At 45.9% G+C, this 67890-nt stretch overlaps 1 protein-coding gene across 1 annotated transcript; it reads right to left on the bottom strand.

Moving 5' to 3' along the window:
• Positions 1–20341: 20341 nt before the first annotated feature.
• Positions 20342–51652, bottom strand: LOC143962344 (extracellular calcium-sensing receptor-like). The gene is made up of 6 exons (XM_077471642.1): positions 51369–51652; positions 31186–31477; positions 27087–27905; positions 26770–26997; positions 23056–23179; positions 20342–22977 (listed from the first exon to the last, which is right to left on the bottom strand). The coding sequence occupies exons 1-6, from the start codon at positions 51650–51652 to the stop codon at positions 22073–22075; spliced, it is 2652 nt and encodes an 883-aa protein (XP_077327768.1). The 3' UTR covers positions 20342–22072.
• Positions 51653–67890: the final 16238 nt, after the last annotated feature.

Below are 67890 nucleotides of genomic sequence, written 5' to 3'. Positions count from 1 at the left end.
ACAACTTTTAGCAAAGAGAACTGTATGGCAATTCAACCTTTCAGAGTTCTTGGTGAATTATAGCTCTATAAACGTCAGTAAAACAAATCCCTGCAGTGGGGAGGGAGGTGAAAGTAGTCCTGTGTTACTGTGCAGCAGTCCTGTTGATCTTCAACAAGCCCTTGATGTTTATTTGCATGCAAGGAGACTTTGGATGGTAAAATAAAGCAACTGCCTCAATAAGTTGTGAATAAACAGCAAACAATCTTCCTGTGTAAAATGAAACTGTAACTGGATTCACAGTGATCACTGACTTAAAGATGTTTCTTTCTGTGGAACTACACGCAGCGTAAAAGCAGAGCAATGGAAAGCAAAGATGTCTGTATATAGTGTCTATGATGTTTGGTCTAGATCCTTGGAACTAAAGCTGACAAGGAATGCAGAAGACAATGGTGTCTATATACAGTGTCTATAAGATTGTTTTGTTGCACGCTCACCACACTGGAACAAGAGATGATGATGATGAAGATGATGGTGATGATAATGAACTCTCAGGAACGTGGCTCAAGGGATGACTTTCGGCCTCCGCCACGTCATGGCTCACCTGAATCTGATACCACTGCAGGCAGGATGGATGGGATAGGAAAAGCTGAGCTAAGGGGAGCTGTTTGCAGGTGTCCCTCCAGATATCCGCTGGACAATTCTGCCAGTGCAGGCCGCGACTCAGCTGCCGCTCACACTATCTCAGATTCCCTGCACACAGATCCACGCCATGCCTCAATCCATCCCTCTTATAGTCTCTCCCATCGGCTAGCTGGTAGTTCCACATAATTCAGCCTTAGGGCATATCCTATCCATACAGACTACATATTCCAAGTTGCTTTGCCCTGCGTGTCTCTGATTAAAGTGGGATGCCCCTTAAAAAAAAAAAAAAAATTAAAGTCAGCAGCTATAAATACTGCAGCTGCTGACTTTTACTAATCGGACACTTACCTGTCCCAGGGTCCAGTGATGCAGGGGAACGAAGGCCCGCTCGTTCCCCGCTCCACTCAGCGGTGCCAGCATTCTTACTGTGGGTACCCGACTGTGGCTTCACAGCCGGACACCCACTGCGCATGCGTGCATGCACCGTGATACGCCGCGCAGTCATCTGGGACGTGTCCCGGATGACTGACTGTGCCGAGGGGAAGTGACGTCAGGTGCCCGGGCACTGAAGATAGCAGACTATGAGGGACCCCCTAGCAACAGGCATTTAGAGGTGAGTTAAAAAAAATTCCAATTTTTTTTTTTTTTTTTGTAATTTTAATAATTATTTTTTTTGGGGAGGGGGGAAACACCACTTTAAGAAGGTAACAGGTCAGCATCACACTCAACACCAGATGGAAACAGCTCCCCCTGCAACAACACCACACTGTGTCTCCTAATGGCAGGAATAGGTATACAGTAAAACCTTGGATTGTGAGCACAATTATTTACGGAAACATGCTTGTAATCCAAAGTACTTGTATATCAAAACAAATTTCCCCATAAGAAATAATGGAAACTCAAATGATTCATTCCCGAACCATTTATTCATAGGTCCTTCAGTTTATAGTCCATATAAAAAGATTATAGCAATGTGGTTGTGTAACCATAAAATCTCCATCCACAAATGGAAACCTCCACAAGGGGATTAGAAGCAAAATCCAGCAGGAGCTACAGAGTATAAAAGAGAAGAGAGGCGCCTCTAAGTGTAGCAATGTGGTTACATTTAATGAAGGTACAACATTTAGCAACTCACATGGTTGATGATTAAAAAAGGCACATCTTAGTATGCAGGCATCCGGGGTAAAGCGGTCCACATCGACCATCCTCCTCACCACCGGCTTTCACCGCTGTCAGTTTGCAATCATGACCAGGAAGAATACCTTGCAGTAGAGTGATCTGAAAGTGAGGCTTGAACCGCTTGAACCACCAACAGGTCAATGGCGGTGACGAGGATGGTCTATGTGGGCAGCTTTACCCCAGAAGCCTGCATACTTAGATGTGCCTATTTTAATCATCAACCAGGTGAGTTTGTAAATGTACCTTCATTAAATGTAACTGTTTTGCCACACTTAGCCCTTGTACACACGGTCGGACATTCTGACAACCAAATCCTTTGGATTTTGTCCGACGGATCTTGTCCGACGGATTTTGTCCAAAACTGTTGCATACACGCGGTCGGACAAAGTTGTTGGAAAATCCGGCTGATGACTACGTTCAGGCTAGTAGCCAATAGCTTTGGTCTAGGAATTTGATCTGAGCATGCGTGGCACTTTGTCCGTCGGAGTAGGCTACACATGATCGGAGTATGTCCGATCGGAGCATTTTGTCGGAATATTTTACGGACAAGTTGGAAAACTTGGTCCGTCGGATACTCCGACGGAAACAGTCCGATGCAGACCACACACAGTCGAATTATCCGACAAAACGGTCCGATAGGACACATTGCGTCGGAATCTCCGACCCTGTGTACAAGGGCTTAGAGGCGCCTCTCTTCTCTTTTATACTCAGTTGTGACTTGACGCTACTTATATATCAAGACATCACTTGTATACCAAGTCAAAATGTATTTAAAAATTTAGCTTTTCTTGCAAAACGCTCTCAAACCAAGTTACTTTCAAACCAAGCTTTTACTGTGTATTCAGCCCTTGGCTACAACAGAAACTAAGAAAATTTTTTATTTTTTTTCAAATTTTCAATCTTTTTTAATTTGTTTAACCACTTCCCGACCAGCGCACGATGATGTACGTCGACAGAATGGCACGGGCAGGCATATTGGCGTACAGGTATGTCCAATATTCAATGCCGCCCTGCCAGCGGGAGCGCGCTGCCGGCGGCGCGCTCCCGCACTGGTCGGGACCCCCGTGAGTCCGGTCGCGGGACCCGCGGAACTCGATCGCCGTGGGCATACCCGCGATCGTCTCACGGAGTGGCCGAATGGAGGAAATGCCAAACAGCATTTCTCCATTCTGCCTAGCAACTAGTGATGCTGATCTCTGCTCCATGTGATTGGAGCAGAGATCAGTGTTCACTAAATGAAAGCTCAACCCCCCACAGTTAGTAACACACCCCTAGGAACACTTAACCCCTACACTGCCACCCACTGGTTAACCCCTTCACTGCCAGTGTCATTTACACAGGAATCACTGCATTTATATAGCAGTGATTACTGTATAAATGACAATGGTCCCAAAAATGTGTCAAAAATGTCCGATGGGTCCCCCACAATGTCGCAGTCACAATAAAAATCGCTGATCGCCGCCATTACTAGTAAAAAAATAAATAATAAAAAATTATTAATAAAAATGCTATAAAACTATCCCTATTTTTTAAACGCTATAACTTTTGCGCAAACCAATCAATAATCGCTTATTGTGATTTTTTTTACCAAAAATATGTAGAAGAATACGCATCGGCCTAAACTGAGGGAAAAAATGGGATTTTTATATACAGCTTACCTGTAAAATCCTTTTCTTGAGAGTACATCACGGGACACAGGAGCTTCATTACATAGTGGGTTATATAGGCACCTCTGGTGATTGGACACTGGTTGACCCTAATTAAAGAGAATTCCTCCCCTATATAACCCCTCCCATCTGGGAGGCACCTCAGTTTTGTAGCAAAGCAATAAGAAACCACGTAAAACCCAAGAGGGGCGGGAGCCCTGTGTCCCGTGATGTACTCTCAAGAAAAGGATTTTACAGGTAAGCTGTATATAAAAATCCCATTTTCTTGATCATACATCACGGGACACAGGAGCTTCATTACATAGTGGGATGTCCCATAGCAATGCTCAGGTTGAGGGGAGGGAGACACAGATCATAAATACAGACCGCCAGGGACCTGAGGACCTAAACTGCAGCCTGCAGTACACTGCGCCCGAAGGCGATATCCTCTTGCTCTCTGACATCCACCTGATAGAATCTGGTGAATGTGTGGACTGATGACCAAGTCGCAGCCTTACAGATCTGAGCCAGGGAGGCCTGGTGATGCACTGCCCAAGAGGCACTGACAGCCCTAGTAGAGTGCGCTTTCACCTGAAAAGGAGGAATCTTCCCCTTTAAGCTATAGGCCTGAGAAATAACTTGTCTGGTCCACCTTGAGAGAGTGGACTTTGACGCTGCCTGACCCCTTCTAGGGCCTTCCGGCAGAATAAATAAACAGTCAGTTTTCCTTATCTGAGCAGTTGCTTGAAGATAAAGACTGATTGCTCTAACCACATCTAAAGTGTGTAAAGACTCTTCCTCTATGGACTGAGGGTTCGGAAAAAAGGATGGTAGGATTATATCCTGATTCAGATGGAAACCCGAAACCACCTTAGGTAGAAAGGACTCGTTGGGACGCATAACCACCCGGTCCTTATGGATAATTAAATACGGCTCTTTACTGGAAAGAGCTGCCAATTCTGATACTCTTCTAGCCGTGGATATGGCTACTAAGAAGACCAGCTTTTTAGTCAAGAGAGCTAAAGAAGCCAGATGCAAAGGTTCAAATGGTTGGCCCTGTAAGGCCGAGAGAACCAAATTCAGATCCCATGGGCATACCGGAGGTTTAACTGGCGGTTTTATCCGCATAGCCCCCTGGATAAAAGCCCGTACTAGGGAATGTGATGCAAGAGGTTTTTGAAAAAATACCGACAGGGCCGAAATCTGCACCTTGATAGTGCTTATGGCCAAATTCATTTCTAGGCCTGACTGGAGAAAGGCCAAGATTCTGTTAATGACATACCTTCTAGGATGCCACCTCCTGAGTTCACACCAGGAAACATATGTCCTCCAGATCTTGTAATAGATACGCCTGGAGGCCGGCTTTCTGGCATTGACCAGAGTAGAAAGGACTGGCCCCGAAAGGCCACGGTCTCTCAGAATGTGGGTCTCAGCAGCCAGACCGTCAAATTCAGACTGCGTAAAGCAGGATGGTAGATTGGACCCTGTGAGAGCAGATCTGGCCGGAGAGGGAGGGCCCATGGCCTGCCCACTGCCAACTTCATGATTTCTGCAAACCATGGTCACCTGGGCCAAGCTGAGGCCACCAAAAGGACCGACTTCGACTCCCTCTTGACCCTTCCCAGGAACCGTGATAGCAGCGGGCTCGGGGGGAAGGCATAGATCAGATTGTACTGATCCCAGGGAACCGTCAGAGCATCTGACCCCTGAGCAAGCGCATCTCTTGTCCTTGACACAAACTTGTCCAATTTCCTGTTGAATCTGGACGCAAACAGATCCACGTCTGGAGTGCCCCACTTGTGACATATGTTCTGAAACACGTCGGGGTGCAGGGCCCATTCTCCTGGGCATAACTGCTGGCGGCTGAGAAAATCCGCCTGCCAATTCTCCACTCCTGGGATGAAGACTGCAGAAAGACACGGAACATGCTCTTCTGCCCAGACAAGTATGCGATTCACCTCCTTTTGGGCCACCAGACTTCTGGTACCGCCCTGGTGATTGATGTAAGCCACTGCGGTGGCATTGTCGGACTGAATCCGAACCGGGAAGCCTCGCAGTCTGTAAGACCACTCTATGAGTGCCCTGTAAACTGCCCGAATCTCCAAGATATTTATGGGCAGCAGACTTTCGGTCGCAGACCATTTCCCCTGCGAGCACGTTCCCTCCAATACGGCTCCCCAGCCTGTCAGGCTGGCATCCGTTGTAACAATCTTCCATGAGATGGGAAGAAAAGTTTTGCCTTTCAGCAAATTCCTGGTTTGTAACCACCAGGCTAGACTTTTGCGTGTCCCGGGGGATAAACGCATAGGAAGATCCAGGGATTGGGGCTTCCTGTTCCAAACCGCAAGGATGCATCTTTGCAGAGGCCTTGAGTGGAACTGGGCGAATGGGACGGCCTCGAACGAGGCGACCATCTTTCCCAATAGTCTCATACACAACCGAATGGAGGAAGATCTTCTGCCCAGAATCAGACGCACCAGATCTCCAATGGCCAAGGCCTTTAGCCTTGGAAGAAACACTCTGCCCTTAGCGGTGTCGATAATCAAACCCAGGTAATCCAACCTGGTAGTCGGTTGTAGGGACGACTTTTCTAGGTTTATAATCCAACCTAGGCGCTCTAGATGTTCTAGCGTCCTGGTGACGCTGCGACTTAGGCACGCTGCAGTTCTCTCTACGAGAAGCAAGTAGTCTAGATAAGCCATGACGGCTATGCCCTGAACTCTTAAGATTGCTAAGAGAGGGTCCAGAATCTTCGTGAAGACTCGAGGGGCCGTAGCCAGCCCGAACGGCAAGGCCACAAATTGAAAATGGTGCCGCTCTACCGCGAACCTTAGAAACTTCTGGTGAAATATTGGCACATGGAGATATGCGTCTTTGATATCTATTGATGCCATGAATTCTCCCCCTTGCAGGGAGGAGACCACAGTGCGCATTGACTGCATCCGGAAGGTCTGGATGTGTAAAAACCGGTTTAGGTCTCTCAGATCCAGGATAGGTCTGACACTTCCGTTTGGTTTTGGAACGGTGAAGAGATTTGAATAAAAACCTGAACCCTGATCTTTCGGGCTCACTTCTACTATCACACCCTGGGATAGTAACTGATCTAAGGCCAGGAATAGCGGCTTCTGCTTTACTGGATCCTTGGGGATCCTTGACCTTAGGAAACGAGAAGGTGGAATCTCCTGAAACTCTAGCCTGTAGCCCAGAGATACTGAAGAGATCACCCACTTGTCTTGAATCTCTTCCCGCCAGGCGCCTGCAAACTGCAGGAGCCTTCCCCCCACTCTGCCGAGCGGGGGCGCCCCTTCACAAGGAGGTTTTGGGGGTCTGCTTGGCAGGCTTTCGCCCCCAAGTCTTTTTCTGTCCCTGGGCTCGGCCTTGAGGCTTTCTAGCAGAGGAGGGCTGAGAAGGCCGTCGCCACTGTTTTGAGCCTGATGCTTCGGGAGAGAGAGCACGCCTAAATGGAGGACGTTTGCTCTTTTTGACTGGAAGGAGAGTAGACTTACCTCCTGAAATATTTTGGACGAATTTATCTAATTCTTCCCCAAACAAACGCTCCCCTTTAAACGAGAACCCAGTCAAATGCTTTTTGCATGACAGCTCAGCAGCCCAATTCTTTAGCCATAGGGCCCTTCGCATGTGAACCAACATGAGGGACAAACGCGATGCTTGTTGGACAGAATCCAAAATCGCATCAATTATGAAACACAAGATGTGAGGCATTTCTGCATAATTCTCTACTTCCTCACTGGGAAGGAGTCCAAACATCTGTTTTACCTGTTCCTTGAGGAACTGACACAACCCCACGGCTGCGACTGTAGGCTGCACCACAGCGCCAGCCATGGAAAAGGAGGCTTTTAATAAGGTCTCCAGCCTTTTGTCAGTTGGATCCTTAAATACCTGTGCATTATCCAAAGGACAAGTTAGGTTTTTATTCACACAAGAAACAGCCGCATCGACAGATGGGACCCCCCACTTCTTGGTGAAACTTTCCTCCACAGGATAATGCATAGAAAACCTTTTGGGAGGAGTAAACAGTTTATCGGGATGTCCCCAATCCTCATACATCAATTTATCCATTAAAGGATGAATTGGGAAGGAACAAGCAGTCTGTGGGGCTTTACTGACTCCCAGGGAAGAGACAGAGGATGTAGCGACTTCAGCAGCCGGCATTCTGAATGTGGTACGCACCAATTCAGTATAATACTGCACCTGCTTTCTGAGTGCCTGGGAGGAGGGGACTATCTCCTCTTCCTCTGACTCATCCGACTGCTCATGATCCCTATCCAAAGATAGGGATCCCTCCTCATTTTCAGAACAACTATCTGAGAGAGGGATTTCAGCAGAGGGAGGGGATCTACCCCTTTTCCTGCTATCTTTTAGGGAGGCAGAAATAAAATTCATGATCCTCCCTTCAAAACCCTCCAATGTAGCCCTAAGGGAGTCCTCAGTGACATAGACCGGGGCTGCGACATTAGGAGAGGCTGCAAAGCCTGAAAGGGGCACCGACTCGTCTTGAGAGGCAGGCTCCAGTCTTGCAGAGGGGGATGGTAATTTACAGGCACTTTTGGAACCCCTGGACCTAGGCGGTGACCTGCCAGTGCTCTTATTACCTCCCCCTGAGACCCTCTTATGAGGAGACATAGTACTAAGCTACAAAGCAGAGGTACTAGTACAAATGCGATCACTGTTGCGCTTAAAGTCTCACAATAAATCAATATATGCTTAAACTGCACAACCTGATGCTGAGTAGGTGTCTTAAGGTTTGCCTGGATCCAATCCCCATGGATGCTTACAGCCCACAGCTCCTGTGTCTCCAGTTACAGTCCCCTGACGCTCTGGGCTTTTTAAAAGTGCCGCCTGGCGCCTGCGCAGTACAGCGCCGTGCACACTAACGTGCACGGCTCGCAACCACACCCCCCCTCCTCCATTGGGCCGGGAGCGCGCCCGGCGCGTGTGCACGCGCCCGCACGCGTGCACGAGGACCGCGGAATCCGGGGGGGGGGAGGAGGACCCAAAAGGGAGAAACGTGGGACCCCTGAGCTGCGTGGGACCCCTTTTTACATTTGACTGTGGCAGGAACTGTAAGGGAGACGTGAGTAGCTGGAGAACCAGGCTTTCACTGAGCGTGTTTGTATTGAAAGGCATGTAAGTATGCATCAGGCTGCTCTTACTCCCTCTAGTGGTGGAAACCAGGTAAGACATACAACTACTCACAATGAAGAAATCCATTCATATATTTAAATATATAGGATGACTTCCCTTACCTGTCCCCGCCGCAGGAATTGCTGATATCAGACCAATTCCAGCCTTCACCCATCACGGCGGGTATTGTTAGCCAACCTTCAGGTATATCTGGGGCTCTTACGAAAAGATCCTCCCACCTGGGCCATGTAGAAAGCTCTGCCAGAAACTTTTGGGCGCTCTGAGTAAACAGTACCCCAAGTCTGGTTTTCCCAGAGCCCAGTCTTCCAATGGAGAGGACTTACAGGCAAAACCTCGTTTCTTCGGCAGACGAGGCCCGGGTACCATACCATCTTGGGAGTCAAATATCGGCCCGAGATATGGATCCGGTTTGTTGTAGCCCTTCGGCCCTCGCAGGGACCTGCATAGAGCTAAGTTTTACGTGACCATCAACCAGACACTGGCGAAAAAACTGAGGTGCCTCCCAGATGGGAGGGGTTATATAGGGGAGGAATTCTCTTTAATTAGGGTCAACCAGTGTCCAATCACCAGAGGTGCCTATATAACCCACTATGTAATGAAGCTCCTGTGTCCCGTGATGTATGATCAAGAAAAATGTTTTTTTATATATTTTTGGGGGATATTTATTATAACAAAAAGTAAAAAATAATGCGTTTTTTTCAAAATTGTCGCTCTATTTTTGTTTATAGCGCAAAAAATAAAAACCGCAGGGGTGATCAAATACCACCAAAAGAAAGCTCTATTTGTGGGAAAAAAAGGACGTCAATTTTGTTTGTGAGCCACGTCGCACGACCGCGCAATTGTCAGTTAAAGCGACGCAGTGCCGAATCGCAAAAAGTGGTCTGGTCTTTGACCAGCAAAATGGTCCGGTCTGCAAGTGGTTAACAAAAAAATTAAAAAAAATCTGGTGGTGATTAAATATCACCAAAAGAAAGTTCTGTCTGAAAAAATGATAAAAATGTTGTTTGGGTAGCGTGTTGCATGACCGCACAATTGTCATTCAAAGTGTGACAGTGCTGAAATCTGAAAACAGGTGGGAAGGGAGTGAAAGTGTCCAGTAGGCAAGTGGTTAAGAATCAATGTTTTCATCCCTTATATTAGGGGACCAGTGACGTTATCCCTCATATTAGTGGAGAAGTGATATCATCCCTCATATTTTGGGGACATTAATCCCATCTCTCTGATTGGCTTTCCCCATAGCGATGTACCATTTAAAAAACATTTATTATTAACCAAGTGGATACTCACAAAACAGACAGTATGACAAACATCACACAGCCCAGTGTTGCCAACCTACCAGATTGAAATGTACTGACATGACACCCAAAATTTTCTGGCACAGCCAAGTTTTTACTGGCATTTCCAAAAGTTACAAAATTACAGTTTTAAGTGCAAATTTCAGTATTTGCGCTAAAAAATAAGTATAATATGCAATTAGCAATGTGATCTAAGGTAAGCAATGCAGGCAAAAAGCATATTTCTTATTTTATTTTCAATATAGTAAGTAAGTGGCCCAGGGACAGGAAATTAGAATGGGTGGCACACACACACATGAAATTGACTCTCATAGTGACACTGACAGCAGTGTGCAGAAGCACAGATCACCTACACAACACGTCCCGTCCTGAGTCACAGTGACAGTTTCTCTACATTCCAGGTGGTCCCTTCAGTCCCCTCCAGGGGCTTCGGGAGGGGATGGCTGGGGGGGGGGGGCTGAAGTCCCGAATGTGACCCTGAAAAAGCCCAGAGTCTATGGAATGCTGCATTCCATTGTTATCCCTGAGAGCCGGCCGCCGGGCCCGATCTGTTCGCGAGTGGCCGAGTGCGGCCGAAATTAGCCGATTGCCCTAGTGGCTGAAAGCGGCCGAAAGTGGCCAGGTGCCATAGCGGCCGAAAGTGGCTGAGTGCGGCCGAATGCTGCTGGTCCCACCTTCTAGAGCCTGCAGCACCAATGCCAGGACCGCTGGAGGTGTGATGTGACATTCATCTTAGCCTGCAGGCTCCAGAAGGCGGGAACTCTACATCCCCACTCGGACGGGCGGCCCGGCTCTCCTCTCCTCCTCGGCTCGGCTTCTTTCCTCTCTGGCAGTGAAGAGTGACTGACTGACTGCCTGCTGTGACCGCACACCACGGCTGAGCTGAGGTAGGTCAGACACAGAGTGTGTGTATGTATGTCATTGTCAGTGTATGTAGGTGAGGCAGGTCAGTGATCACTGTCAGTGTATGTAGATCAGGCAGGTCAGTGGTAACAGTCAGTGTATGTAGGTCAGGCGGGTCAGTGGTCACTGTCAGTGTATGTAGATCAGGCAGGTCAGTGGTCACAGTCAGTGTATGTAGGTCAGGCAGGTCAGTGGTCACTGTCAGTGTATGTAGGTCAGGCAGGTCAGTGGTCACAGTCAGTGTATGTAGGTCAGGCAAGTCAGTGGTCACTGTCAGTGTATGTAGGTCAGGCAGGTCAGTGGTCAGTGTATGTAGGTCAGGCAGGTCAGTGTAATGGTCAGTTTCAGGCAGGTGTGTTTACTGGTCAGCATTGATGGGCACTGGTAAGTCACACAACCCCACCACGCAGGCCCAACAAAAAAAAAAGCCACGGCAGTTAATTTTTCTCCTTCATTGATGTACGCTGATGAGGCTGCACTGATGAGCACCGATGGGCTGCCCTGATGGGCACCGATAGGGTGGCACTGGCGGGCACTGTTAGGTGGCACTGGTGGGCACTGATAGGCAGCACTGAGAGGTGGCACTGAGAGGTGGCACTAGTGGGTGGCACTGAAGGGCATTGATAGGTGGCATTGGTGGCACTAATAGGTGGCACTGATAGATGGCAGTGATGGGCACTGATGGGTGGCAGTGATGGGCACTGATGGATGGCTGTGATAGGCACTGATAGGTTAAACTGAAAGGCAACACTTCTAGGTGGCACCGATGAGGCACTCATTGGGCATTGATAGGTGGCACTTGCGGGCATTGATAGGTAGCACTCATGGGCATTGATAGGTGGCAGTGGTGGCCACTGTGGGCAATGGCAGGTGGCACTTGGAGGCACAGAGGAGGAGGCAGATGTGCCTCCTTCCTCTTCGGGACCAATGTCCCTTGAGCATAAGCCGGTGATCGGCTTTTTTCTCTCCTCACGCTGTCAGCGTGAGCGTGAGGAGAAAAAAAAGCCGATTACTGAGCTTTTATTTATACACATGATCAGCTGTCATTGGCTGACAGCTGATCACGTGGTAAGGGCCCGGGACCGACCCCTTACTCGAATCGGTGATCGCCCGAGTCTCGGTGACTCTGTGATCACAACGTGCTCCCTGCAGGGGGCGCGCGGGGAGCGCGCAAGGGGGAGGACGTCCTGTGATGGCCTCCCGGAAATTCAGGTCCATTCTGTGGCCGTCATTCGGCTATAGCGCGGACCTCAAGTGGTTATACCCCTTGAGTTGTGGGGTCTAAGGATTTAGTAAGCAGCATTATAATCACTTGGTGGTTGGTGCACAGCAACTGCATGAAGATTTTGCACACTTTTGGTGGACTTTGATATTTCATTTATAGGGCTTTATACATTTTTTATTTTGTTTGTTACACACTATACATATTGAATTCGAGGTTTTCAGCGACAGCGCAACACTATTTATTTGTGTGAATATCAGTGAGAGCTGCAGTCAGGTTTTTTACTTTCTCACCTTCATTTAATTTGATTGGTTTATTTGCCAAGCGTAGGTTAAGCACAATATTGGATCAAAGAGAAGTGCTAACTACTTGTTCTGCCTACTTAGGCCCGATTCACACCTATGCATTTTTTGTGCTTTTTGCATTTTTCAGATTTGCACTACAGTCCATTTAACATGGTTTCCTATGGAACACGTTCTGTAGTTAAAATCTGCAAAATGCAAAAAGCACTAAAAATGCATAGGTGTGAATCCAGCCTCAATGGATGAAAAGCGCGTATTGAAAAACGTAAAATGCACCTGCAATATGCAAACTGCAACCTGCATAAGTGTGAATCAGGCCTAAGTCCCGGTTCATACTAACATGATGCGGAAACCAGCGCAATTCCAGTGCAATTCCGCATCGCATTGGACTCGCAGGCAGTTCACACTGCCCTATGCTAACCGCTGTGGGTGACAAAAGAAAGTTATTGACACCTCCAGATCGGTTTGCATATCGCAGTGCAAACTGTGAAATGGTGCAGGAATTCGGATCGCATGGGTGTTCACACCCATGCGATCCAATTCAAGTGCGGACTAAAAGAAGGGTCCTACACCATTTTGGTGGGAATGCATTGCAAAGTCAGCTATACAATCTGTATGGTTGAATTTGCATCGCACAGACATCGCATGTGATCTGCACAGCAGTGTGGTGCGAATCACATGCGATGTCTGACATCACACCAATGTGAACCCAGCCTAAGATTATCTATGTTAACTGGTTTGGTGCCTGCTTTTGATATAGCACTATGATTGGGGAATAGGATTTATTTGCCATGCTTCACTGTTTACTTTGTTTTTTAATACAACCTAGAGTGTCACAAAGGCTGAGGCCCTTTGGAAGGTTCAGGCAAAAAACCTTATAAATAAAAAAAGCCCCCCACTCCCATTTACATATACAACATTAATGTATGTGGCAGGTGCACCTATGTAACTGATACCCTGTAAGGGCTTTCAAAGCACTGTCTATGGACAATTTGGGGTACTGAAGTTTGTCGCCTTTAAACAGCTGATCGCAATTTTAAGTCTTGACATGTTTGGTATCTATTTACTCACCAAAACCTCATCTTTTATAGATTCCCAAAAAAAGGGGTAATATATTGTGTATGTGTGTTCTAAAATCAACTTTAGTGTATTTTTTACTGACAATTTGCACTTGATAAACATGTGCGCTAATATAATGCGACCTTAAAAAAATGGAACTACCACCATTTTATTTTATAGGTATCACCTTTCATAAAACATGTAACGTTTGGGGGATTAAACTACTATTCAGGCCTAAACTGTGCATGTTAACACATGTGGAAAAACTGGAAAAAATTTGTCTGATGGCAAAGTGGTTAAACTCTAGATTAGTGTTGGGCGAACGGTTCGGGCCAAGCATGAGTTTGCGCCAAATATTTGCCTGTTCAACCGTTTGCCAAACACCGGAATTTTGAAGAGTGTTTTCGGGTGTTCGCCCCGCCAAACACCCTGCAATACACTGCACACAGTGCAATGTATTCTGAGACCTGATTAGGCAAAGCTTTGCCCAATCAGGGCACAGTGTAAGCTGGTTGTTAAGGAGCGGGGCTGGGAAGCGGGCTGCAGCGTCCTCAACTGATGAGACAGCTGAATAAAAAAAAAAAAGTGTCAGTTGAAAGTAAAAACAAAAAAAAATGGTGTGAGGTTTCATTTCATATCAGACTTTACGGTCTGGTATGGATTTTAAGGGGAAATAAAAAAAAATTGAGTGGGATCCTCCCCAAAATCCATACCAGTCCCTTCCCCGAGCATGCAGGCTGCTAGTCCAGGAAAGGGAGGGACAGGTGAGCGCTCCCCCCCTTCTGAACCATACCAGGCCACATGCCCTCAACAAAGGACTTTGACCCTATGCTGATGGGGATAAGAGTCTCTTCCCGACAACCCTGGGCTGTGGTTGTCAGGGTCTGTGGGCAAGAGGCTTATTGGAATTTGCAAGCCCCCTGGTTAAGATCCCAGCCCCCCCCCCTATGTGAATGGGTTTGGGGTGCATACAGTATCTCACAAAAGTGAGTATACCTCCCCCATTTTTATAAACATTTTATTCTATCTTTTCATGTGACAACACTGAAGAAATGACACTTTGCTACAATGTAAAGTAGTGAGTATACAGCTTGTATAACAGTGTAAATTTGCTGTCCCCTCAAAATAACTCAACACACAGCCATTAATGTCTAAACCTCTGGCAATAAAAATGAGTACACCTCTAAGTGAAAATGTCCAAATTGGACCCAAAGTATCCATATTTTGTGTGGCCACCATTATTTTCCAGCACTGCTTTAACTCTCCTGGGCATGAAGTTCACCAGAGCTTCACATGTTGCCACTGGAGTCCTCTTCCCCTCCTCCATGTGACATCACGGAGCTGGTGGATGTTGGAGACCTTGCGCTCCTCCACCTTCTGTTTGAGGTGACCCACAGATGCTCAATAGGGTTTAGGTCTGGAGACATGCTTGGCCAGTCCATCACCTTTACCCTCAGCTTCTTTAGCAAGGCAGAGGTCATCTTGGAGATGCGTTTGGGGTTGTTATCATGTTGGAATACTGCATTGCGGCCCAGTCTCCGAAGGGAGGGGATGATGCTCTGCTTCAGTATGTCACAGTACATGTTGGCATTCATGGTTCCCTCAATGAACTGTAGCTCCCCAGTGCTGGCAGCACTCATGCAGCCCCAGACCATGACACTCCCACCACCATGCTTGACTGTAGGCAAGACACACTTGTCTTTATACTCCTCATCTGGTTGCTGCCACACACACTTGACTCCATTTGAACCAAATAAGTTTATCTTGGTCTCATCAGACCACAGGACATGGTTCCAGTAGTAATCCATGTCCTTAGTCTGATTGTCTTCAGCAAACTGTTTGCAGGCTTTCTTGTGCATCATCTTTAGAAGAGGCTTTCTTCTGGGTTTGACAGCCATGCAGACCAATTTGATGCAGTGTGCGGTTTATGGTCTGAGGATTGACAGGCTGACCCTCCCCCACCCCTTCAACCTCTGCAGCAATGCTGGCAGCACTTATATGTCTATTTACCAAAGACAACCTCTGGATAGGATGGAGAGCATGTGCACATGCATTTCTTTGGTCGACCATGGCGAGGCCTGTTCTGAGTGGAACCTGTCCTGTTAAACCTCTGTATGGTCTTGGCCACTGTGCTGCAGCTCAGTTCCAGGATCTTTGCAATCTTCTTATAGCCTAGGCCAGTGATGGCGAACCTTGGCACCCCAGATGTTTTGGAACTACATTTCCCATGATGCTCATGCACTCTGCAGTGTAGGTAAGCATCATGGGAAATGTAGTTCCAAAACATCTGGAGTGCCAAGGTTTGCCATCACTGGCCTAGGCCATCTTTATGTAGAGCAGCAATTCTTTTTTCAGATCCTCAGAGAGTTCTTTGCCATGAGGTGCCATGTTGAACTTTCAGTGACCAGTATGAGAGAGTGAGAGCGATAACACCAAATTTAACACACCTGCTCCCCATTCACACCTGAGACCTTGTAACACTAACGAGTCACATATGACACCGGGGAGGGAAAATGGCTAATTGGGCCCAATTTGGACATTTTCACTTAAGTGTGTACTCACTTTTGTTGCCAGTGGTTTAGGCAATAATGGCTGTGCGTTGAGTTGTTTTGAGGGGACAGAAAATTTGCACTGTTATCCAAGCTGTAAACTCACTAATTTAGACTGTAGCAAAGTGTAATTTCTTCAGTTTTGTCACATGAAAAGATATAATAAAATATTTACAAAAATGTGATTGATGTACTCACTTTTGTGAGATACTGTAGTACCCCTACCCATTCATCAAAAAAGTGTACAAAACAAAAATAAAAACAGGATACAAATTTTTGACAATTCCTTTATTAAAGAATAAAAAATAAAAAAACAGTGTCCTTTGATCTAAATCCATTGTCAATCATGAGTAAGAAAGGTAGTGGTGCGCTGTACACAAGGAGGATATATCTATTAATAAAAGCAGTATATAAAATTCACAATGTGGGGATATCCAGTAAACAATACAGGTCTGGGTATGTCTATGTGACTAGTTTAAACAGCACACTCATTTCTACTAATAGTCCACAACACAAATACATAAAATAGTGAAAATTCATATAAAATCCAAAGTGCAACGTGTTGCGATCCTATAGTCGCATAAAAGTGCAAATATTCCAATGTGCTGCTGTGGCTGATAAAACAATAATGCTCGTTGCTATTAGTATAAAATCTACAACATAAAACCGTGAAATAATAAAAACAAGAAAAAAGAAAAAACACAATATAACATTCAAAAGTGCAGCGTGTTGCGATCCTAAAATCGCATAGAGTGCAGGTGTTCTGTTGTGGTGAACATAGGCAAACCTTCAAACATAAATAATAATTAAGTGACAAAAAATATAAGTGTATCAGACAAAAAGTCCGTTTTCAGTGCAAAGTGCTGCGATTATTCTCAAAATCGCATAGGATGTGACTTCTTCAGCAAGATATATGATGTGGAGCTGTTGCGATGGGAAGGGCAGTGGTGCTGGTGGAAGGGGATATAACCTTTGTGGTTCTGTATATACCAGTAATGGATGTCCCCTTACCTTACCGCTGTAAGGTAACAGCGTATATATAGAGAGTTTTTTGGGATCCTTTAGCGGAATTTTCCCTTTACTGTGGGGTGCCCAGGTCCTGGCCAATGATATGGTCCCTTTAAGGGGGTTTCCTCTGTGGTATTGCAGTCAAGGTTCCTCAGTGGTATGGCATATACATGGGTTTAAGCAGAGATGGAGGAAGAATACTCCATAGTGTAAAGTGCTTCAACAGGTTTATTGTTATTAAAGTGGTTGTATGGTAAATTTTTTAACTTTTACCTACAGGAAAGCCTATAATAAGGCTTACCTGTAGGTAAAAAAAATATCTCCTAAACCTGTACGGTTTAGGAGATATTCCCCTCGGTATGCGCCGCTGACTGCAGCGGCGCATGCGCACAAGGGGGTTCTCGCCGTGAAAATCCGGCAGCGCTCGTCCGGCCGGACTGAAATCTCCCGCGCGCATGCGCGGGAGTGACGATATCGCGGCTCTGGCCACTCACAGCGCCGGAGCCGCGATACCCGGAAGAGACGCCGAGGGAGCATGTCAGCTCCCTCGGCATGGATCGGGCCAGATGTCGGGGCCTCGTTCTAAGGTAAGTATTTAATAATGAGCTAGTATGCGGTGCATACTAGCTCATTATGCCTTTTGCTTTGCAGGTTTAAAAAAAAAAAAAAAAAATTGCGGGTTTACTACCGCTTTAAAACAGTTTAAAAATACTCACAAACAAACAGTCTGTACAAGCAGTGTATAAACGAGCTGCGGGCTCGGTCTACATCACTTCCTGGTTGCTGTGTCCCGACGCGTGTTCGTCACGGGTCACGTGACTCATGAAGTCACGTGACCCGTGACGAACACGCGTCGGGACACAGCAACCAGGAAGTGATGTAGACCGAGCCCGCAGCTCGTTTATACACTGCTTGTACAGACTGTTTGTTTGTGAGTATTTTTAAACTGTTTTAATAACAATAAACCTGTTGAAGCACTTTACACTATGGAGTATTCTTCCTCCATCTCTGCTTAAACCCATGTATATGCCATACCACTGAGGAACCCTGACTGCAATACCACAGAGGAAACCCCCTTTAAGGGACCATATCATTGGCCAGGACCTGGGCACCCCACAGTAAAGGGAAAATTCCGCTAAAGGATCCCAAAAAGCTCTCTATATATACGCTGTTACTTTACAGCGGTAAGGTAAGGGGACATCCATTACTGGTATATACGGGACCACCAAGGCCATATCCCCTTCCACCAGCACCACTGCCCTTGCCATCGCAACAGCTCCACATCGTATATCTTGCTGAAGAAGTCACATCCTATGCGATTTTGAGAATAATCGCAGCACTTTGCACTGAAAACTGACTTTTTGTCTGATACACTTATATTTTTTGTCACTTAATTATTATTATTATTTTTTTTTCTCAATCAAAGGTTTTTATTCAATAAAAAAGTATTAACAATGAAAACATAGGATAAACCAGCGGTATGCATATACATGGCATAGTACATGGCATGAAATTGAAATTAATACATCATATTCAGTAAGTTGTTGCAATATAATCTTTGAGGGGTAATAGACCAGGGGTGGGGGTGATAGGTACGAGGTAGAGGTATGTAATGTGGGAATAGGTGAAGAAAGGAAAAAAGAAAGGGAGGGGGGGGAGGAGGGGGGTACAAAAGGAGGTACATGAAGGGGCAATACGACATATATAAGCGGTAGTTTTCAATCTACAATGGTACACTAGGCATCAGAATAGAGATCTAGTTTGGACTCGGGGGAGTCCGTGCTCATGTTGTGCACCTCACAGCTATGCTAGGCCTATATAGGACAGAGATTCTCAGGATATGGTTACACCATGTGATACATCATTTTACGACTGGAAAGACAGATATTCCCTCGAGAGCGTGAATAGCAACCAGGGTTGCCAAGTTTCATGAAAATAGTTACAGTTTTCTTTTTTCATGGCTACCACTTCTTCCATTTTATATATATAGTGGACTCTGTCCAGCCAATCCCTGACCACCGGAACATGCTTGGATTTCCAATGCAGTGGAATTAAACTCTTAGCTGCAGTCAGTAAATGCCTTGATAACGCCTTCTTGTATTTGCTTATAGAAAGTGAGTTCATGTGTAGCAAACAAGCAGCCGCATCAAATTTGATCTTGGAATTCGTGATATGTTTAATCCAGTAAATAATATTGTTCCAGTAGTCTTGGATCGGGGGGCATCCCCACCACACGTGCATAAAAGTGCCCACCTCCCTTTCACAGCGCCAACATAGATCAGAGGATGTTTGTAACCATTTATTAGTTTTGACCGGTGTTATATACCACTGGGTGAGTATTTTGTAAGATATTTCTTGATACCTTGAACTAAGGGAACACTTGTGTGTTAGTATACACGCTTTTTCCCATTGAGTGCTACTGATCTGCTTGCCTAGATCTATTTCCCATTTTTCTTTATGTTTGTAGTAACTATTTGGTGGGGGGGAGGCTAGCCACTTATACGCTGTGGACGTGGTGCCAAAAATTTGGGCTCCTTTGTAGCATATGTCCTCAAGCTGGGTCAGCCTTTGAAAAAATGACAGCTTGTGTTTACTGTTAATTAAAAAGTTTTGTATCTGTAGGTAGAACCATGGGTTCGGGGTAGCGTTGCCTAGTTCTGTTTTTTAATTATTATTTATGTTTGAAGGTTTGCCTATGTGCACCACAACAGAACACCTGCACTCTATGCGATTTTAGGATCGCAACACGCTGCACTTTTGAATGTTATATTTTGTTTTTTCTTTTTTCTTGTTTTTATTATTTCACGGTTTTATGTTGTAGATTTTACACTAATAGCAACGAGCATTATTGTTTTATCAGCCACAGCGGCACATTGGAATATTTGCACTTTTATGCGACTATAGGATCGCAACACGTTGCACTTTGGATTTTATATGAATTTTCACTATTTTATGTATTTATGTTGTGGACTATTAGTAGAAATTAGTGTGCTGTTTAAACTAGTCACATAGACATACCCAGACCTGTATTGTTTACTGGATATCCCCCCATTGCGAATTTTATATACTGCTTTTATTAATAGATATATCCTCCTTGTGTACAGCGCACCACTACCTTTCTTACTCATTATTCCCCGGGGTTCAGATATTTCCCTTTCAGTGTGTGCAGCAGTACCCTATCTCCCTCTATTTCCCTGACGTGGCGCAGGAATACTTCTTTTCCACCCATTGTCAATCATGTCGCCACTAAAATTAGAATAAAAAAAGACTAAGGGGGCACCTAGGCACTATATTTAAAGGAATTTTTAATGTTTATTGTTGCACTTTAAGCATCATTAAAGTCACTGCTTCTAAAAAAATGATTGTTTTTTTAAGAATCTTTGTGCATTGATACATGTCCCCCAGGGCAGTACCCTGGTGGACAAGGTTGGTTCTTTCCTCCAGGGTAGAATAAAAATGGGCACCGGTCACTTTTAAAGATGCACTTAAATGTTTATTTTAGCAGATGGTATAGAGACTGTGACAGACCTAGCCAGGACAGAGGCTGTTGGAGGGGACTGAATGCGAGCCTCTTGCCTTGTGATTATGGGCCCTGGCATTTGGCGGAATGGTGCTCTTTGTGAGCTGTATGACTGGGGACCCCTGAGGTGGTGTTACTTGGATTCAGATCCATGTCCCCCCCCAAGACACATAGACTCGGGATATGTATTTGCCATATTAGCAATAGACTGAATCACACTGTTGGGACACAAACTGTTAGATGCTAATGTCATCAACTCCAGCCACCTGTCTGTTGTGTAAATGAGTCTAGTCTGGCTTGTAAGGATATTCCACACACTGTTGTTTGTGTTAATTAACCCTGTGTTTATGTTTATGGTAATGTGTATTGAATAGTCAATCAGTGAGCTAGGAGACAAAGTCTTACCCTGAAAAGCCCTATCTCTCAGACAACTAGTCTGGGTCAATGATTAGATAATTAGCTCATGCTAATTAGGTTAGGTTTTAGTCTTCTGCTGTATTATAAATACTTGTCATTTTGGTTCTAATAAATCAGTCCATGTTGAGCAGCTAAGCAAGTATCGTCTAGTTTTGTGCTTGTGAGCGGTTGGAATATCTGATATCTATATTCAGAATTAGGAAGCGGTATACTGACGGAAGCTCTCAATCGGAGTGTAGGGATCGGTTCCGTCACAGAAACATTATTCCTTCTGCACTAACAATAGGGCATAATTCCTGTCACCGATACCAACAATGGGGCACTCTTCCTACCACTGACCCAAAAAATGGGACACTATTCCTTCCACTGACACGAACTGCAGGGCCCTATTCTTGAATATATGATTTTAAATTTTGACCATAAATGCGTTTTATAAAAAAAATTATAATGGGGACAGGATGGCTGGATTGGGGAGAAGGTGAATATAATGATTTAAATTTGGTCCAGAATATTAACATACATTAACTTTAAATTTGTTTATTCTGGTTTGGTCTACAAATGTTTTCATTTTCAGAAATTTGTAAAAAATCAAATATCACTTCCATGCAATGTGGGAACACCTTTTGTAAATAGATATTATGCAGAACATCTCATAATCTGCTTGTGTAACTGGCTCCCTGAGGCCAGCTGCTGAAGTCCACCATGTCAGCCCACTGGGAAGAAGCCGGATCATGATGATTGATTACTCGTCTTTAGGTGAGCCAGTAGTGAGTGGCAGCGGTGGTAAGATCGTTTGGGGGTTACCCAGACTGCAGGCAGAGTTTGAGCCCATGGAGGCAGACTGTGATGAGTGATCCCTGGTCAGTGAGTCAGAAGAAGAGTGGGACTGGGGGAACACTCATGAAGAAGATAGAGAAGGAAGTTTGTCCTCAAGTTGTGCTACCAAGTCAAGTCGGACATCCCCTCATCCCCATTCAAGTTGTTTTCCCTCAATAAAACAACAAAAACAAGCTAATGGACAGGTTACTGACTGTGTGGAAGTTGAAAAATACATATTGCCTGACTGTGCAGAAATAGGGGGACCCAAAATCCAGCAGCCCCCTAAGGGGTAGCATTTCACAACATAAACAGTTTTATGATTACATAACTGTAGTCCTGCATGAGATAGATGTCTACATTTTTCTAGCCACTGTTTTTCTTCATCAGTAGTCCTTTAGAGTTCATATCAGGTCGAAACAATATGATGAAACATTTTGGCAGGAAAATGCAAACTACAAGAGCCCAGCTAGAAGATAACATTGCAAAGATCTCTGTGGCTACAATATATTTACCCCGTGAGCTAAGAGAGGCTGGGATGTAGGATATCCAAACACTGAGGAAAGCCAACATGCTAAAGGTAATACACTTTGCCTCATTGAAGCTGTCAGGTAATCTTCTAGCCAAGAATGCAAAAATAAAACTGATGGTGGCTAGGAGACCAAGGTATCCTAACATGAACCAGAATGCTGTGGGAGAACCTTCATTGCAGCTCAAAATAATGACCTTTGACTGAGTGTTAGAGTCAAACTCTGGAAAAGGAGGTGAAGAAGTAAGCCAAGTCACACAAATGGATACTTGGATTAGTAAACAAAGGACAATGAGTGTGTAGGATACACTTACACCAGTAAACTTTCTTAACTGACTTCCTGGCTTGGTGGCTTTGAAGGCAATGATGACTGTAATCGTTTTGGCAAGAACACACGAGATACACAATGAAAAGGCCAAACCAAATGTAACCTGGCGGAGAAGGCACTTATCTAGTTGTGGGTATCCAATAAACGCCAATGAGCAAAGGAAGCAGAGACACAAAGATATGAGCAGAAAACAGCTTAAAGACCAGTTGTTGGCACGCACTATTGGTGTGGTCCTATAATGGATGAAAACTCCCAAAATTCCAAGTGGGACAACAGAGGAGAATATGGCAATGGTAGCCAAGTTACTGCCAAGCACTTCACTGTAGGAGAGAAACTCAATGGTCCTTGGCAAACATGCGACTTGTTGGAGATTTGGCCACATATCCCAGGGGCAAGGGTGGCAAGTCACAGCATCTAGAAAATAATGTTTGTGTCAGTATTGTAAAAAATTCAGCGTGTGTATAGAAACTTAAACATAATATTTTAAAGCACCTGTTTCATTGGAGATTTGTCCCTGAGGACAAGGTACACACTGGAAACAGCAGACGGGCTTTCCAGGAATAGTCACCTTCATAAATCCTGGAGAACAGCTAGAACTGCACTTTGATGGTGGAACCTTAATGAAAATAAATAGAATATGCATAAAGGAATAAAAAAAAACAGAGCCTTTAAAATGCTGCAGAATCTGATTGCTAACATGTAAGTACACCCTGCCATTCAACGTTAATAAACAGTTATCCTGTTTTAGTAAAAGTTCTTACAAAATGAGGTCGGTACATCAACCAATTGCCCCTGTTAGGAAAGGCTTTGACCGGTCATCTTCCCGTGTATTATTTCTTTAAAAAAAATATTGCAAGTACTGTACAGGAAAATACCTTGTTGATCTGCCAGCAATCGAATGTGATCCAGTTTCCTGTCTAAGCTGACAACATAGTGCCCTTTCTGCTCTGAAATCCTAAGCAGCGTTGTCAGACCTGCCTGCTGGATTACAGAATATCATCTATCACCCAACCTTCTCTGCCCCTCTCCACATCATGCGTTGATTTCTTTCCCAGCAAAACAACCTGAACCTGCCCACACACTATTTGGGAAAAGGCTTCTTGGAGCTCCTGGGAGACGTGGCTCTGGGTGCATACGTATATAATTGGGAACTAATCTCCTAGCATCTGTCTCTATAAGGATTTTACAAGCTAGGTGATGATGTCACATACAATAAGAAAAGTTGTTTCCCACTACAGGAGCAAGGAGAAAAATAAAAGAAAAAAATAATGCTGAGACGTTCTAAAGGAGATCAGAGGTTTATGGTTAAATCTTCCTAGTAATAATTGTTGGACTCATGAGCTATGGCATGTTATTGCCATCATCCCGAAAATAGTAGATACAATTAAATGACACCTCAAATTTATTTGGGATTTTTAAGGCAATATAGGAAAAGCCACTGTCTAGGGATTAGACTAAAATATTCCTTGGTTCTCTTTGTTTTAGGTTTCCTAGACAAGACTGAGGCTCATACAACATAATATTTTCCTATCTGATGGGCCATCGGACATTTATGCAAAGGAACCTTTTATTCCCATCCTTTGTTGAGTTTATTTTAACTCCAGGGTTTTGAATGCGGTGATACTATAACAGATCCTTACCATCCTTACCATCTTCACTTTTTTGGTTCAATCCTTTCTTCTCTTGGCTTGTTTTTCCGTCTTTGGGACGGTCGCCAAAACAAGAGAAAATGCCTATTTTGACATAAAAAATCAGCATGTGAGTATTCAAGTATTGGGTTTTAATGTATTATGTTATTTGTATACATGTATTTTTTTGTAATATTGATTGCTTGTTGTGTGTTAACAGATAGTGGCTTCCCTGAAGAAGAAATTATTAATACATATTTTTCGAAACGCGTAGGAAAAGAGCTGCCTGCCTGTTTTGCTGTATAGAGTCTATGCATGTAGTAATATTCTATGCCATATACATATGTTAGCACAACACTTTCATTTTATGGATTTTTGTGGTATTGTAATGTTGTTTGATAGTTGTAATAAAATTTATATATTTTTTCATATACATTTTAGTATAATATATTTTTTCCTATATTGCCTTAAAAATCCCAAATAAATTTGAGGTGTCATTTAATTGTATCTATGGTTAAATCTTCCAGCCAAAAGGGGAAGTTCCGCTTGTTTGTACTCTCCACTGCCACATTTTGCACTTTTTGGGGGGAGGGGGCAGCTGGTACCTAGTTTTGACAGGCGCCAAATTGCTCAAGCTCCCGCCACACTTCCTCTTGGATAGGACAACAACCCACTGCTATAGCTAACAGCCTCTGCCAAATTATACCCACTGCTTGCCATAGGCCTTCCCATGACATCCCTGGCTATTAGTCTTTACATTCACAAGAAAGGAATGTCCAAACAAAGTGTTAGTTTCTTCACTTTACTTTTGCTCTTCAAAGATGGCATTGCCACATCACATAGACATACGATCTAGTGTTGCTTGGCATACTTTGCCAATCACATATAGTGTACAGTCTATAGCAGTCAATTGTGCCACAAATTGCACCTCACTGTTAAGCCATCTTCCCTTAATATACCTCTCTTCTCCTTGGGAGTACCACAGTGTTGGGACACAGCAGGGCTCTGACTTGCCCATTAGGCCTTATGCATCCAACTCGTGATTCCTTTTATGCCATTCCAGAGACTGGACTGCAGCAGCTGCACCTTTGGATTGTGTACTCTTTGCCCAGGTGACACTACGCGTCCCAGGGGGCATTAGTGCGCACACCAGAGAAAACTGGTCTGGCCTAAAAGGCCTTTTGCTTTCCGCTCCCAGTCCAATTAGGCCATGTTTAGTGATACAGGACAACTACAGCTGGCTCTCCTGGGTATTGGCCTATCTTACTCAAGGCCTTCAATCCTAGGCAGGGCCAGTGCAGTAACTGACTACATACATCTAATTGTGGAGTGTCTGGCTCCCATGCCCAAAAGCTTAGAGCTCCTCCAATCCTGGCTTTTATATGAGTAATGATTACATCCATGCCATCACTACAGGAAGGCCTTGTTTAAAGTGGAGTTCCACCCACTTTTGAGAAGTGGTCTTAAACGAAAGACCACCCCTCGTTTTTGGATATAAAATGTTATTTTTTTTTCTTCTAACATACATTTTTATGAAGTACATAGTGTACTTCCAATCCATCATATCCTTTTTGTGCAGCCAGCCCCTCCACTGTCTTCTGGGATCTGTGTGTGTCCCAGAAGACAGCTGGCCATTCACAAAGTGGCATGTGACTCGCACATGTGCAGTAGGAAACGGGCATTGAAACCGCAAGGCTCCACTGCTGGTTTCCCTTAGTTAGCATGGTGGCGCCTGCACTCAATCCGATGGACGGATCGGCCCCGGGGGACCGATAACGCTGACTCCCTGGACAGGTAAGTGTCCTTATTAAAAGGCAACAGCTACAGTGTTTGTTGCTGCTGACTTTAAAAAAAAAAATAGAACACAGCTTTAAAAGGGGACCTAACACCCACTTACAAAGTTCTCTAATACACACTATCCTGGGACAAAGCCACCTAGTGGCTAACTGTAACTGCTTACAGGCATGTATCTTTCTCTTTGTTGACAAGATTCCCTTTCACTATCTGTTCCAAAGAGAGAGAGACAGAGAGAGAGATAGAGAGAGGCCTTTGGAAAGCTGATACTAATAACAGGACTACAAGGTAAGATGTGGACCTAGGAATGCAAGCTTTATCCCACCCATAGCTCTTTAATGCATTCAAACTCCAGAACCCGGAACAGATCTAATTATGAGAAATGTTTGTTTTCTCCACATTAGCCATATACCCTGGGGACCCTCACTATATTTGAGAAATCAAAATATCATAAACACACAATCCACAATGCTGCCAGCCAATGCCTCAGATACCCTCTCCATCTATTCAGACCTCTAGGAAAGAGCACATTTTGCCAAATACAGCAGTGAGCAACCATCTTGTAATCCTTGTATTGTTCCCATGTTCTGAGCCATCCACCATATTTGACCAAACTGTCTGTATGATGTTGGTGGTGACAGCATATTAGAATCCTCAAGGGCAGGGATAGATATACGTAGTTTATATTTTGTATTTTCTAAACTATATAGACAGGGAAACAATACATGGTAAGCTTTCTAAAGAAGATACATCTTGAATCTATTTTCATTTGGTGCATTCGTACCATTGTTGTGTTATTAACCCATACAATGCCAGCATGGTCTAGACTCATGGTGTTGCCATCCATGGAGCTGGAATCATATAGTCCTACTATAACTTGCTCCAAGGACCCAGTAGAACTTATCTGCCAGTTCACAATATCATAAAGGGCTGGAGGATCCCCATTGCCATCAAAAAATATGTTTGTCTTGTCTTTAGTCTGAAACCTTGTTCTTTTAATATAATGGAGAAGCTGGAAAAAACATTGAGAAGAGCGGGATTTAAAGCAAAACAAACAAAACATATAATTAACTGACATTGTGAAAAACACCAGTAACATACTTCCTGAGGGTCAAATGACGAAATGTTAGCGCATTCACTTTGAAATGGGCCTTTTCGTGGCTGGCAGTGAAGCAGACTGTGTAAGGCCCATGCAAATGCATAAACTGCAGTATAGACATTAAAGGTTATTCCAAAATCAACTTTCAACATTGGCTTCTCCAGATTTTCTTCTCCAGTGCAGTCATGTGCTGTTGTGTTACTTGTCCCATCTTCTGAATTCAGGTGGTTAGTCCATCTGCAAGAAAACATTTGCTCCCAAAACTCTACTATAAAAGAATCATTTGGAGCTTTTGATGGATGTAGGCTGTTAAGATACTCCATAAATCCTGGCAACTGTCCTCCATGGGCTGCAAACCCAAGAGTGCCCACCAAGACTTGCCAATACTTTTCTTTAGAAAGAAGAGCAGAGGTTGACCATGATTCACTGGCTATCCAAATTCTATCAGTCACATTCTGTCTTGCTAACTCTTCTACAACTGGTAAAAAGTCTGAGTTGGAGGACAACACTACCACAACTTTGGCTGTTGACTCCTTGATAACTTTGGTAATGTGTGGAGCATTTCTGTTGGCCTGGCCGGTCATAATTGTTTCGATGAAAGCTACACATGCACCGGCATTGATTAATTCCTGCTTCACCACTTGGAGACTTAGTTGACCATAGTCAGTATCGCTTGCTACAAAGCCAACCCATGACCAACCAAAATACAGGATTAAGTTAGCAAGACCTCGGGACTGAAATACATCACTAGGTATGGTACGAAAGAAAGAAGGAAATATTTTTCTGTTGCTGAGAGTTGGGCTGGTTGAGAGGTAGCTTATCTGTGGATTTAAAAAATGACAGGAACTCTATTAGACATATTGGATAAACAAGGAAACTTTCGTCTGTGGTAATTTGGTTCCACCTATGTATGTATAGGATTTAATGTATGTTAAAAAGGATCATATTTCTTGGGAAGCCCATCCCCACCTGATTAAGAAATGCCCCGTAAAAGATATAAAACATCAACAATATAAGGAAAAAGGTAGACACTCATCTTAATTATCTAATATGTGGCCCCTAGTGGGCTCTCCTAGGCAAGTGTGACATCACCATACCTCACTAAGAATCACTGATGTGCACAGATATGGGCACTGATAGGTGGCATTGATGGGCACTCATACATGGCACTGATGGCCACTCATACATGGCACTGATAGATGGCTCTAGTGGGCACTGATAGGCAGCACTGATGGGCGACACTGATAGATGGCATTGTTAGGTAGCACTGATCCGGAGGCACTGGCAGGCATCAATGATGGGCACGGAGTGCCATCCCTAATGGGCACTGATTGGCATACCTGGTGGTCATGGGTAGGCATCCTGGTGATCATAGGGGGCATCCCTGGCGGTCATGGGTGGGCATCCTTGATGGATCTGCACTGATAATCAATGCGCTGATTATTAGCGCAGACCCCCCCTGTCAGTAGAGCAGCAGATGGGCTCTCCTCTACTCGCGCCTTTCAGTCCGAGTCGAAGAAAAGCCGATAAACGGCTCTTCCTATTTACACTGTGATCAGCTGTGATTGGACACAGCTATTCACGTGGTAAAGAGCCTACGTCATAGGCTCTTTACCAAGATCGGAGATACGGTGTGTCAGACTGACACACCACCAATCACCTCGCTACGCTTCCCTGCTTGCGCGCAATAGCGGCTTATCCTGCTGCATGATATGACGCCCAGTCAGCATAACAGAACCATTTTCCAGCCGTCATTCTTATTGCGGGCGGGAAGGGGGTAAACCCACAATTGTTTTTTTTGCCACCGCTATTCCTTTATACTGGTTTGCAGCAATTTAGACATTGGATGAAAGGTTTATCACTGGGAAACACTTTTTCAAAGATAAAAAGTGCATTTTATCTTCAACTATGATCAGACCAACATGAGAGACAAATGAGGAAGAAAGAGGGACAGAGGGACATTGTTCGAAGTCCGGAATAGTCCCTTGAAATCAGGGACAGTTGGGAGCTATGCATTAAGAGAATACATTTAATGATGTATTAACCACTTCCACTCTGGAAGGTTTTACCCCCTTCCTGACCAGGCCATTTTTCGCTATACACCACTGCGTTGCTTTAACTAACAATTGCATGGTCGTGCGATGCCGTGCCCAAATAAAATTGAGGTCCTTTTCCCCCACATATAGAGTTTTCTTTTAGTGGTATTTGATCACCTCTGCGGTTTTTATTTTTTGTGCTATGAACAATATTTTTTACTTTCTGCTATAAAACACAGCCAATAAAAAAATGGAAAAAATCGAATTACTTCATAAATTTAGGCCAATCTGTATTCTGCTACATATTTTTGGTTAAAAAAATCCCACTAAGCGTATATTGTTTGGTTTGTGCAAAAGTTATAACGTCTACAAACTATGGGATATTCAGTGTCAGTTTCCACATTTCTTTGGGCCATCTACCATGGGAACCCCTAGACGGAGAAAGGGTCAAGAAGGCAACGGTAAGCCCAATAAAACCAGCAGCTCCTTTGGGGGTCAGTGCTACATATACGTGGGGCGGTTCCTAAGCGGTAAATGATTACATAGTGGCATTAATATGTATCTTTTAAATTAAAATTATTAAAGCGCTGATACGGATAGAACTCAGAAAACTATGTGGAAATATTTATATATATATAAATGAGAAGCAGCTGCAACTATTCAAAATGTGTTCTGGTACCACATATATAATTAATAAAAACAAATAATAGTGCGCTAAACCTCAAAATGAATAATAAATTCCAGTAAATAAGTGAAGAATAGTGATCATTTAAAAATGCAAAAAAATACACCTGCACAAAATATATAAAACTCTTAAAAGCCGCCGAAAAAAGTGAATAAAATCACTCCATGCTCCGTGATAGTCTCTGCAGGAAATATGTGACGACAGATAATCACCACCATCTTAGTGTGTAATGCCTGCTCACCTCAAAGGAAGACCCTCCTTGGGTCTATTGGCACTTTTAGTATTAGCCCTTGTACACACGGTCGGAGATTCCGACAACCAAATCCGTTGGATTTTCTCAGTCGGATTTTGTCCGACGGATTGTGTCCGAAACTGTTCCATACACACGGTTGGACGAAGTTGTCGGAAAATCCGATCTTTCAGAACGTGATGACGTAATTTCGTTACGATGGGACTACGTTCAGGCTAGTAGCCAATAGCTTTGATGTAGGAATTTGATCTGAGCATGCGTGGCACTTTGTCCGATCGGAATTCTCTACACATGATCGGAGTATGTCCGATCGGAGCAGTTTGTCGGAAAATATTTCCAGCAAGTTGGAAAATTGGGTCCGACAGATATTCCGACGGAAACAGTCCGATGCAGACCACACACAGTCGGAATATCTGACAAAACGCTCCGATCGGACACATTCCCACGGAATCTCCGACCGTGTGTACAAGGGCTTACTCCAAAGAAAATGAATGAATGAATGAATGAATGAAATACTTGTATAGCACAATGCGAACTGAATCGCCTCTAGGCCAAAGAAAAGATGGGCCAGATCAGAAACGGGCTTCAGCTAATGGCTCCAGGATTACCAGGACTTCTCCATATACAGTTTGATTTGTCCAGGTTCAATTTCTCAAAGCAAATAAAATATCATCATCGCGCAAGATTGATTAAATAACTTGCATTTAATTAATAAAAATCATATGCACTCGCATTTACACAGTAGTAAAAACACTTCAAACAATCAGTTTTCAGTGGGACAGCTCTCCTCCTCATTACACGTCCAATAACGAGACACCGGAAGTGTCGTCACCTGCTCCTCCCGGCACGTTGCGTCACTTTGGTGGTGAGCAATCATTGCACACTGAGGTGGTGGTGATTATCTGTCAGCACATATTTCCTGCAGAGACTATCACCGAGCATGGATTGATTTTATACAGGTTTATATATTGTGCATGTGGGCTTTTTTGCATTTTTATATCACTATTTTTCACTTATTTACTGGAGTTTATTATTCATTTTTAGGTTTAGCGCACTATTATTTGTTTTTATTAATATGTACATTTTATATCTGCCTAGAGTCAAGTTTTAAGAAGAGTATTATTTTGTACCTGTGGATATCTATAAAGACCTAAAATGTGTGCCATTAGAATGGAGCGTGTAGACCCAGAGTCACCAACGATACCAGCAAAAGTTCCTGTTTGTTCACAACGATAATTTGGAATGCTTTCTTTTCCTCTGGATAACATCCACAAAGTTCCTTCTATTGCCCGTCTGAGTACAGTACAAGTGTCGAAGATCTGGTAGCCCAGAGTGATATTGGGTAGAAGGTCTGGATTCTTGTTAATCTCTTCTATGGCGTATATCATGGCTTGCATGCACTGGTAATTATCAAGTTCAAGGCTAGTGTAGAGAGGGAAGCATCCAAAAAAGGTAAGTTAGTCAATGTCCAGATTACTCCAATTTATGCACATTCATAATTTCAGTTTACCATTTCCGAACATGTGACTATAATATACAACACGGGGCAATGGAAGTTTTTGTTAACAGATTATTTATTTTATAGAATGCATGGAAGTTTATATTACTCAGGAAAAACGGAAAATTTATGTCAAATACTTACCGTAATTTTCCTTTCCTGATGGACTCCATGGCAGCCTACGTGTGGGTTTAGTCCCGCCTCCATTACCCTATAGGACGACACTCCCATAAATCTTTGCTCCCTGCCACAGGCCGTGTTCGGTAACTATCCTACTCCAGCCATTTGGGAGGGAACTCCTGCTGCCATGGAGTCCATCAGGAAAGGAAAATTACGGTAAGTATTTGACATAAATTTTCCGTTTTCCTGACAGACTCCATGGCAGCCTACGTGTGGGAAATAACTCGCCAAGACACACCCGGGTGGGCAAAAATGCTGCTTAACAAAGATTTATTTGACACCGTCAACTGACAAAACTTTAACACCAAAATCAACTGAGGATAAGGCCGCTGGCTCAACACAATAATGAGACATAAAGGTGTGAATGGAAGACCACGAGGCTGCCCTGCATATCACGTCAGGGGCCACATGGCGAGAAGCCGCCCACGAGGTCGAAAGACTTCTGGTCGAATGTGCCGTCACCGCCTGAGGAGGAGCCAAGCCCTTATCTCTGTATGCCCACTGGATTGCTTGAACTATCCATGCTGCGATTGCCCTGACTGATGCTCTAGTGCCCTTGTTCTTACCACAGAACAGAACGAACAGGAAGTCCGACTGCCGGAACGGAGCTGTAGCTTCCAAGTAGAGCTTTAAAGAGCTTCCAACGTCAAGAGGATGAATATCTGAGGAATCCGAGGATCTGAATAAGGGTAGAGAGATTTCTTGATTATTATGAAAGACTGAAGTGACCTTGGGGTTTGACCCTAACATTGGAATTAGGACCACTCTATCCGGAAAAAAGGTTAGAAAAGGCTCCTTGGCTCCCAGAGCTTGAATTTCCGAAACTCGTTTCGCTGAGGTGACCGCCACCAGGAACGCGGTTTTCAAGGTAAGTTCTCGGATGGAGAGATCCGTACTGAACCGAGAAAAGAAGTCCAGGACTAGAGGAAGATCCCATTTGGGGAATCTGGGTTTCCTTTGGGGTCTCAATCTTACTGCACCTTTGAAAAACTGCTGAATGAGGGCGTGGCTGGCCCACTGAACCCCTGTAAAAGCGGAAATAGCTGAAACTTGAACCCGAAGGGAGCTAACTGATAAAGGTAAGTCCAAGCCAGATTGCAGGAACCCCAACACATCTTGAACCGTGGGTGAAACATAGGAACTGGTTCTGGAGGACACATAATAAACAAACTTGGCCCAGATTCGTTCATACACCTTATTAGTGCTTCTTCTCCTTGCACTTAGGAGAGTAGGAATGGCTTCCTTAGGACACCCTAGAGCTTCCAGCCTTCCCCTCTCAAGAACCAGACCTTCAACCGGAGCTGAGCCGGACATGGATGGAGAACCGACCCTTGGGAGAGAAGGTCCCGTCTGGACGGAAGAGGAACCGGGTCCCGAAAGCTGAGGAGGGATAGGAGAGGAAACCAGGGCCTGTTGGGCCAATACGGAATTATTGCCAATACTTCCACTCCTTCCCATCTGAGTCTCTTCAGGAATTGGAAGATGATTGGCGTTGGAGGAAAGGCATATGCCTTGTGGAATCGCCACTGCTCTGTTAGAGCATCTATCCCGTAGGCCTGCGGATCCTTGAACCTCGAATAGAACTTTGTTAGCTTCTTGTTGAAACGAGAGGCAAAAAGGTCCACTTCTGGAGACATCCCCAGGGATAGAACCCACTGAAACACCTCTTCGTGAAGGGTCCATTCGTTGTTGTCCAAGTGGACTCGTGATAGAAAGTCCGCCTGGACATTGAGGACTCCGGGTACATAGGCTGCTGTTAGGTTGGACAGGTTCCTCTGAGCCCAATGCATTATTGGCTCCACTTCCTTTAGCAAAGACCGACTTCTGGTGCCCCCTTGCTTCCTCACGTATGCGACCGCAGTCGTATTGTCCAGCCTGAGGACTACGGATGCACCCACTATCAGATGTGGAAACGCCAACAGCGCTAGGAAGGCTGCTCGTAGTTCCAACACATTCGACACTATTCCCCGAGAGGGAAAGTCCCAAACGCCCTGGGCCACTTCCGAAAGACAATGTGCCCCCCAGCCTTTGTTGCTGGCATCTGATGTTACTGAGATCCATTTGATTGGCAGAAGAGAGTGACAATTCAGTAGATTCTCCCGACGAAGCCACCAAAGGAGGGAACCTCTCATGGTCTGAGTAACTACGATGAACTGAGCCTTTTCTCCCGACCATTGATGGAGAAACCCCACCTGAAAGGGGCGCATCCTCCATTGTGCCCACTTCACCATGGGTATAGTAGACACCATGGTGCCTATGATCTTTAGGCAATGAAGAGCACTGAGACGAGAAGAGGAGAGAGCTAGGTGGATCCTGTCTCGTATTACTGCAATTTTCTCCTCGGGCAGAGAGATGGTGCCTCTTGCTGTGTTGAACAGGGCACCGAGGAATACGAGAGACTGCGTAGGAACCAACTGGCTCTTCTCTAAATTCAGGAGCCAACCGAATTCTTTGAGGGTTGCGATGACTTGATCCCTGTGGCTCAAGAGACAATCCTTGTCCTGAGCGAGAAGAAGCAGATCGTCTAGATAATGATGAATCCGGATCTTTCTGATTCTCAACAAGGCTACGACTGCCAGAAGGACTTTCGAGAAAGTGCGAGGAGAGGTTGACAGACCGAAAGGAAGGCAAGTAAACTGTAAATGGAACTGGCCAATGGAAAAACGGAGAAACTGTTGGAACTCTGCAGCCACTGGAACGTGAAAATAGGCGTCTTTGAGGTCTATTGAGACAAGCCAGTCCCCTGGCTGCACTGATTGTTGGATCGTGGACAGCGTTTCCATTTTGAACTTCTCCTTTTTTATGTAGCGATTTAGACGCGTTAGGTCTATTACGGGTCTCCAAGTACCGTTCTTCTTCTGGACCAGGAAAAGAGGTGAATACATTCCCCTGCCGCGCTGGACATCTGGAACAGGAATAGCGGCGCCTTGATCCAACAAAGATTTTATGTAAGCTAGAAGAATTTGCCTTTTTTCTTCTGACTTTGGAATGGATGTGGGAACAAACTTGAGTTTGGGTACACTGCTGAATGTCCACGTGTGTCCGGAAGAAACCGTCTTGACGGTCCAAAAATCCTGGATCAAGGCCGCCCAAACGTGTCGAAAGTGGAACAAACGTGCTCCTACCCGAACCGCCTGGACGGGCTTGATCTCAAAAGGATTTAGTCGGCTCCTTTTCCCCCATTGAACTGCCTTTCGCAGACTTCTTGAGAGATGTCTGTCTGGACCTCCAAGATCTAGAAAATTCTCGTCCAGGCCTGTAAGTGCGCGCCTCCCTAGCACGATCTTGAACCTGCTTCCTAGGGAACGATCTTCTTTGACCCTGCAGGCGTCTATCCTGAGGAAGGAACCCCGACTTACCTCCAGTGGCTCGAGTTATGGCACTATCCAGCTTATTGCCAAAAAGGGAAGAACCATCAAAAGGAATACGGCACCAAACCTGCTTAGAAGCGGGATCGGCTAACCAAGGACGGAGCCAAAGGGCACGCTTGGCAGTTACAGAGGAGAGCATAACTCGAGCCACCAGACGGATAATGTCGATCGAGGCCTGTCCCAGGAAAGCTGAAGCTAGTCTCAATTCCTGAATGGGAGAATTCCTGGCCAGATCTTCAGAAACATTTCTGAGTGAATCGTCAACATTATTGGACCAAACTTCCATTGCTCTAGACAGAGCCGCTACAGCCAAAGCCGGCTTGCAGGCCATCCCGGCCATAAGGTAGATCCGCTTTAGGTCAGAATCAATTCTTCTATCCAAAGCGTCCTTAAAAGAGACTGTGTCTTCCAGGGGAAGGGTAACATGTCTGCCCAATCGCATTACTGCTGCGTCCACTAGAGGAGGAGACTCCAAATTCTTAACTTCTTCTTCCTTGAAGGGATAAAGTCTCTGAATTTTAGATAGAAGAGAATTCTTTTTCTCTACCTTGCTCCACTCATCTGAAATCACTTCTCCCAGTTCTGAGAGGAAGGGGAAGCTAATACGCTCTTTCTTCAATTGTTTGAAAAATTTTCTTTGTTTTGCCGGGGCCACTACCGGCTCTTCCCAGCTCAGTGTTTCCTTAATGGCTTTGACCAAGGGAGGGAGCAGGGCAAAGTCAAAACCTGAACCAGACTCTTCCTCTTCAGATTCACTCTCTGAAAGGACAGCAGATGGATGGCTAGGCAGCGAGGAATCTCAAGTGTCCTGGGCCTGAGCATCCCTCCCTGGAGACCTTGGAGACTCTATGGGAGACAACTGGGGGGCTTCAAACTTCTTAAGACTGTCCTTAACCAATCTTTCCACCATAGACCTTAGCTGTTGGTCAGAGTCACTCCTTTCACCCGTCGCTTTGATATAACAGGCATCACAAAGGGACTTGTCAGCAGGAACCTGCGTCTTGCACCCCCAGCATACACCTTCAGCTACGTGACTTGGGTGAGCTGATGAAGGGCGGGAAGATTCCCGGCTACGGAGACTGGTTCTCGCAGGAGAATCATGTCGTCTGGACCTGGAAGAGGAATGCCGGCGGTGGGATTTAGACGAGTCACTTCTTCGGTGAGAACTTCGTCGTTGAGTAGACCTAGAAGGGCTGTAGAACAAACCAGCAGCGTTAGTGGAACATTCCCTAATGTTCCACTGCTTCCCCCCCCCCCCCCCGGTAGGTAACCCCAAAAGAAGTACCTTCTCCGAGAGGGCTGGCCACTAGCAGGCGGTGAGGCATCCCCAGGATCCATAGGGCTGGAGAAAGAAACAGCCTAATTTAAACACAGAAAAACCAGCTAAGGAGGCAGAGGAAAAACTGATCCCATAAAGACACATACCTTAACACTGAAGAAACAGAGCTCAGGAATGATGTTGCAGGCTTACAAAACATCCCAGGCATACTACCAGCTGTTTTCTGTTTTTAAATTCGCCGCCAAAGTGACGTCACGATTTTCGTCACTAAAACGCTAGTGCGCATGCGCGAAGCCCGCATCGCGCATGCGCGAACCAAGCCTCGTCTTCGCTCCGGTCTCGCGCATGCGCAGAACGACCGAGCGGCGAAACAAGGAAGTAACTGGGCGGCTGGAACGCACGCAAACCAGCCGCCCAAACAGCCAGATACACCGCACGGTGCTGTATGGGGGAAACGAAGGGACACTGCAAACCTGCAAAGGAAAGCAACAACAAACAAATACAGGCTGCCATGGAAAGAAAACGGCTCACCACTCCAGAAGACGGACACCAGCCGAGGTAGGTCCCCACACACGCCGGACTTCAAGAGGAGGAGGAGGGGGGACGTTGGGGGCGAACAGTCACCTGCTAGTAGCAAGGTTCATGACTCAAACGCGGATTCACCTGTCAGTGACTAGGCATACACCTCTTCAGCGCCTCTTCCACATGCCCCTTTTCCATACTCCGCTAGTAGCTAGAGCTTATCGGAAATCTGCGACTTCCAAGTCGCACGGCCGGTCCGTAACGTAGAAAAATGTAAGTCTTCAGGGTAAAAAGACACATGTTAAGTCCTATGGAGGAGGACAAAAAAAGAACACGGCCTGTGGCAGGGAGCAAAGATTTATGGGAGTGTCGTCCTATAGGGTAATGGAGGCGGGACTAAACCCACACGTAGGCTGCCATGGAGTCTGTCAGGAAATAAGTCTTTCCAGTCCTTGAACAAGATACAATTACATAATAAATGTTTTACATTGACTAGCTGTTTTAAAAGGGTAGGTTGACCTTTAACCACTTCAATAGCAGGCGCTTAAACACCTTCCAGGCCAATTTTCAGCTTTCAGCAGTCTCAATTTGAATGACAATTGTGCGATCATACAACGCTGTACCCAGACAAATTTTTTATCATTTTGTTCCCACAAATTTTGAAAAAAAACAAGTTTTTCTTTGCTTCTGTTAATTTTTTTTGGAAATACAGTAAGCACGTTTTCTTCTTCAATGACGAGCACTGATATGGCTGCACTGATGGGCACTGATGGGCACCGATGAGGTGGCACCAATGAGGTGGCACTGAAGGGCACTGATGATGGGCACTCATAGGTGGCACTGATGGTCACTGATAGGTGGCACTGATGGGCACTAGTATGCGGCACTGGTGGGCGCTCATAGGTGGCACTGATGGGCACTCATAGGCGGCACTGCTGGGCACTTATGGGTGGCACTGATGGGTACTTATGGGTGCCACTGATAGATGGCACGGATGGACACTGATGGATACTGATAGGTGGGCACTGATGGGCACTGATTGGTGCCACTGATGACACTGATGGGTGGCATTGCTGGGCATCATATGTTATATAATGGTGCCAGTCAGTGCCCATTTGTGGGCACTGATTGGCACAGATTGGGCATAATTTGCACATGTGGATGGCCATGGGGTACATACCTGGCCATCCACATGTTGTCCCCTTCCCTGGTGGTCCTGGTGGCTCTCCTGGTGGTCTAGTGTGGACATCTGAGGGGGGCTGAGCTGATAAAAAATCAGCGCAGACCCTCCCTGTCAGGAGAGCCGCCGATCGGCTCTTCTTTACTTGCATCTATCAGACACGAGTGAGGAAAAGCCGATCAACGGCTTTTCCTGTTGACCTAATGATCAGCAGTGATTGGACATGGCTGATCACTTGGTAAAGAGCCTCTGTCGGAGGCTCTTTACCAAAATCGGTGTAGCGGTGTGCCAGACTGACACACCGCTATACCGAACGCTGAGATGCGCGGCCCCATGGGTGCGCGGCAGCTGTTAACCTGAAGGACGTCATATGACGCCCAGCAAGGATAACTGAAGTGAAGTGAAGTGGTTAAAATAAATTTACACCACAGTCAGGTGTCCCCAGTAGGTTACAAATCATGGTGCAGTGCAGAAAAGTTAAACTTTGTTTAAATTACATACCTATAGGCAAAGTGTATCCTCCGGAAATTTCAGCCATCCTTCATAAAACCTAGGATTTAATTTGTCTAATTTGCCTAGAATCTAGGCAAATTAGGCGGTCGCCTAGGGCCTTGCGGCTGCCTAATTTGCCTAAAGAGCAGCCTCTGGCTATCCTCATACATACATCAGTCCCAGTACAGTCAGCAGAGCTTCGTGCAACCTTGTTTAGCGTACAGTCAGTCCTTCTCCTCTCTGCTCTGTAACACCACGCCCCACCAAGGCACTGCCCAGTCTCCACTCCTGTCAATAGTGGAGACTGGGCAGTGCAGCAGACACACACACAGAGACCGACAACTGCCCCGCCAGCAAATCCTGTCCATCCCTTGAGCCGATATCTTGTGCAAGGGCGCAGCAGGATCGCCGAATCCATCCTCCTTCCATGGTCGGGGCTTCCATGGTGGAGACAATTCCAGTTCGCTGTAGTCTGGGAGCAGCTGACTGCTGAGCTGAGGATGCACTGACTGAGCTGTTTGGGGACAGAGCCTTGTTATGTGTGAGGTACATGGACTTGGGGGGTGGGACATGTGACTGGGGGTACATGTGACTAGGGGGGTACATGTGACTGGGGAGGTACATGTGCCTGGGGGGGTGGTACTTGTGCTTGGGGGGATGTGCATGTGACGGGAGTTGTACATGCGACTGGGGGGTGTGCATGCGACTGGGGGTGTATGTGACGGAGAGTGCATGCGACTGAGGGGTGTGCATGTGATGTGGGTGTGTGCATGTGATGGGGTGCGTGTGCATGCATGTGACTGGGGTGTGTGCATGTGACTGGGGGAGTTGTGCATGCGACTGGGGGGAGTGTACATGTGAATGGGGGGTGTGCATCTGCCTGGGGGGGGTGAATGCGATCGGGGCGTGTGCATGTGACTGGGGGGTGCATGCGACTGGGGGGTGTACATGTGATGGGGGGATCTGCATGTGACTTGGGGGGATGCATGCGACTGGGGGTGTGTGCATGTTCTTGCGGGGGGTGTGCATGTGCCTGGGGTTTACAGTCAGGTCTGCTCAGTCCTCTGCCAGTATCCCAGTGTGCCCACTTGAGATTGAGAGCCTGGTTCCCCCTTAACTGACTCCATCCCACCCTCATCCCTGGCCATCCAGGGCTCCACTGAGGTGGTCGGGAGGTCCCAGCTCAGTGCAGTGCCAATCCTCAGCCATGGAGGGCAAGGCGCTCTTCATTTTAAGCTGACACTGTTCATGATTGGCTTCTCTGTGGCTATCTCCCATCAGGAGCTCTTCCCCTACAGGGAGTCCAAGGGAACCTACCGCTGCCCAAAAGGGATGATGAGCATGGGCGTCCGCAGTATTTTTTCCAAGGGGGGCATCATTTCAAGGCCACTCATGCTCCGCCCCTTTTCGACAATCTCATGAAAATCTTTCCACTGGTAATACATTTGTGTTATATAAGAGATAATTCATCTTCACTTTGTATTGGGAGTGACTCTGGCGGCTGTGTACCAGCCTCATATAGCCTAGAGAATCTACATCTCTTTACATTGCAATACATCTGTTGTGGTCATATATTCATCTCATACTGTCACTGGATTGGCTGTTTTCATCAAGATAAAAATATGGCCACAACAGATGTATCGCAATGTAAAGAGATGTACATTCTCTAGGCTATATGGGCATGGTACCCAGCCACCTGAGTAACCTTGCGGACGCCCATGCTTTCAAAAACCAGCCCTGGAAAAAATGTCATACCAGCCCAACAGCATTATTATACCAGCCCAACAGCATTAATTATACCAGCCCAACAGCATTATTATACCAGCCCAACAGCATTATTATACCAGCCCAACAGCATAACGTCATTATTTCTTGTTCATGAAGGGAAAACCATGCATTTTAAAGCACATTTGATGAAGAGAGTATTAGATATAGATATGAAATCACATAGGGCTTTATTTATATATATATATATATATATATATATATATATATATATATATATATATATATATATATTCAAATTCCAGTTATAGTGGTAAGTGATCAATCATCAAGGGGGACCCCAGAAACTGAACGTGGGGGGGGGGGACCACCTTCTGCAGAAAGAATACTCTAAGGTAAGGGGGGTGGGTTACTAATATAAGGAGGAAACCCTTTATATCAGTGCCCCTTACATTATCGTATTCACTCCCCCCTTACATCAGTGACCCCCGACTGGCCTGGCGGTGCTTTCACTGACCTCCTCTCAGGTGCACTGTGCAGAGCTCAGTCAGTCGGCTCCAGCTTGGAGGTTTTATCCTATAGTCTCCTATCCACAGTCCACACAAATCTGACTTCTCCCATGACCCCCATCCCGGCGGTGCTCCCACTTTTGACTCCTCTCCAGACTCCCTCAGAGACTTCAGACATGCTACAGGAGATGGACAGAGACTGCAGACTTGATGCAAGAGCTCAATGCAGCCTCACCAGTGCCCATAAAATTCAGCCTCACCAGTGCCCATAAAATTCAGCCTCACTGTGCCCACCAAATGCAGCCTCACTGTGCCCATCAAATGCAGCCTCACTGTGCCCACCAAATGCAGCCTCACTGTGCCCACCAAATGCAGCCTCACCGTGTCCATCAAATGCAGCCTCACCGTGTCTATAAAATGCAGCTTTACTGTGCCGTGAATGCAGTCTCACTGTGCACATCATTGCAGCCCCTCCTGTGTCCCAGTCTGCAGTCCCTGTCTGTGGGAAGGTGTGTTGTTTATGCTCGGTACAGTACCTTGCATGCCAGCAGGATATCCATGACGGCCAGCAGCAGGCAGGGTCTGTTCTCGTTTTGGATGGGGACTGTGCTCCTTCCAGAGGATCTGTCTGCTGTGAGATGGAGTGGTCCCTGGCCACCTGCACCTTCAGCCGTCCTCATTTTCTGGCCCCAGTCTGCCTGCCCTCTGGTCCTGGGGAAGTGGAGTGAAGTGGAGAGCACTGAGTGGGAGTTGGAGAGAAGGGGGAGCAAAGAGTTGGAGAGAAGGGGGAGCAAAGAGTACTGGCGGGGTTGGAGAACACATGGGTGGGGGCAAAGAGTGAGGGGGAGTGGAGATCACAGGGGTGGGGAGCGGAGAGCGCTTGGGGGGGAACTTGAGAGCACTGGGGGGGCCAACAAGAACAGGGGTAGAGAGCACGGTAGGCTGAGAGCACTGGGGGGGGGCTAAGAGTGTGGGGTGGTGAAGAGCACTGGGGGGGGGGGACAAAGAGCAGGGGTGAGTGGAGAGCAATGGGGGGGAGCTTGAGAGCACCAGTGGGGGCCAGAAAGAACAGGGGTGGAAAGCACGGGGGACTGGAGAGCACTATGGGGGGTGGAGAGCACATGGGTGGGCGCAAAATGCAGGGGGAGAGGAGAGTACAGGGGTGGGGAGTGGAGGGTGCTAAGGGGGAGCCAAAAAGGACGGGGGACTGGAGAGCACGGAGGGTAGAGAGCACTGGGGGGGGGCTGGAGAGCACCAGGGGGGCAGATAGAACAGGGGTGGGGAGTAAGGAGGGCTGGAGAGCACTGGGGTGGGGGCTAGAGAGTGATGGAGAGAGCTGAAGAGCACTGGGGGGGGGGGGGAGAACAGGGGGGGAGCATTGGGGGGAGGGGAGAGCACTGAGGGGAGAGCACTGGAGGGGAAAGAACAGGGGGAGAGAGGAGAGCACTGGGGGAGAGCTCTGGGGGGAGTGGAGGGCACGGGGGGGGGGGAGAGCACTGGGGGAACAGGGGCGGAGAGCACTGGGGATGGTGGCTAGAGAAGGATGGGGAGAGCTGGAGAGCAGCAAGAACAGGGGAGGAGAAAATTGGGGGGGGGGGGGGGCAGGAGAGTGTGGTGGTGGTGGAGGAGAGCACTGTGGGGGGGGGGCAGGAGAGTGTGGTGGTGGAGGAGAGCACTGGAGGGGGTGGTAGGAGAGTGTGGTGGTGATGGAGACCACTGGGGGGGCAGGAGAGCGTGGCGGTGGAGGAGAGCACTGGAGGGGGTGGCAGGAGAGCGTGGCGGTGGAGGAGAGCACTGGAGGGGGTGGCAGGAGAGTGTGGTGGTGGAGGAGAGCACTGGAGGGGGTGGCAGGAGAGTGTGGTGGTGAAGGAGAGCACTGGGGGGGGCAGGAGAGTGCAGTGGTGGAAGAGAAGAGCACTGGGGGGGGCAGGAGAGTGCGGTGGTGGAAGAGAGCATGGGGGCAGGAGAGTGCGGTGGTGGAGGAGAGCACTGGGGGGGGCAGGAGAGTGCGGTGGTGGAGGAGAGCACTGGGGGGGGCAGGAGAGTGCGGTGGTTGAGGAGAGCACTGGGGGGGCAGGAGAGTGCGGTGGTGGAGGAGAGCACTGGGGGGGCAGGAGAGTGCGGTGGTGGAGGAGAGCACTGGGGGGGCAGGAGAGTGCGGTGGTGGAAGAGAAGAGCACTGGGGGGGGGCAGGAGAGTGCGGTGGTGGAGGAGAGCATGGGGGGGCAGGAGAGTGCAGTGGTGGAGGAGAGCACTGGGGGGGCAGGAGAGTGCAGTGGTGGAAGAGAAGAGCACTGGGGGGGGGGCAGGAGAGTGCGGTGGTGGAGGAGAGCACTGGGGGGGCAGGAGAGTGCGGTGGTGGAAAGAGAGCACTGGGGGGGGCAGGAGAGTGTGGTGGTGGAGGAGAGCACGGGGGGCAGGAGAGTGCGGTGGTGGAGGAGAGCACTGGGGGGGGCAGGAGAGTGTGGTGGAGGAGAGCACGGGGGGCAGGAGAGTGCAGTGGTGGAGGAGAGCACTGGGGGGGTCAGGAGAGTGCGGTGGTGGAGGAGAGCACTGGGGGGGCAGGAGAGTGCGGTGGTGGAAGAGAAGAGCACTGGGGGGGCAGGAGAGTGCGGTGGTGGAGGAGAGCACTGGGGGGCAGGAGAGTGCAGTGGTGGAGGAGAGCACTGGGGGGGCAGGAGAGTGCGGTGGTGGAAGAGAAGAGCACTGGGGGGGGCAGGAGAGTGCGGTGGTGGAAGAGAGCACGGGGGGCAGGAGAGTGCGGTGGTGGAGGAGAGGAGCACTGGGGGGGCAGGAGAGTGCGGTGGTGGATGAGAGGAGGACTGGGGGGCAGGAGAGTGCGGTGGTGGAGGAGAGGAGCACTGGGGGGGTCAGGAGAGTGTGGAGGTGGAAGAGAAGAGCGGGTGGGGGGGCAGGAGAGTGCGGTGGTGGAAGAGAAGAGCGGGGGGGGCAGGAGAGTACGGTGGTGGAAGAGAGCACGGGGGGGCAGGAGAGTGTGGTGGTGGAGGAGAGCACGGGGGCAGGAGAGTGCGGTGGTGGAGGAGAGCACGGGGGGCAGGAGAGTGCGGTGGTGGAGGAGAGCACGGGGGGCAGGAGAGTGCGGTGGTGGAGGAGAGCACGGGGGCAGGAGAGTGCGGTGGTGGAGGAGAGCACAGGGGGCAGGAGAGTGCGGTGGTGGAGGAGAGGAGCACTGGGGGGGGCAGGAGAGTGCGGTGGTGGAGGAGAGGAGCACTGGGGGGGCAGGAGAGTGCAGTGGTGGAAGAGAGCACTGGGGGGGGGTCAGGAGAGTGCAGTGGTGGAAGAGAGCACTGGGGGGGGGTCAGGAGAGTGCAGTGGTGGAAGAGAGCACTGGGGGGGGGGGTCAGGAGAGTGTGGTGGTGGAAGAGAAGAGCGGGGGGGGGGCAGGAGAGTGCGGTGGTGGAAGAGAAGAGCAGGGGGGGGGGGCAGGAGAGTGCGGTGGTGGAGGAGAGCACTGCAGCCCCCCTCCCCCCCTCGATCCTCCTATCCAGGCACTGTAGCACGGATCATGGGCATCTACTCCTGTGTATCACAGCGCTGGATGGCTGTGTTCGGCGGCCGCTCTGTAACACAGTCCCGCCCCCCCCAGACCGGCTCATGTGATAGGCGGAGCGTTGATTCTCTCTACTATCACACGAGATGGTCTGGGGGGGGCGGGACTGTGTTACAGAGCGGCCGCCGAACACAGCCATCCAGCCCTGTGATACACAGGAGAGAGCGGACTCAGAAAAAAAAATAGTGCAGCATGGCAGCGGCGGCGGCAGTGGCAACACCTTGGGGATTCCAGGGGGGGGCACTTGACCCCCCTTGCCCCCTGCTGCGGACGCCCATGATGATGAGACCTCCGAGGTGGTGAAATTTCACACAGCCCCTTCTCTTCTATGATGCCAAGTTCAAGGAGTTCTATGTGACTATAGCATAGCTCCCAACTGTCCCTGATTTTGAGGGACTCTCCCTGATTTGGAGAAATGTCCCTCTGTCCCTCTTTCCCCCTCATTTGTCCACCATTTTGGTCTGATCTATATATATGTGTATTAAATGCACTTTTTATCTATAAAAAAAGTGTTTTCCAGCGCTAAACCTTTCATCTGATTTCTAAATTGCTGCATTTGTAAATTCTAAAAGCCAATATAAAGGAATAGTAGTGGTAAAAAAAAAAAACACTTGTGAGTTTAACCAGTCTTGTTTTTTTTGTATAGTTCTCCTTTTAAGGGGGCGTGGCAAGGGGTGTGTCCTATGCCTGAACACTTTTGATGATAGGTGTCCCTCATTCCCATCTTAAAAAGTTGGGAGGCGTGGTACAGCACTGACAGAGACACTGACACCAGTACTCTTAATATATGCAATTCATTTTTATTGCTAGAATTATTTTTCCTTTATGGTAAGGTGACCAAATTTTTAAAATGAAATCTGGGGACATATTTTTTTTTTTTACTAGTAATGGAGGCAATCATCGCTCTCTGCCCATCGCTGCTGCCGTCTGCCTCACAGCCTGTCAAGTCTTAGGCCGCGTACACACGCGGGGACTGTTCGCCCAACTTTGTCCGTCAAACAGTTTCGGCAAACAGTCCGCTCAAAATTAGCATGGACGGACATGGCCATACACGACGTACGAACAGTTTGCTGAAACCGTGCGCGATGACGTGAACGGCACGTACGACGGGACGAAAAATACGACGTCCTATACATTGCATTACAACTTTCGGCGTGTAAATCCTTTCTGAGCATGCGCGGAACTTAGTTTGACGAACAAGCCTACACACGAGGGGACTGTTCGCTGAAACCAAGTTTCAGCGGACAGTTTTTCGGAAATTCCGAAAAACCTTGTTCAGCAAACTGTTCGCTGAAACTGTCCGCTGAAAGCCCACACACGGGCGGACTGTCCGCCGAAACACTGTTCAGCGGACAAAGTTGGGCGAACAGTCCCCGCGTGTGTACGCGGCCTTACTCTCCGGGCCCTGGCTACTACTGGGTGGGGAGCAGAGGAAAATCACTCTGCCAGGGAAGGCAAGGAGATAAGCAGATAGGCGGCTGGCCGGGACTTGAGCCAAGGCAGAAGAAAATGCCAGCAGAGCTGGGTGGGCATGTGCCGGAAACTGAAGAAATATTCCCTCCGCTCCGACCAGCACATCATCATTAAAAAGGGGCACAGATAATGGAAAAAAATAAACCCCCCAAGCTAGTAGGAGCGACAAATTTGGGGGGGGGGGGGGGGGGGAGTGTAATTCAGATTTTTTTTTTTTAATTCTGCACTGACTGTCTTTGAAATTGCCCCAGCTCCTGTTCAAATCCAATCCGGGGACAAAAACGGGGACAGACTTGGTTCAGTGTCCTCAATCCGGGGACTGTCTGGTCACCCTACCTTATGGACGTTAGTGGGGCTTCATGTCTAAGTTATGCCTAAGGCCTCACAAAGTCTAGAGCCGCTTCTGCTAAGATGGACAGAATGTGAGAACACCTCCCTCATCACAGGAATGAGGATGAAATGATCACTATCCCTCGTCTACAAATCTGCACATGTTTGAGAGTCGGGACATATTGGGAATTATGGGGAAGAAGGTTTGGATTCTGGCTTACATGCTGGATGCATGGACGGTTCTGGGTGCTACTTAAAAAATTTTTTTAGTGGTAAACTAACCCTTAACACTAAAGGTAGGCATGATATGGTACAAATGAAATGCATTTTCATATGTTTGTGACAATGATTTAAAGTGATGGCCAGTAGCATGTAAAAGGAAACAGGTGATATCCTCCAATGGTACAGTAATCAAAATATTTCTTTCTTCACAATTGGTGGACTTTTCATTTTCTTTTGATATTTTTTCACTCTAATAAGGACCTTCTAAGTCATATCTTCTTTATTTTTTTCACAAGTTTCAACGTTAAATACTTAGATTTGAATCTTGAATCACAGCGCTACTGTTTAGTAGACATGTGCATTTGTTTTTGTTCGCATTTGCAAAAATGCATTTTTGTTCCGAATTTTCGGGTATTTTCGTTATCGTTTTAACAAACGACAACGAACGTGCAGAATCCGAAAACCGAAAGATCCGACATAAACAAATGCTTTACTTTCGTTTTCGTTGTGACAACAGTTCAATATAGATAGGACACTGACAATAGCAATCTGTGTCCATCGAGCCTGTGGTCGAATGTGCCTAACCTTAGCTCTATTAGTTCAAGATTATTCTACATAGAGAGAAAAGATTTGCCATTATAGAGACAATAGCAAAAAAGGTTGAATGTGCCTAACCTAACTCTATTAGTCCAAGATTATTCGACATAGAGAGAAAAGATTCGTCATGAAGATTCGACGAAGCAGTCGCTGCGAGGGGAAATTTATGGTCAAATGCTCCGCCCATAGGCTATAGAAGAATAGACTAGTAATAATAATTAATAAATATAATTATTACTGGTATCATACAACATTAGAATGCTACTATAGCTTGTAGGCGGAGCATTCGACCGGAAATGTACAATTGCGGCGTCGTACAGTTTCGCTGCTCCGTCGAATCTTCTTAGAACATTTGACAGACACCATAAGCCAGTGATGGCGAACCTTGGCACCCCAGATGTTTTGGAACTACATTTCCCATAATGCTCACCTACACTGCAGAGTGCATGAGCATCATGGGAAATGTAGTTCCAAAACATCTGGGGTGCCAAGGTTCGCCATCACTGCCATAAGCCTTCAATGACAGATTCGACTTTAATTATTTCGGATTTTCAGACGAATGAATTTTTTAACAAAACAAAATAAATAAACACGAATTTCAAGAGTAACTAAATAAATTCATTTTACGGACGAAATAAAATATTTCAGTGTGCACGTGTCTACTGTTTAGAGCAAGGTTTCTCAACCAGGGTTCCATGGAACCCTAGGGCTCCTCCAGAGGTTGCTAGGGGTTCCTTGAGCAATAAACCAACTCTGCCTATCGGATAAGTTCCCACAGATAACATTGATCTTTTTAGCTGTCTGTAAGGGGGTAGTTCTTCCTAATGACCACAACTGTAAGGAACATTCTTCCCACTGACCATCAAGATAATGTATCATGAGTTGTACATATAGCAATTTTTAGCAGAAGTTCCCTGAGACCCGAAAGTTATTTCAAGGGTTCCTCTGTGTTAAAAAGGTTGAGAACGGCTGGTTTAGTGATATGTGAATGTGTTTACACTTTAAGGTGTCTGTTTAAAGTGGTTGTAAACCCTAATGGAAAAATAAAATTCACCCCGCAAGATAAAGGCATAATGAGCTAGTACACATAGCATACCAGCTCATTATGAATTACTTACCCAAGAGTGAAGCCCCTGCAGCCGTCCTCGTCTCCCCCTCCGGCCAGCGTCATCTATCCCGGAGGTTACTTCCGGGTATTGCGGCTCTGGCGCTGTGATTGGCCGGAGCTACGATGACGTCACTCCCACGCATGGGCGGGAGCCGCCGGAAATGGCACAGTACAACTGAAGCAACGGCAAGCACGTGCCACTGCTTCAGTTGGCTTCCATTGGCTCCCACTGCTGTCAATCAAAGTCAGTTAGCCAATCAGGAGAGAGAGTGAGGGGGCGGGCCGTACCACAGCTCCGTGTCTGAATGGACACAGGGAGCTGTGACTCAGTTGGGGTGCCCCCATAGTAATGGGGGCACTGAACAGGAGGGAGGGGCCAGGATATTAGAAGAGGGACCCAGGAAGAGGAGGATCTGGGCTGCTCTGTGAAAGTCCACTGCAACAGAGCAGATAAATACAACATATTTGTTATTTTTTTTTAGGAAAAGAAAAACATGACTTTACAATCACTTTAACTGCTTCCCGACCGCTGCACAACGATATATGTTGTCAGAATGGCATGGGTGGGCAAAAGGGCGTATGGGTATGTCCCCTTCAAGAAACGGCATTGCGGGCATGCAGGCACCCGCCGCTTTCTCCATCACCGTAACCGCGGGTCCCGCGCTCTCGATGTCAACCGGGTGCCCGCGATCTTGTCACAGAGAGGTAGACCGGCAAGCCGCACTCCTTTATCAACAGACATGTCTGGCAAGTGTACTGGCAAGCCTCACTATGTCTGTTGATAAAGGAATGCGGCTTGCCAGTACACCGCAGTGTGCCTACTCAAGAAACGCGTCCACTACTGGTGATGTCATCCCCTGCAGCCTGCTGTTCCCTGCGCCTCACGCAGTTTGTCTTCCAGAGGTGGCATAACAATCTCAAATTAATAATAATATAATAATAATTTAAAAAAATTAAAAATTAAAAAAAAATATACTATTTTTTTTTTTCATTTACCTGAAACCGCTGTTGCTAGGCAGTCTTCCTTATCTGCCTCTTCCTATTCAGTGGTGCTTCCTCCTCTTCGGTGAGCGGCCCCGTTGCCTTCTGGGACATGTGTGTGTCTTAGAAAACAATGGGGCCATTCACAAAGTGCTGCGCGACTCGCACAAGCCCAGTAGGAAACGGGCAGTGAAGCCGCAAGGCTCCACTCCCTGTTTCCCCTCGTTAAGATGGAGGTACCGGCCTCGGGGCGGCCGACATCGCAGGATCACTGGACAGGTAAGTGTCCTTATTAAAAGTCAGCAGCTACAGTGTTTGTAGCTGTTGACTTTTAAAAAAAAATGTATTGCCCGGAACGCCCCTTTAACGGTGGACACCTCTCTGACCAGACTGTTTTGACAGAGGATCTACAAGGCCCAGGACTCAGAATCCATGACATAAACTGTCTATACTTTCATGCCTATCACTTTCTGCTGAAATGTGAGTTTGACAAATTTATGTGTATTAAAGCTTGTTAAAAACGTCTGCACCCAGAGGCGTCTCTCTCCTTGTTTTTTTGCAGCTCCCTGGAACATGGTTTCTGTTCTAATATGATGGCAGCCCTGCTTGCTTTGGACTTTTAACCCCTTCTCACCATCCGTATAGAGACATTGTTACAGTTTTATTGCAGATATTTATTAGTTTTTTAAAATAAATATATATATATATATATATATATATATATATATATATAATATATATATATATATATATATATATATATATATATATATATATATATATATATATATATATACATATATACATATATATATATATATATATATATATATATATATATATTTTTTTTTTTTTATGGTTTTAGTTGTTGCGCCTCCACTTGTTTTATCTGAAGTGGTTAAAGGTGGCAGCAGTAAACTACAACTGAGAAATAAAAACAGATTAATGCTCAACCAGCCCTCAAACAAATATCAAAAAGACAATTGTATATAACTCACTGAGCTAAATGGAAAATGTTTATTGATTAAAAAAAACATTACAGTTGCAGTGGTCTAGAGGGGGTCCCTTGTCAAAGCTTAATATGGCGTAAGCCAACTGGCTAAGCTAAGACAACACAGTTCACGCTTGTATAGTCTTGCCAGGAATTGTCAGGAAGCAGTGAACACTGCACGTATATTTAAAGTATAATTATTGGTGGACAACATTTGATTGTTCATACACAATTGTTTATTTTACCTCCATAGCACAGGGACTTGTTTGCACCATTTTCATATGTTGCTTCTGCCATGATGCTGTAAATGTACTTGGTCAATCGTAAGGACATATACTTAACTAAAAGGAAAGCCTTGTCCTACTAGTGGCTTCATACCCATTGAAAGGGTCATGAAAAAGCCCCCTTGTGTTTTGTAATCTAATACGCGACTGATCCTTTTAAAGGTTATCACTTTGCTGATTAAGTAAAAATATACATTTGTGTAACGATGGGTCTTGTGTTGAAAACGAAACCAGACATAGCAAGTCACATATGACACACAATATATACATATATGCAACATTCCACAATATATACATAAATACAATATTCCAGTGTGACTGTACAGTGTGTCTAAATAGCACAGATCATAGTGGGGTTCTCAGTCACCCTGTGTCCCTAATGGGTGCAGCGTGTTATACACATAAGAGGGGCCAGGGAAACTGGACACGAAGTCTCCCAAGATCTCCAAGGTAAGCTGAGTTCCACAAACCCCCCACCCAAAGTGACTCCTGTCACAATATTGTTGTGTAAAGATGGGTCTTGTGTTGAAAACGAACCCAGATATAGGAAGTCACGTATGTGTCATGAGATGTCTGCATTTAAATTTGACATAATAATAATGTGACATGATGGGTTTACTTAGATAAAGAGTTAATGACTATGATTGGTTGATAGTATGTTAAAAAGGAAATGTGTAATTTAAATATGTACCACTTATTTGTGGACGGTGGTTGTAACGCCTACATTTTAACCACTATTTAACACCATGCCGAAGATAATAAAAGCGGAACAATGTATTGTAGAGCAACTTGTCTTGTGTCAATCATTGGGTCCCCTATGCATAGAGATATACTTGGGTATGAAAGCAACGGAATCGCCTGATGGTAAGGTAATTATAATTAGATGATAAGATGATAGTCAGAAACTAGTCTTTAAAGGCACCCTTCACCTATTGTATTTATTTAATTAATGCTTTACTTAGCAATAATTGATTTAGTTCTAAAAGTTACATAGACTTACAGCTTGCATTTGAGGTCCTCTGGCTTGCTGGTAAATGTGTTTTCAGTGTAGCTTCTGTCCACATGAATAGGGAAAGTTCCTCCAATCACCAGATCTCCTGACTGCCTCAGGTACCCATTGATAGGAACAACCGGCAAGTGGCAACCATGCATAGGCTCCAGACAGTCAAAGACATCCACAAAAACGACATAAAACACCCATGTTTTACAGAACAGCAGGCAAATAGTAGTGCACAACTTGGTCATGCCATTGTAGCTGAAAAACATCTCTACTTCATAGACCATGTAGGTGCCTTTTCAAAACAAAGTATTGCTATACTTTCTGTTACCTGCTACTAATGTACACAGATGAAGACCATTATATTTATTTTCTACCATGAAGCTCCAGATACTATATCCATCTGCAGACCCATTTATTTATAGGTGGAAACCTTCAGTGCAATCAAAGACCTTTATGTTTTGGAGAAGACCTTCTTTAGATAAACTGCACATGTAAGGAGGTCTGAAGATATCAGTGTTGAACACAACACAAGACTGTCTTCATTGTAATAGTGTTACACACAAGGCAACACCTTCTTTATTCTGTCTCTGTCTTGGATGAGAGGAGTTGTTTTATGTTTTTCCAGTGTAACATACAAGGGAAGATTTGCCAGTTCCACCAATATTATATGCAAGAGAAAACCGTAATCATTATATTGGCATTATATAGACGACCTTCTGTATTAAAAAAAATACCAAATTGAATATAACAAAAGAAGGAATTGCTGTCAATGTTGTAATATTTTAGCCTTTATTGGTCTCAAAGCTGAAGATTATATTAAGTTGTTCATTGTGAGCAAAAAGAAGAAAGTTGGGATGAAAACAGTCACATAGAGAGTGCTAAAACAAAGAAATGGACAACCAGACTTTTCATGGATAACAGACTTCCATGTATGTGTTATGCGAGCTGTCTAGCCTTAGATAAGCTTTAAAGTTTAAATGGTGGTCTATGGTAGGTACTTGTTTGAAGACTCTGATAGTTACTTTGATTGATGGAGAAATTGGCTTCAGGAGGGTGGAGAGCACCAGTGACCCCCCAAAATGAGGCACTTTTGTCTCTTGCCTTTTCAGATGCCAACAGCTATTAGGCAAACCTTATTACAAACAGATATAACATACACAATCACTTGCATGGCAGCACCACTGCTAAGGGTAGCTGACAGGTATTTTATACACTTCAGATAATTGGACTGAAGGGAATATAAGACTGGATCTGATTATATGATGCAAATTGTTTTAAACTGTAAAAATCTCTCAGGATATTATTACTATAAGTACTTAATTTTCTTTTTCCCTTGCCATAGCTGCCAGTATCAAAGGACACGTTGACATTTGGGTAACTTATATAAAATTAATTATTTTATAGTAATAGTAATAGTTCCTGATGTTGTGTTGATAATAATGTATCGCACTCTTCCTATAATGTACTTTCGATATGATAAAGTATTACAAAGCATAACTGTAGGCAAAATAAATATAATGGCATAAATGATGCAGTCTTTCGGTCACTTTAAAAGGTCGAATGTGTTCTTCCAAACTCCTACTGTAAGAGATTTTTTTATTACCTTTTGATCCTGCCATGATATCTGTTATTTTCAACTTCCGGCCAATAGGCCAAGCTGTCCAACAAAAATGTTGGGTGAGGTGATTCCGCAAAATGTGGATTTCCATGGACTAAACATATTTGCTCAGCAGACTATTGCAACATTTTGAACTTCCAGCAACAGACCTAGTAATAGAGGTTTTTTTTTTTTTAAATGTAGGATTATTAAAGACTGGGACACCCTGGTCTTTGATTGACATAGTACTGGTTCACTTTGCACATGTCGCAAACATACCCTCTTCTCTCCACCTTATGTCTTGACTCTGTTTCCCTGGTCTCTGGTTCCTCTATCCTTTATCTTTTCTTGGTGTTCCCTGACTTTCTGGGGGAACCTCCTCTTGGCAGACAATCTTACTTTGTCTTTCCCCACTTTCTCCCTGTGCAAGTCTACAGATTCTTATTGGTCACATGGAAGGAACTTACTCCAATTAATTTGTCTGCTGTCAGTAGAATTATGTAGGGAGGCTAGTTGTAATGATATGATTGACCCAAAAGAGAAATGTCTGTTTAATTGCATGCTGTATAGAAATAATCAGGTTTGTTAAAGGCAGTGGAGGCCTATCCATATGGGGCGCAGGGGCGCGCCCCCTAATACATGCACCCGGCCCCTAATCTACATGCCGGGCGCCAGACGCATTAATTCCAATGTTTTTTTTTTTCTTTTTTTAGAAGCACATGATTAGAACCAGAGGCTCTAATTGGCTTCAAAAAAGGATGGGCTCGGGGTGCAGAGCATTGTGCCCACCCAGTTATGTGACCCGGAAGCGGGTCCTAAGACCCATCACCCGATTAGCTGGGAGGAGAAGCGCCTATTGGGCGCAGAGGAGGAGATGCAGGGGAAGCCGCCGCCTGCCCCCCGGAGGAAGCGCTGCCCGCGAACTAGATGGGGTAAGTGCGGGGCTGGCGACTGACTAAGGGCGGTGCCTGTGACCTGACCAAAGAGGGGGCGGGTGGATTGCCACCCCTCACACCAAAAAATATACCAATGTTTGCTCCCCCACATGCTATTTTTTACTGTAATTGTATTGTTTTTATATGCCGCCTGATTGAATTTTTCATTCTTGTATGACTCCTTATTAGGGATGAGCTTCATGTAGGCCAAGCATGCGGGGTCACAGTGCATGCTTGGCCAATCATGAGCCAGCAATGCACTGCGCCATCGCAGTGCATTGTGGGGCGTGAACGCCACACGAATTTGGCGCGAACGGACCAAAATGTTCGGACTTCGCCGAACGGGCGAACAGCCGATGTTCGAGTCGAGCGTATGTTCGACTCGAACATCGGCTGTTCGTCCGTTCGGCGAAGTCCAAACATTTTGGTCCGTTCGCGCCAAATTCGTGTGGCGCTCACGGCCCACAATGCACTGCGATGGCGCAGTGCATTGCTGGCTCATGATTGGCCAAGCATGCACTGTGACCCCGCATGCTTGGCCAATCGCAGCGCCAGCAGCGAGGAGAGCCATGATTGGCCACAGGCAGGATGCCTGTGGCCAATCATAGCTCAGGCTGTGTAGTGCACGCCCCACACTATATAAGGCCGCCAGCGCGGCGGCCTTGTGTAGTGTGTTGGCGTCTGAAGCAGTGGGTGTTCTGTGTACCTTCAACACAGTACACACCGATCGTTTTCGGCCGATTTTCGATCTTGCTGTTGTGTAGTGGTTGTTGTCTGCGTGCCCTGACCGCAGTATACACCGCTATATTCACCTCACCTATATAGCTAGTGATCTATCTTTTATAATAGAGCTTGCAGTCAGTAGTGTTAGGAGCTAGTGCGTGCTGTCTGCGTGCTCTGTACCCAGTACATACCGCTATATCCACCTACATAGCTGTTCTCTATTTGAGCCCACTTGCCATCTGCAGGAGTTATTGGAAGTTGTGTGTGCCTCCAGCACAGCACAGTATACATCTGTATATACCCCTTTATCTCTGGTGTTCTATAATAAAGGCATCTGCAGGAGTTAGTGGGTGTTCTGTGTACCTTCAACACAGTACACACCGATCGTTTTCGGACGATTTTCGATCTTGCTGTTGTGTAGTGGTTGTTGTCTGCGTGCCCTGACCGCAGTATACACCGCTATATTCACCTCACCTATATAGCTAGTGATCTATCTTTTATAATAGAGCTTGCAGTCAGTAGTGTTAGGCGCTAGTGCGTGCTGTCTGCGTGCTCTGTACCCAGTACATACCGCTATATCCACCTACATAGCTCTTCTCTATTTGAGACCACTTGCCATCTGCAGGAGTTATTGGAAGTTGTGTGTGCCTCCAGCACAGCACAGTATACATCTGTATATACCCCTTTATCTCTGGTGTTCTATAATAAAGGCATCTGCAGGAGTTAGTGGGTGTTGTGTGCCGCTAGCACAATATACACTACCCAACTGCTTTTTTATCCAACTCCCTTCAGGCCATTACCATGTCTGGAAGGCCAGCAAGGAGAGGCAGACAGGCGCGAGCCAATAAAAGAGGGCAAGCAGGCTCTGTGTCTAGAGACAACAGTGCTGGTCGTGGACGCGGTGCATTGTCATCAGCACGTGGCCATGGGACACGCTTGTCCTTCTTTTCGGCAGCTGGACATGTTGAGCCGCAACATGCCAACGACTTGGTAGAGTGGATGACCAAGCCCTCTTCATCCTCCTCATCCTGTCTCACCCAGTCTCAGGGTACTAGCAAAGCAGCTGCCAACGCATCGTCTTTCCTCCTCTCAATGTCATCATCAGTGACTCCTTCCCTAGACCCACCACGTCCTCCTGAGGAGTCTCCTGAACTCTTTGAGCACAGTGTTGGGTACATGCTCCAGGAGGATGCCCAGTGTTTTGTGGGCTCTGATGATGACACTCAGCTAGAGGAAGGCAGTAGCGTGAGCGCAGAGAGAGGGGATGCTCAAGAAGGACAGCAATCTGGCAGTCATGTTCCACAAGCTGCAGCATACTGCCAGGTTTGCTACAGCGATGAAGAGGGAGGGGATGATGAGGGCACTGACTCCACGTGGGTGCCTGGAAGGAGAGAGGAGGAGGAGGAGGCACATGTCCAACGAGGCAGGATGCCCTCCCAGCTTAGGGGCAGCACACCGACTGAATCACACCACAGAGCTCCGCCTGTGCAGGGCGCTGCCTCTGCGCGTTATTCTAAAAGTTCTTTGGTGTGGGCCTTTTTTGAGATGAGTGCATCAGATCGCACCGCTGCTATTTGCAACATATGTCTCAAGCGTATCTCGCGTGGCCAAAACATCAGCCGCTTGGGCACCACATGCTTGACCAGACATATGTTGACCTGCCATGCAGCTCGTTGGCAAGCGTACCTCAAAGACCCACACCAAAGAACAAAGCGGATCTCTCCTTGCTCCTCATCAGCTGGCATCTCCAACCCCACTAGACCTTCAGTCCTCTCTGAAACCTGCTCTGAGAGGAATGAAGGTGTAGAATTAGGTGTGTCACAGCCAAGTGCTTCCGGGAACTCTGCTAGCGGTACACCCACGTCCGATTATAGCAGGCAAATGTCCCTGCCCCAGCTGCTGGACCGGCGAAAGAAGTTCACTCCCAGCCATCCACATGCCCAGCGGTTGAATGCTAGCTTGGCTAAATTGCTAGCACTTCAACTGCTGCCTTTTCAGCTGGTAGACTCGGCCCCCTTCCGTGAGTTTGTACAATGTGCGGTTCCTCAGTGGCAGGTCCCCAAACGCCACTTGTTCTCACAGAAGGCGATTCCGGCTCTCTACCGGCATGTGGAAGGCAATGTCCTTGCCTCGCTGGACAGGGCGGTCAGCGGTAAGGTGCATATTACCGCTGACTCATGGTCCAGCAGGCATGGACAGGGACGTTACCTGTCTTTCACGGCCCATTGGGTCACTCTTCTGGCAGCTGGGAAGGATGCAGGACAAGGTGCAGTTGTGTTGGAGGTTGTTCCGCCACCACGCCTCCAAAATGCTACTATTGGTTGTGACACACCTCTCTCCTCCACCCCCTCCTCTTCTTCTTCCTCCATGGCCTCTTCCAGGGCCCTGTCCTCAGAACCAGCGGTGCTTCGTAGGCGTTCCAGGGGCTACGCAAGTACGCAGGCAAAACAATGCCATGCCGTGCTTGCGCTGGTTTGTTTGGGGGACAGGAGCCACACTGGGGCGGATGTTTTGTCAGCTCTGCAGGGGCAGGCCGAGAGGTGGTTGACGCTACGCCAGCTTAAGCCAGGAATGGTGGTTTGTGACAATGGCACCAACCTCTTCTCCGCCCTCCGACAGGGACAACTGACCCATGTGCCCTGTGTAGCTCACGCCCTTAACCTGGTGGTGCAGCGGTTCTTGGGCAGGTACCCCGGCTTACAGGATGTCCTGAAGCAGGCCAGGAAAGTCTGTGTGCATTTCCGCCAATCATTTAATGCCTGTGCTCGGCTGGCTGAGCTCCAAAAGGAGTTGAACCTGCCCAAGAACCGCCTTATATGTGACATGCCCACCAGATGGAACTCAACGTTGGCCATGCTGCAGCGGCTGCACACGCAGCAGAGGGCCATCAATGAGTACCTGTGCGACTACGGCACCAGGACAGGGTCAGGGGAGCTCGGTTTTTTCTCACCACGCCAGTGGGGCATGATCAGGGATGCATGCACTGTCCTGTCACCGTTTGAGGAGGCCACAAGGATGGTGAGCAGTGACAGTGCATGCATCAGTGACACTGTACCTCTTGTCCACCTCTTGGAGCATACGCTGCGTGGAATAATGGACAGGGCACTTGAGGCAGAACAGAGGCAGGAAGAGGAGGACTTCCTTGCCTCTCAAGGCCCCCTTTATCCAGACAGTGTTCCTGCTGTGCCACCCATCACACAGGAAGAGGATGAGGAGGAGGAAGAGGAGGAGGAGGATGATTGTGTCAGCATGGAGGTGGAGACTGGCACACAGCATCAGCAGCAGCAGCAGCAGCAGCAGTCTTGTAGGGATGATTTACAGTCCCAAGAAACACGTGGACTTGTACATGGCTGGGAGGAGGTAGCTGCAGATCATGTTGTCCTTAGTGACCCAGAGGACTCCGGACCGAATGCCTCAGCTAACCTACGCTGCATGGCCTCCCTGATCCTGCAAAGCCTGCGGAAGGATCCTCGTTTTCTTCGGATCAAGGAGAGGGACCATTACTGGCTGGCCACTCTCCTTGATCCACGGTACAAGGGTAAGGTTGCCGACCTTATCTTGCCATCGCAGAGGGAGCAGAGGATCAGACATCTCCGGGAGGCCTTGCAGAAAGGTCTGTGCAACGCGTTCCCAGAGACTGGGAGGTTACAAACTCCTGGTCCTGGACAACGTGTTGCTGAGGCATCGGTCAGAAGGAGCGGTGGAGAAGGTGGCTGTCTGACTGATGCTTTCAGACAATTTTTTAGTCCGCAGCCCCAAGGTATGATCGGTTCCAGCACCCATCGCCAGCGTCTGATTTACATGGTGCAGGAATACCTAGGGGCAAGGTCAGACTTGGACACCTTTCCCACCGAAAATCCTCTGGCTTACTGGGTCTTGAGGATGGATCACTGGCCAGAGCTTGCACAGTATGCAATTGAGCTACTGGCCTGTCCTGCATCCAGCGTTCTTTCGGAATGCACCTTCAGTGCTGCTGGTGGCTTTGTTACCGATCACAGGGTGCGCCTGTCCACCGACCGAATCAGTTGATCGACTGACCTTCATCAAGATGAATCAGTCTTGGATCACCCACAGCTATCAAGCACCTGAAGCTGATGTAACAGAATAATTTTTTTTTAAATATCACATCCCTTCAAGACTGCCTATGCTGATGCTGAGTGACTGTCCTCTTCCTCCTCCGCTGATATGTTGGAAGAACATTTCTGGTTCTGGTTGATGCCATCAGCCCAATTTTTCTGCCCCTGTTTAACAGGGGCGTTTAAGTACAATTTTTGATGCAATGCTTTGCAGCAGGGCTAATTCCTGCAATCAAACAAGAGTATATGGGAGAGGTTGCAGTGTGGTGGCACCAGCACCAGTGCCTAAGGCCCAATTTTTCTGCCCCTGTTTAACAGGGGCGTTTAATTACAATTTTTGATGCAATGCTTTGCAGCAGGGCTAATTCCTGCAATAAAACTAGAGTATATGGAAGAGGTTGCAGTGTGGTGGCACCAGCACCAGTGCCTAAGGCCCAATTTTTTTGCCCCTGTTTAACAGGGGTGTTTAATTACAATTTTTGATGCAATGCTTTGCAGCAGGGCTAATTCCTGCAATAAAACTAGAGTATATGGCAGAGGTTGCAGTGTGGTGGCACCAGCACCAGTGCCTAAGGCCCAATTTTTCTGCCCCTGTTTAACAGGGGCGTTTAAGTACAATTTTTGATGCAATGCTTTGCAGCAGGGCTAATTCCTGCAATAAAACTAGAGAATATGGGAGAGGTTGCAGTGTGGTGGCACCAGCACCAGTGCCTAAGGCCCAATTTGTCTGCCCCTGTTTAACAGGGGCGTTTAAGTACAATTTTTGATGCAATGCTTTGCAGCAGGGCTAATTCCTGCAATAAAACTAGAGTATATGGAAGAGGTTGCAGTGTCGTGGCACCAGCAGCAGTGCCTAAGGCCAAATTTTTCTGCCCCTGTTTAACAGGGACATGTAATTACAATTCTTGATATAATATTTCACAGGAGGGCCCATTCCTGTGCCCACCCAGAGTAACGGTGAGGACTTATAGTGTTGTGGCACCAGCACCACAACCACCAAAGGTCAATTTTTCTACCTCTGTTCAACAATGGCATGTAATTACAATTCTTGATATAATCGTTCACAGCAGGGCGCTCCAGCGCCCACCAAGAGTCACTTTGAGGGCTTACAATGTTGTGGCAAAACCAACACCTTGTTCCGCCATTTCTGCAGAGCATATAGGGCAGGCCCCTACTTTCAAACATCCAATTTACAAACATCTCCTACTTGCAAACGGAAGGAGACAACAGCAAGTGAGATGAAAAAAGATGGACGACAAAACAAATTATACAGGGGTGATAACCCTTCCCTATGTTTTCCAAAAAGCTTAAAAATTGTTTTTTTGACTGGAGCTACACTTTAAAAATGTACCAGTTGAAAATTAAAAACAGATTCGACTTAACACAACAAACCTACACAGTCCCTGTCTTGTTTGCACCGCCTGTATACTGCTGTTCTGAGTATATAGGGCCTGGGGGCCACACGCATTTCCTTTTTTTAATATGGGTACAGGGTTCCCCTTAATATGCGTACAAGACCCAAATAGGCTGGTAATGGGCAGGGAGGGCTACCCATGCCATTTTTCTCAATGATTTTGAACCATATTGCAGGAACCAGATATAACATTAAAACCGCAAGCAGTTTTAAATGGTGTTATTTCCGTTTAATGTCATTTTTTGCAGGGACTGTTCTAAACACGGGAAACACGTGGCATTTCACAGGCATATTACAGACACCCCCCAGGCACCATATTTAAAGGAATATTTCACTTTTTTTTCACTTTAATCGTCATTAAAATCAGTGCTCCCGCCAAAACGGCCATTTTTAAAAACATTTTAGGCATTGACCCATGTCCCCTGGGGCAGGACCCGGGTCCCCAAACACTTTTTAGGACAGTATCTTGCATATTAGCCGTTAAAATTAGCACTTTTAATTTCGAACGTTTGAGTCCCATAGACTTCAATGGGGTTCTAAAGTTCGTTCGAATTTGGGGTCCGTTCGAAAGTTCTGGTGCGAACCGAACCGGGGGGTGTTCGGCTCATCCCTACTCCTTATTAACAACATTACAGCAGGTCCCAGCCTTGCCTGCTAAATGTCCAGATCAGCTGTCAGTCAACCATCAAAGCCATAAAGGGAGCTATTTACTCAACGTTATAGTATTTGAGCTTACATACACTTTAATTAGTCAGGTATCTTCACCAATTCAAGACCGGGTTGTTTTACCCCCTTCCAGTCCAGGCCATTTTTCAGTTTTCTGTGCTGTCACTCTTTGAATGGCAATTAGTCATGTAACAATGTAACCAAATTAATTTTCTATCATTATTTTTAGACTCATAGAGGGTTCTTTTGGTGGTATTTAATCATCACAGTTTTTTTTTTTTTATTCTACATAAAGGATGTTTCTGTTATAAAATTTTTAAATCTTTCTTTATAAATTTAGGCCAAAATGTATACTGCTACATTTTTTTGTCCGGATATTCTGACCGCCTGTCGAATTTCTTGAGGCCCTAAAATGTAAGGTTAGTACAAATACCCCCCCCCCCCCAAAAAAAATAACCTCTTTGTGGAAGGTAGTCTAAAGTATTTAGTAAGAGGCATGGTAAGTTTTTTTAACTACTGTATTTATTGGTGTATAACACGCACAGGTTTATAACACACACCTTAATTTTAAGAGGAAAGTTTTAGGAAAAACCTACATTTTAAATAAAGAATTTTGAAACAAAATAAGGGTCAGTGCAAATCTACAGCCTTATCATTGCCCATCATTGCAGCCTTGCCCATCATTGCAGCCTAGTCAGTGCCCATCTACAGCCTTGCCCATAATTGCAGCCTGATCAGTGCCCATCTGCAGCCTTGCTCATCATTACAGCCTAATCAGTGACCATCTGCAGCCTTGTCCATAATTGCAGGCTGATCAGTGCCCTTCTGCAGCCTTGTCTATGCTGGGATAAACAGATCTCCTGTGTACAACAAGGACAACAATTTTTGGTACACTAAAGACCACAACTTGGTGCATAGATACGTTTAAAAAATAATAATAGGATGGAGGGGATTAAAAAATGTCCATGAATGGGATACTGTTAATGGCAGCAATTGGTCAATGTTCAATTATTATGACTCTTGATGTATTTGAAATTGCTAGCACAAGGCAGGAGGCCGCATGCTGAAGGCAGAAGAGACCTTGAGAAGAGATACAAAAGGAAAAACAAGCAGCGCCAACCTAAGTGCAGTAGTACAATACACATTTTATTTGGTTGTAGTCAGAATGCACTCATTCTGTATTAGTTAAAAACAGGCACTTCTTAACCACTTCCCACCCGGCCAATGTATATATACGGCCGGGTGGGAGCCGCCTGCTCCTGATAGGACGTTCAGGAACGTCATTCAGGAGCAGCGGGATCGCGCGCGCGCGCGCCCGCGCAGCGGCGCGATCCCGATGTGCTCGTGTCACCCGGACACGGCACATCTCAGATCGGCAGGAGGGCTCTGTGATTGGCCCTCCTGATCACATGACGGCCGTGTCCAATCACGGCCGTCATGTGATGTAAACAAACAGCCGGTTGCTAGGCAATCGGCTCTCCTCTCCTCACACGGAAGTCACCGCTGAGAAGAGGAGAGCAGAACGCTGCAGCCGGCTGATGATCAGTGAGTATGGGCTGCTTTTCACAGCTTTTTACTCACTGATCATCAGTGTAGTGTAAACACACAACACACCACACAGTGAAAACACAGTCCCCACATATGTCCCCAAAACACACATGTCCCCAAAACATACATGTCCCCAAATAATAAAAACACATGTCCCTAATAATAAAAACATGTCCCCCACATATGTCCCACTAAAATCACATGTCCCAATGATTATCTGCACACATATGTACGTGATCACCTGCACACATATGTACATGATCATTTGCGTACATATGTCCGTGATCACACAAACCAATTATTATACACTTAACGGAATTTTTTTTACCAAAAACATGTAGCAGAATACATTTTGGCTTAAATTTATGACAAAATTCGATTTTATTGGATTTCTTTTCAAATAGAAAAAAGAAAATATTGTTTTTTTCCCAAATTTCCGCTTTTTTTGCGCTTATATCGCAAAAAAAAAAAAACGGAGTCGTGAATAAATAACACCAAAATAAAGCTCTATTTGTGCGAACAAAATGATAACAATTTCATTTGGGTACAGTGTAGCATGACCGCGCAATTGTCACTGAAAGCGCTAGAGCGCTGAAAGCTGAAAATTGGGCTGGGAAGGAAGGGGGTGAAAGTGCCCTGTATTGAAGTGGTTAATGATGAAGTCCGGGTGGGCAAGTATAATGGGTGATCTGGCTCCAGAGAAGGTGACCCTGTTGCGGTGTGCAGTCCCGTCTGGTGGCACCGGTTGCTTCCAGTGTCCCAGGCTGAGGTCGGCAAGGAGCAGCGGAGGATCGTCAGTCTGTAGAGGTCCAGATCGTGCTGTGATAATGCTAATAGCGCGCGCGCGTTCGGAGCATGCATGTTCCTTCGTCAGGCATTCTATACTCCATCTTTGAAGTAGTAAATAAAGGGAAAGACGGACGGACGGGCCAATGAAACCAGGGCACTCCCCTATCTATATTTTTCTCAATTAATTGGCTCTGGGAAGCCAGGGGGGTGGGATTATGACTTCAGTCATTGTGTTTGGGGACAAATAACATCATATTGCAAGAGAAAGAAAGAAAGAGAAGTGAAATGGAGCTGTGAACGTGGTAAACACACACATAACGCACAAGAAGAAACGTAACTATGCAGACAAGGAACACATGAATGCTGCGGAAAGGGATATCATAAACCATAACACGATAGAAGCAATGACAATCATTTTATGATTCCATAAAGGATATACGGTATGTATTAAAAATACATACACATGAATATATATATCTGGGGAAATAATTTTATATATATATATATATATATATATATATATATATATATATATATATATATAAAAGAAGATTTTTTCATGTATATATATATATATATATATATATATATATCAAAATATATATATAAAAAAATAGAAAAAATTGTAAATAATAATAAATAAAATATAATATATAGAAAAATAAAAAGGATTAAAAAAATGTAGATGAATATAAAAAATCTAAATATATATAAATATAAATAAATATATAAATGTATATATATATATATATATATATATATATATATATATATATATATATATATATATATATATATATATATATATATATATATATATATATAAAATCTAAATAAACATATATATATATATATATATATATATAAAGACACATATAATATCTATCATGGAGTGTCATGTAGGAATATATACACACACACACATATATATATATAGTATATTGTAGAGAATATATACACACATATTGCTATATCTTCACACATATATACACATGGGTGCGTACACAGGCGAACATATGTACGCAGAAAGCGCACGTGTGTGCATGAAAAAATAATTATCCAACCTCAGTTTTTGAGAATGCAAATTACAATCCTTTCTAGGGAAAGAAAGGAGAAGGGAAGGGAAGAAAGAATGTGTGTGTGGGGGGGGAAAGGAGGGGAAAAAGAGGAAGGCGGGGGGAGGGGGGGTGAGAAAAAATTAAGGTAGGAACAAAAAAAGGGAATAGTAGGAAATGGGAAGCACAAATTGGGTTGTATGTAACAAGTACTATAAATGCATAATCATAAAACTGAACTGATCTCTATTCCTTTGTTCAAGCCCCCAGGCGCAAGGGTATCAAGAGTGTATATCCAGAAAGTTTCCCTCTCGAAGAGACGCTTAAAACGCTCTGCAGGAGGGAGAGTCCCTCAGTGGAACCCTGATGGTATTCCTTAAAATGTCTGGGGATAGTTAGATTGAGTTTTTCCTCCACTGATCTGTGATGTTCTCCGAACCTCTTTCTGAGCCTAGAGTAGGCCACAGGGACTGTATATCACAAAATCTGAGGAACAATTAGAAAATTCCTTAAAGAGGAAGTAAACCCTTCCAAACAACTTGGACCTACAGGTAAGCCTAGATTAAGGCTTACCTGTAGGTCCAAGCAATATCTCCTAAACCTATATGGTTTAGGAGATATTTGCCCGAAAATGGGCACCGCTGTCTACGGCGCATGCGCCGTAGACAGCGGCGCGCAGGCGCACTAAATGCGGCAAATCCATGAATGGATTTGCCAACTTTGTCCACTCCCGTGCGCATGCGCGGGAGTGACGTCATCGCGGCTTCGCCGAGTGGCAGCGGCGGAGCTGCGAGACGCGACTCCCGTGCGCATGCGCGGGAGTGACGTCATCGCGGCTTCGCCGCTCTGATTCGTCGGAGCTGCGAGACGCCACCAGCAACATGGATGCGGCGGACTACAGGGATCAGCGGCGACTTCGCTGGCTCCTGTGTCAGGTAAGTGACACATAATGAGCTACTATGCGATGCATAGTAGTCCATTATGCTTTACCTTTGCAGGGAAAAAAAGAGAAAGTAAACCCATCAGGGTTTACTTCCTCTTTAAGCTGGTAAGTATTACCTTTAGTGGTAAAGGATTTCTGATGATGGGGAACAAATTTACAAGTTAGACATTTTAATTTTTTACACTGATACATGCCGTTTAATGTAAGGAAGGTCCGGGACATTGTAGGTTTACTGTATGCAGATTTAAATTTGCTCAGAGCAATAAGGCCGCGTACACACGGGCAGATTGTCTGTCCAACTTAGTCCGCTGAACAGTGTTTCAGCGGACAATCCGCTCGTGTGTGGGCTTCAGCTGACTTTTTCAGCGGACAGTCTGACGAACAAAGTCTTACGGAATTTCCGTAAGACAGTCCATTCAAACTTGGTTTTGTCCGTCCAAACTTGGTTTCAGCGGACAGTCCGCTCGTGTGTAGGCAAGTTGGACGGACTAAGTATGGCGCATGCTCAGAAAGGGTTTACACGGCCGAAGGTTGCATTGCAGTGTATAGGACGTCGTTTTTCTAGTCCCGTCGTACGTGCGTCATCACGCACGCTTTCAGCGGACTGTCTGCTCATCGTGTGTGGTCAAGTCCGTTCATGCAAATTTTGAACGGACTGTCTGTCGGATTGTCTGCCGAACTTAGTTGGGCAGACAATCCGCCCGTGTGTACGCGGCCTAAGACTTTTGTTGTTTCTAGCTCTATGATATGTAATCCTGGGTGCAATAACAATGGATGGTTTTAACATAGGATCCTCCAAGAGAATCCCCCAATGTTTACGAAAAATTCTTTCCATTTTTTTATGCATGGAATTGAATTGGGTGATAAATCTTGTAATATGGAGTTAGGAAGAAGGGGTTTCTTGGACCTGTGATTCTGTACCTAAAGAAGATTTGGAACAAGGGGTGTCGGACTCATCATCCAAAAAATGAGTACATGCTTCTGTCCTGCCCTGTACAATGTAATCTGGATTACGAATACAGTTTCATTTTAGGCTATTGAATTGACTTTTAGGGATATTAGAGATCCATCTCAGGTGATGACAGCTTTGGTAATGCAAATATGAGTTACTTGCTATAGGTTTTATGTAATTTTTTGCATAAATGGTATTTTCAGTGTGACAAAGTTCAAGATCCAAAAAGGCCAAATTGTCTGGGCTACAGACGGACTAAAAAGAGAGGCCTAAGGTGGTCCAGTCCCATTCCATATGATGATGATATCCTCTATATCAGGGGTGCTCAACCTGTGGCTCTCCAGCTGTTGCAGAACTACAAGTCCCATGAGGCATAGCAAGACTCCGCACCCCTGCTCTATATAGTGACCTATATAGATTATGTATTCCGAAAAAGGGTTATCATTCCAGATGAATAAATGTTCCCAAAATCCCACTGTTAAATTTGCGTAACTGGGAGCAAAATTATCGCCCATTTCTTGGGTTTGTAAATAGAATTTATCCTCAAATGAAAAATAATTGTGGGTCAGGCAAAAATTGGTTGAGTCTAAAATAAACTCTGCCTGTATGGGTTTCATAGATGAATCTAGAGATAAGAAGTGTTTAACAGCTCGAATTGACCGACCGACGCTGTGAGGAATTGATGTATACAGAGAATTTACATCAAGGGAAACCCACAAATAAGTGGGTTCCCAAGTGTAAGTTTTGAGAATATCCAGGAAGTGAACACCGTCACGTATATAGGTTGGAAGGTTTTGTGCTAACAGTTGCAAAAAATTATCAATATATATATGGAAAAGAAGCTGGTAATACTCTCCATTGCAGCTACAGTGGGCCATCCTGGGGGATTTTGTGGGTCTTTATGTATTTTAGGAAGATGGTAAAAATTGGGGGTGTCATAGTATGCTCTAGATAAAAAGGAAGCTTCGGCTTTAGTGATGATATGATCTTTAAGGGCTTGTTTTACAAGTATTTCAGCTTCCAAAGAAAAAAAGGGGGAGTGGATCGCTCGATGAGACGTTTATATGTATTATTATCTGATAATAATCTATTGGCCTCACCTAGGTAGGCATCACGATTTTGAATGACTATGCCACCCCCTTTTTCTGCTGCTTTTATGATAATAGAGGTGTTCTTGGTTAATTTATTAAGGGAGGATGTCTCTTGAGGGGTGAGATTATTTTTTGGACGTTGGGAAGGAGTGGGTTTGCACAAACGTTTTATATCTGAGTATACAACTTGATAAAACCTTTGTATGTAGGGGCCTTTGGTATGAGTAGGATGGAATATAGATTTAGGTCGGACTGGAGTATGCTTTATAGGAGGTCAATTGCAGGAATATTGTGTAAAAAAAAAAGGAGTATCTGGAATGATAGCTTCTTCATCCACATTATAGAGTTCCTCTAGAATCGCTAAACAAGGATCATCCGAATCATCGTCGCGTGGACGTAGAGGTTGTGTTATCAATGGACTCTGCACTGTCAATAAGATTATTTTTATTGGCTTTGATGTTAAAAAAGCGTTTGACTGTCAAATTTCGTATGAATTTATTCAAATCCACAAATAAAGTGAAAGGATTGGGTTGTATGGTAGGTGCAAAATTAAGGCCTTTGTTTAGTAGAGAAATCTCTGCAGAAGTAAGAGCATGGGAAGAAATATTAAAAATCTTTACAGTTTGGAAATCTTTTCTTTGGGCTTTGTTTCTTGTTCTTCAGCCCCCTCATCTGCCTCTTCTAACTTTCTTTTTAGGGCAGGTTGGGGGTTAGCACTAAAAAAGACTGATCA

Source organism: Lithobates pipiens, unplaced genomic scaffold (genome assembly GCF_037356315.1).
Source record: "Lithobates pipiens isolate NorthernLeopardFrog02 unplaced genomic scaffold, aLitPip1_a1.2 Scaffold_8, whole genome shotgun sequence".
Classification (NCBI taxonomy): Eukaryota; Metazoa; Chordata; class Amphibia; order Anura; family Ranidae; genus Lithobates; species Lithobates pipiens.
The sequence above is the reverse complement of the archived record's forward strand: the minus strand, read 5'-3'. Positions and strand labels throughout refer to the sequence as shown.

Bases quoted from the DNA above. Each gene is read 5' to 3' on its own strand.
- LOC143962344 (XM_077471642.1), bottom strand. From the start codon at position 51,652: ATGGTCTATGAAGTAGAGATGTTTTTCAGCTACAATGGCATGACCAAG. The intron at 31,478-51,368 runs GTAAGTCTATGT...TCTCTACACTAG, and splicing joins GAGGACCTCAAATGCAAGCT to CCTTGAACTTGATAATTACC. The intron at 27,906-31,185 runs GTACAAAATAAT...TTAAATCCACAG, and splicing joins GTCTTTATAGATATCCACAG to ATAAGCTACCTCTCAACCAG.